This window comes from Pleurodeles waltl, chromosome 2_2 (genome assembly GCF_031143425.1).
Source record: "Pleurodeles waltl isolate 20211129_DDA chromosome 2_2, aPleWal1.hap1.20221129, whole genome shotgun sequence".
Classification (NCBI taxonomy): Eukaryota; Metazoa; Chordata; class Amphibia; order Caudata; family Salamandridae; genus Pleurodeles; species Pleurodeles waltl.
In genome coordinates, this window is record NC_090439.1 from 1,067,048,338 (window position 1) to 1,067,120,426 (window position 72,089).

Genomic DNA, 72,089 nt, shown 5'->3' on the forward strand with positions numbered 1-72,089 from the left:
CCCTCAATCCAAGCCTATCTCAAGCACACCTTCAGACCAGCATTCACCCAAATCAACACACAAAAGTGGCTCAGGTAAACATAAGCACCACACTTAATCTCACAGGCACTCACACAAGCACCATGCCCATGCAAACACACCAACATCCACTGCCTCCACTGTGTCCCTCTCCTACTCGTCTTCCACCTCCCTCCTGGTAGTGTCTCCACTCACACCTCCATGCACTACATCCTCATCCACTACCTCCATCACCACCACGTCCATCACAACACACCCCTCACGAGCAGTCACCACCCCCACAACCATGCACACGTTCCCTGTGTCCTCTCCCAGTGTGTCTGTGACCCCTCCTCCCAAAGTACACAAACGCAAGCACCCACCCATTCAACAGCCATCCACCTCACAACAGCATCCAGCCCATGCACCTTCACCCAAACTCAGCAGACAGACCCCCTACAACCACTCCCTCTTCCTCCACTCTCAAACCTTCTCCATCTTCCCGTCCCAGTGTGTCTAAAAAACTGTTCCTGGCTAACATTGACCTCTTCCCTACCCCTCCCCCCCCCCGTCCTTCCTCTCGGGCTAGGGTGTCCAGATCCCAGGCCAGCACCTCAGCCACCAAGTCGGCGGATGATATGGTACCTGCAAGTCCCAGAAGTTCAAAGGGGGTATCTGTCAGGGCAGCCAGTGTGCCACTAACCCCTGCAAAGGACCAACCCATTCCACCACCTCGCATGCAGGACAGCCAAGGAGCACGACCCACCCAGCAAGACCTCCTCCACAACCCCAGCTACCAGTGCCAAGGTCCCAGCAGCATCTGCCAAGATGAGGAAGGGGCAGAAAAGCCAAGGTAAGTCACTTCAGGCCTTGGAGGCTCCAGGTGAGGGCCTGGTGCCCACCATCATAACCGACAGCCCCCGCCACCTGTACCGCAGCGAGCACCGCCACTAGCACCGCTGCAAGCATCGCCACCTGCACCGCCACCCGCACCGCTACCTGCCCCGCCGCTGTCACAACAACTGTCAGCAGCAGCATCCCCAATGGGCAGCCGTCTGAGGCTGCAGGAGACGGGCTGGTGCCTCCCTCCACCACTACCAGCACCTGAACCACGGCCAGCACCGCCAGCATCCCTGCCGCAGGGACCGCTGCAAGCACTGCCACCAGCACTGCCACCTGCCCCGCCGCTGCCACAACAACTGTCAGCAGCAGCATCCCCAGTGGGCAGCCGTCCAAGGCTGCAGGAGATGGACTGGAGCCTCCCACCCCCACTGGAAGCACCCCCACCAGCACAGGCACTACCTTCAATTTGCAGCCTTAGTCGCCACAGGATGGAGTTTGGCCCTGCCTACATGGAGTATCATGCAACCTGTTCCCTGCAAATCTTGTGCCTCAGACACCCAGGTGGTGGGATGTGAACTGCCACACCCCAAGTACTGCATCACTGGGCACAAAGCCCCCTCCAGAACCATTGAAAATATGCATCCACTCACCCCATCCTTGGCAGGATGAGCAGACTGGGCACAAAGCCCCCTCCAGAACCAGTGGAGATATGCATCCACTCACCCCATCCTTGGCAGGATGAAGCAGACTGGGCAGAAAGCCCCCTCCAGAACCGGTGGAGATATGCATCCACTCACCCCATCCTTGGCAGGATGAAGCAGACTGGGCACAAAGCCCCCTCCAGAACCAGTGGAGATATGCATCCACTCACCCAATCCTTGGCAGGATGAAGCACACTGGGCACAAAGCACCCTCCAGGACCAGTGGACAACTGGCACCCACTTGAGAGACTGTGGCTTTGCACTCCCCAGGACCAAGCAGTGGGCAAACCACCCCCTTGAGAGACTGTGGCTTTGCACTCCCAGGACCAAGCAGTGGGAAAACCACCCACTTGAGAGACTGTGGCTTTGCAATTCTCAGGACCAAGCAGTGGGCACACCACCCACTTGAGAGACTGTGGCTTTGCACTCCCCATGACCAAGCAGTGGGCATGGAGCCCCCTCGAGGAGCAGTGGCGTTGTCCCATCTTCTGGCTGAGGTGCCCCCCTTCCCCGTCCCCATGTGGTGCCTGTGTGTTTATGACCTGATGCCCCTGCAGTGTTCTCTCCATATTGAAGCAGGAGTCAAGTGTGGGCTTGGCCCATGATTTTTGGCCCAGTGGGCCACGGACATTTGCAAAAGACAGTGTACGGCCTTCTGTACATATTGTGAATATTTGTATATACTGTTTTTCGATATTCGTTTATTTTATCTGTATATTTCAAAATATCACTGTTTTAACTCAATTACTTTTGTCCTTGCGTTCTTCCAGGAGGTAACAGGGTGTAAATGTACTGTTGTTGCATGTGTTTGTGTGTATAGTGTTGTGGGTGAGGGTGGGGGTGGGGGTGGGGGTGTTGAGTGTTGCGTGTGTCACTCTCTTTTTCCTCCCCCATCCCCCATGTGCTAGGTCCAGAACGTGCAGCTCGGGCTCCATGGCGTCCTGGTTCTTTGTTGCTTGTCGAGAGGTGAGTGGTATCCCTTCCAAGTCCTGTTTCCGCCGTGCTTTTGATGGCATTGGTATGGCCCGGGAAAAGCTGACGGATTGGCGGGTTGTGATAGGGTGGGCAGGATATGCTGTATGCACAATTTCTGGTATTCTTGAAGCGTCCTGGCTTCAAGTAGTACACTCTGCACAAGTAGCAGAACTGGTAGCCCTTACTAGAGCGTGCCATGTTTCAGCTCAGCTCAAAGTTACTATCTATATGGATTTGGAATAGTCCATGATTTTGGCCAGTTATGGTCACAGAGAGGTTTCCTGACCTCTTTTGTTTCCCCTGTAAGAAATGGTGAAAAGATTCAGGAATTGTTGCAAGCTATCCAGACGCCTGAAAGAATTGTCGTGGTGAAATGGAGTGCACATCTGAAATCTCTTGATTTTGCGTCAATGGGAAATGGATATGCGGATCAAGTCACAAGGTTTTGCAGATTGAAATGTATATCGTTCAAGGATAAGTAAGAATTCTTACATGAAGAAGATGAAACATGTCCAAGTTATGCATTACATGTTATAGATATGTTGAAAGAATTAAGAACACTGCAAAATAATGTTGACAGGGAGGAAAAATTATCATGGGTCAAGATGAAATGTGTACAGCGACAGGATGAATGGTGGGTTTCAGATGAGGGTCAGTTGTTTTTCCCGAACAGTTTATTGACTCAAATGGCTAGGTATTATCATGGTCAAGCACATGTTCAGAGTGATGCCATGATACGACTTTCAAGATATATTGGTTCAATCTGAAATTTAGACAAGTTGCTGAAGCAGTTTGACATTGCTGCGTCATTTGTCAACAGATGAATGCGGGGAAAAGGGACAGTGGTTAATTTGAGCCACATTGGAAGAGCAGAAGGTCCATTCAGCAAAATGCAAATTGATTTTATTGAGAAGCCTGTGTGTGGAGGATTGAGATATGTGTTGGTGATTTTCTGCATCTTTAGTCACTGGATTGAAGGTTACCCTTCACGAAGAAATTACAGCCTCACAGTAGCGAAATTACTGCTTAGGGATCTGATACCACATTTTGGGTTTCCAATCTCTTTAGAATTAGATAGAGGAAGTCACTTCAACAATGAAGTAATTACATTACTGTGTGCAGCCTTAAACATTGAGCAGAAGTTGCATTGTAGTTACCACCCTGAAGCTCTGAAGCCTCAGGACTTGTGGAACAGATGAATGGTACCTTGAAATCAAGAATAGCGAAAATGTTGCGTCCACAAATCTGAAATGGCCAGACGCTCTACCGTTAGTTCTGATGACAATGAGAGACACACCCGACAGGAAGACAGGATTGTCACCGCATGAGATCCTTTGTCACGATTTGCACACTTCTTACCGCTTTAATCTGCCAGTCTCAGGGCACCACCTGGTTTCTTGCTTGTTCTGGATTGGCCAAAGTGAGGGCGACCCTTTCCAGTAGCCACGCTGCTGCTGGCAGTATAACGCCTAGCAGGCCGTAACCTCCAGAAGGAGTCCCAGGCAAAAAAAAACAATAATGGGGAAAAAAACTCAGATCACAGGAACTCCTGAAAAAGGGAAAAGGGAAGAAACTGAGAAAAAATAACGAATCAGAAACAACAAAACTGCAGGCAAAAACAGGATAGGTCCAAATCACGGGAAGCAGGAGTGAGGAGCACCACCAGGACGGAAGTGTTTGCAATGCAAAGAACAGAATCCCTTCTGTGCTTTTATACAGACAAACAGGAAGTGGCATGCAGGAAGAGCTAAAGACACCATCCTGGATTGGGAAAGCCACATAGAGGTGAATGGAAAAATAGCCATAGTAGAAAAGGTGGTAAGCAATGCATGCAGGGAAGGAAACACAGACTCCTGGGAAGAAGAAGAAAACATGGCCAAGTAAGGAGAAAAAAGGAAAAGAAATAGAAAAAGAAAGAAGAAAAAGAAATCCACGAATGAGCGCAGCGTGACCCAGAGCCCAAGAGAGGACTCCCACACCACGCCGCAGCCCAAACAGCAGGTTGCGGCCCAAAAAGCAGCCCGCAGCAGAACCAGCCGCCAAAAAAACTGACCACCAATCCGACCGCGGCACGCGAGGGGGACGCCGCTGGTCTCCGCGGCACCACATCCTCATGGGCAGAGCAATGAGGTTGCCAGGGGTTCCTGCAAATGCTCTTGTGAACATAACAGATGATATGGTGTTGGACTACTACAAAGGTCCGGCTGATGTGGTTTGCTCTTTCTCTCATCAGGTGGAAGATACCACAATGCAACCAACCCAAGATCAATGACACACCCTGAGAGTTGGTGACTGGGTTGTGATCCGAATACACATGAGGAAGACGTGCTTGGAACCTCAGTGGAAAGGCCCTTTCCAGGTAGTTCTGATCACTACCACAGCTGTGAAGTGCGCTGGAGTTCCAAACTGGATCCATGCAAGCCACATGAGAAAAGTGGCATGTCCTCTGGACAATGAAGAGGAGTTGTTGAGAGTACCAACAATGACCACGCCAACCTCAGAGCCAGAAAGAGAAGAAAGAGGATCTGAAACCAGATCTGAGCATGTTGAGAACGGTTCAGTCACTCCTGTGAGAGAAGAAGGAGAAGACCTACAGGAAAGTGACAGTGAGACAATATCAATTGAGGCAGCAGGAGAGACTAGTCAGAGGAGTGCTCTCCCAGAAGTAGACGATTTGAGAGACAAAAAGATCAAATGCCAGGCCCGAGGGGGAAGGAGTTGAGGTGGATCAAAGCCAATGTGGTCTGACTCCTCCTGAACCAGTTTTAGGTCCGTCAAGAGAAAATCCTGCAGAACAAGAGGTTTCAAGTTCAACACTGAAAAGAGCATTAACAAAGGGTCCACTGAGAGAAGATAAGTGGCTAGAGTCAGAAGGGAAGAAGAAGGAAGCAGTTGCAGTGCCAACGATTGAGGAGGAAGTAAATACGACAAGAAGAGAAGACCTGAGTAAAGGAGAATTGAATGGTGATCGAAAGTTGAAAAGTAAGAGAATACCAAGTAGAACGTACGCTGGTCATGAATGGGCGTATGCAAGAACAAGTGAATGGCAAAAATATTTTTTTTCTTTTTGTTTTGATCAAGACATTCCAGGTCAATATTTTGGCACTTGAAGGAAATCAATGAACTGAACTGTTGAGACAGATTTGACAAAGCACCAAAAAATAAAGACTGTTGAAAGCAACCGGAAAAGACTTTGATAACCTGATATGACAAGCTGCTAAACTGATTTTTGACAACTTTACCGATTTTGACTAAGGGTCCTGGAAGTGAGACTGAAAGCTGTACATAATTGCTGAAATAAGATTGAAGGTTTTTGTTATTGATTTTGCTGCATAGTTGCGGTTTTTCTCTTCTACTTTCTGATTCTTTACAGATCATGGGTAATCTCAGCCAGCAGGGTAGGAAGAATAGGGGCTGTAAATAAATGAGTATTGGTTTGGCAATTGTGTGTGTGGTATTGTGCTTGATATTGATTGTGGGAATGACTGTTCTTGACAACAGTGAAGCCAACCATACTTCAGCTTCAGAGATGACTACTGCACTAACAGAAATAGAGAAGTTTAGGTTAGATGAGAAGTATCTGCATGTAGATTATGTTGAGGCAATGAATGCGAGAACTTGTTATGTATGCACGCAGATTCCTTCGTCATTCGAAGGAGTTACCTATCATAGGTTGCGCCTCACTTCCGGGATAAGTTGTAGTCTGTTACTAACAAGATTCTATGACCAGGAGCACATCCAGTATTTCTACTCCAGCCATGACGTTGTGTTTTCGTTTGTCCCCATAATTAAGTACCTGAGTAGAGCAGCTAAGCAGAATAATATAGAATTAGTGAGAGGATTCTTTGAGCCTACACTAACTTTTAGCATGGCATATGCGCACAAGAATAACCTGACATGCTTGCTCACGCCACTAGAAAAGAGCTTCTTAGATCAGACAGATGACAGGAGAAAGGCAATGAAGGAGAAATTAGAAAAAGGTTTAGAGAAAAAGGACTTTTAGAAATGATTACTCTTATAGTGAAAATAAAAACACAAGGGAATTTAGCTTCAGATGCGCAACACATAGGAAAGCTTTGTGTACATAGGCCTAAATTTAGTACTGACACTTTGTTTGTGGGGACGAGTGAAAGCAGAAATGTGTTTTTGTTTCAGAGTAAGTGGATATTTCTGTTGAATTGACAGGATCCAGCTTTTCCTGGTACATATTACATCTGTGGACCAAATGCTTATTACAGTCTTCCAAGAGGATGGTATGACACATGTTACTTGGGGATAGTTTTTCCAAAGATATTCCAACTTGAGGACTTGGAAAGATTATCGAAAATGACTGAGTTACATCACATTGACCAAAAGAGAGAGTCTCCTTCTGGTATAGTGGGAGATATATTTGGAACAATGATTCCTTCAGTAGGAGTTGTTCTGAATTCTATAAAGATTTAAAAAATTGTCTGCTATGGTGGATAACATGTTAACAAATTTTTCAGGAGCCATGATCCTAATGGATACAGAATGGCTGCGATAAGATCTATGACTCTTCAGAACCGCCTTGCGTTAGACATTCTTTTAGCAAAGAATGCAAGTGTTTGTAAAACACTTAATTCAAGGCATTTTTGCTAGTATATTCCTGATAGTAGCAAGGAAATTAGAAGCTTATTTACTAATCTGACTAATGAAAGTGCTGATTTGAAAGATTTGAAAGAAGCAGGTGTTTGGGAGAATGTTGGCAAAGGTTTTGCTTCAGTGGGAAATTGGCTCAGTGTTGGAAAATGAATTATTGGTAAAGGCAGGTAAGTACCTACAATTAGCAATAGGCCACTTACGTCCACTTAGGTCTCAATAAATTAAACCCAGCTCAACCCTTGGTAGCTTGGTAACGAGCGACAAGGCTTAACTTAGGAGACTAGTGTGTAAAACATTTAAAAATCACAAAACAGTGAATAAGTAAAACACAAAACACAATAAAAATCCAACACCAATGTATAAAAATTGATTATATTTATATCTTTAAAATGACATAAAAACTATTAAATTGGATAAGGGGAACCAGAGATATGAATTTTTAAATAATTAATGTTTTCTAGTGCATATAAATGAAAATCTCCAATCTGGTTGCAGCTTGACCGGGGCAAAGTCAAAGTTTAAGGCCAACCGCGATGGAGCCCTGGTCGCTACAGCAAGCGGGAGGCCTTGGTCAAAAGATCACCTTCAGACTTAGTCATTTTTTAAAAGATTTTCTTCAGGGGGACCAAGTCGCTAGTCCTGTCCGACCTCCTGAAACTTCCTCGGATACGCATTGCAGGAGCCCTCGGTGGAGATTTCTACATTCGGACTTAGTCACTTTTTCAAGATGAAAATTCTTCGACCAGGGCAAACCTGAATCTTGATCTGACATCCCTGGAGCCCCCGTCAGATACACTGCCTGGGATGTCCTGGTCAACTTTCTACGTTCGGACGTAGTCACTTTTTCTGAGATTTTCTTCACCGGGGCGAACGTGCAAGTCAGGCCATGTCACGGTTGAGGCGAGCCGGCTAGAGTTGCCGCGGTGGGTCAGTCCCTTTATGGAGCTTTTTTCCAAAGGTTCTTCAAACTTATCCAAACTTCTGGATCTTCTTCCAGATGTTCTTTTCAGGTTCATTTGGTGTCCACAGCTCACCCCAAGGTTCCATAAGCTCTAAGTTGCTCCTTGAGGATGCAGACTACAACTCCCAGAATGCACCTGGCACAAACTCCAAATTGGCCACTGGACAGTGGTCAGCTTGTCAGTTTTTTCAGGAGTTGGGTAGCAAACGGGGAGTCCCTCCCTGAACCAGTTGAAGCCAGGCACGTCCTTCTTGAGGTGAAGCCCAAGTGTGCAGCTGGTGCAGTGTCCAGCAGGGCAGTCCTTCTTCTCCTATAGTTCTTCCTTGTAGGGATCTGGTAGAGACCCGAGGTGTGGGTGCAGCTCTGCCTTATTTATCCTTCTTCCTGGATGAAAAACAGGAGGGTCCTGGTTCTCCAATTAGATGCAGGGTCTTTTCCTCTGTGATGACCACTTCCTGGGAAGTGTGGCAAGAATCAATCCCAGGGAGCAACATTCTTCAAAAATCCATCATGGCTGAAACTGATTTTTGGAGGTTACATCTGGCTGAGCCCACCCACTGGTGTGGCTAAAAATCTTAAACACACCCCTCTCCTGCCCTCTCCTAATCTAACCAAGATGGCACCTAATTGTCTGGGGTTGCAGGATGTGAGGGAGGTGCTGGGATACTCCAAATGTCCTTACCTGCCTTTAAAGACCAGTTTAGCAGCCCTCTCCCCTTCCTGCTTCTCCATCTGCTGAGGGGGATTCTCCGCCCACAGGCACATTCCTTTGTGTTCAGCCCAGGCTACTTCACACCCCATCAAAGTAGCCTGGCCAAGCTGCCAGAGGCTGGCCAATCAGAGCAGAGCACTACGGTCCTGAAGTTGGCAACTTTTTAGATAGAGTTTAAAACTCTTTACCTGAACAAGTTTTATTAAATCCAACAATTGAAAGTTGTGGGATTTATTATAACAGTTAATTTGATACCAAACTTGAGGTATCTGACACTTAAGGGGACTTTGTAAATTAAAATAAAGTCTCCTCCTATTAGCCTATGGAGACTATTCACTGCAAGGAGGGAGAAACAAATTTAGCTGTTTTACTTCACCAGGGCTTATAAAACTATTTTATAAGGTCCCTGCTTATAGTTACATGGCACCCAACCCTAGGGGCACATAGGGTACACCTTAGGGGTGACATATGTAAAAATAAGATAGTTTAAGACTTTGGAAGTACTTTTAATTCCAAAGTCGAATTTGTATGTAACTTACTTTAATTTAAAAACAGCCAGCAAGGCAGGCCTGCCTTTAAAATGACCCTGGGCACCTCAGCAGTGCACCAATGGGTACACTACCTATGCTGGGGTCCCTAAACCTACATGCCCTACAAAATAATAGAGACTTATAGGTAGGTTGATATAGCCAATTATAATTAGCCTAATTTGTATACTTATTTTATACAGAGCACAGGTCCTAGGACTGGTTAGCAGTACCCAGGGCACCGTTAGAGTCGGGACAACACCAGCAAAAAAGTGAAAAATGGAAGCAAAAATGTTAGGGGGCCTCTGTAATCAGCCCTGTTTTCTCACACTCAGCAACATTGGGAAAGGGATAATATTGAAAATAATACAAGAGATATTGATTATTGTGATTTGCATAATTGGAGCATGGGGAATATCTAAATTGTGTTGCATGATTAAATTAAAGAAAATGAATAATGAACAGAGGAGGGAAGAAATGAAAAGAGAAAATGTGTTTAGGGAAAATTCGAAGAGGGAACGAAACTTAAGAGGAATAGAAATTACAAATTTTAGCTGGAGGAGAAAATGCGTGTGGAAAGAGGTAGGTATGATGATATATTTAGTCATCAGAAGAGGGATTGTTAATGCTGAATTTACTAATAAATATTCATGTATTCTGAGTGTTGAATTTGCATAGAAAATAAGTTAACGTACAGAAGTAATACATGCATTTGGAATTGCACCTACTTGAGTGGCCACCAATATTCATGAAGTGTACTTATTAATAGCTTATTAATCTAAATTGTTGAGTTCATGTTTGTATTAATGTAGTTTTATGTCATATTAAGGGTTATGTATTATGTATTAGCTTTATTATTTGTAGGCTTTATTTAAGCGACGTCTTGGACCTGATTGCACGGCCTCATATCAAGCTGCATTTCTTAGGCGATTTATAAAATGGCTGCTTAGAGAATTAATTTGTGATTATCCACTTTACTGACCAAGTAACTGAAATTATTAAATCCCATAAGAACTATCTGTTAGAATATGCTGTACTAACTAGGGATACACTTTATAACGTAGTGTGTATAAAGGCGACCTTCCCAGGAGCAGACAATGGATGCACTGACTGGAGTATAAGCTGATACAATATTGATACCTGACAAGTCCAACGACGAGAACAGGAGAAGAGGAGCCAATCGTCGACTTGTGAACTGTGTGCTAGTAAAATTCTTAGATTTGGGGTTCTATTTCATTGGACTAAAAGTAAACGTACGATTCCTTGACCAATGACAATATGGGAAGTAGTTTTATTAAATCTAATTTAGCCGGACTGCACTGAGAGGAGAACACCACTTCGCCGTTATTTTCTTGACCATCCCGAGAGGAAATGTGCTTAACTTTCCTTAACTTTGTTGCCTACAAGCAATATTCTGTATGTCTCTACTTGAGACATTTCTTTCCTGAACTTTAGTGCTGAATTCCAATGCTTTGCTGACCAGACTGATGTCCAATTGACAAAGACTGTCACAGCTTGCTGAACCATACTGAGGCAAGGTATAAGACGATGTTACTGATTGTTATGTCTATTTGCTTCTGTCCCTAGGTACCAACAGCTAATTTTGATAGAGCCATAGTTTCCAAATTTTTGTTGACTAAATTACTTTTGCATGAAGTCCAAACATGCTAGTCTAATGTGAAGATTAGTTAAGGCACTCACTGATGATACTCGCTACCTGTAATGACGGTTGCTGTCTTTTCTTTGCTGAAGCTAAATGTATGTCATTTCGTTTACGCAGTTATTCTTGCTATTGATTTGTATTGTAACCTTAGAATGTGTAGTGGCCCAAGCCTTGATTAAATTGCGATTCTTTACGAGATTTGGTCAGCCAGTACTGTTTCTTTAGGCTTACCATTTGATTTTAAGACTGAGTTACGTGATATTTACATTGTTAATATAGGGAAATAAATATTCTATCTTTTACCCAAAGTTGTGATTATACATGACTGAAAGGTCATGGTGTGTGGAAATTACTGACTCCTATGATTATTGATCGCTATCGCTATTGATTTGTTTTTGTATGGGGTTACATGATGGGAACTACTCGAAGCGCAGTCAAAAGGCCCATCGACCTACAACGCATCCCTTATAAATTAACCAAATAAGGTCAGACGCGCTGACAGAGACACATTCCTTGTTTAACAGAGTCTTATTGCTGCAAATATTTCCATGATTTTCCTGTGTCGTATGTATACAAACAGTGGGGGATTCCTGAATGAGTTTTTAAAGTTAATTTCTATGCGAAGGATAGGTCAATATTTCAAATGGTCGCCTTGTTTTGAAAACATGCAGTAAAATATTTGGATGTCAATTCGAATCAATTCAGTTCTTCTTAGTTTTGGATTGTTACAAGGAAGATCTAGACATTCTGTCCACTCTGACTTTTGATGTGCATATGATGTCATTTGGGTATCCCCTCTTCCTGGCTTTGTTGGTCCTGTTTCCAGACTTTGCACAATATTTATCAGGTTTGCACAATATTCCATTAGCTCTCGTATTGGCTAACTGACAGATTAGTTTTGATTATCTTGGGTTGGATATTTTATAGTGCCGGAGACAGCTGTTGTTGGTAGGTTGTAATAGAATACTTTGGTTAAACTATTTTGGCTGATAGTTATCATCACTTCAATGAACCAAAATGTTGTTTTTATGGGAGAGCGTCCTATTTTGTAATCTCTCTTTGGGCTAACAACCACACCCATGTCACGTCAGTCACCTACATTGGTTCCTGGGCTTGCCTTTTAAAATCCGCTTGTTTTCATTTGTGAAAGGCATGCATACCTCATGCCTTTTCCGGTGTTTAGCCCACCTACACAGCACCGGTTAACTACTAAAAACAGACGAGGCTCGATGTTTTCAGTATGGTATCCGGACTACTTTATCTGTTTATTTTCCACGCAGCGTGATCGCGCTGCATCTTACATAGTGCGATCGCGCTGTAATTTTTTTTCTTTACAACGCTAATAGCTCTAGCTCGAGCAAATTACGAGACCCGTTGCATTGAAAATGCTTGTTTATATATTGGTGGAAAACACCTGTGGTGCAAGCATATATTATTCTGATACTGTGCTCTAGTGATTCTCTTCCTTTAGTCAAATGTATTAGAATGTCATCTACAGATGTTTGTACATTAGTAGTCCATTCCGCCATTGCAATTTATTCAAGATGTAACTATTCTCAAATTAGGTCATACACAGATTTATGGATGCAGACAACCTCATTGGTACCCCTCAGCTAAAGACAGTAGGAGCCATTGTATTTATATTAACTGCAGCAAAGGGTAAAATTCCGAAATTGAAGTAAAAAAAAAAAAAGTGGGCTAATGTTTGGGGTAGGAATCCTTAACACAGGACACAGAAAAAAATACAAAGCGTCAGCATCTAATAGTAATAATAAATCCTTCATTAGCAATCTGTAATATTATAGCGCATAACAAAAACGCCATCAGAGAAAATAAAAATGTGACCTTTCCTTCCAATAGGAATAAAATAGTGACTACAAAGAATAATCCTTTTGCTACCATGAACTATTGAAAAAAAGAAGCTATGGACATGGGAAAAAAACATTAAGCAAACAGACAAAAACAATTAATTGCTTTGGGGAATTGTATCTAAGTCAATGCAAAACAAATGCCACAAGAAAACCACAGGGTATCTTTTGATGTAGAGCCTAAGTAAAAGGTAATAACCTAGACGCCAACACAGTACCATGATACGCTGAGATGTGGGTTCCAGCAGACTGTGCTAAATGACTGAAGTGGCATTTCACTGATTATGACAATGCTGATGATGGTCTGGGGTTGCTTGAGTTCCACTTCAGAGGCAGCATTGCCTAGCAATTCAGGCTGGACATTTCCATTGGAGCAGGATCAGGGCTGATTTGCATAAGGAGAATTCCTGGATGAAGAATCACACTGAGAATAAATATGCACTGTAATGCAATCCAGAGACATTCCCAATGGCTATGATTAATCCAGGTATCCCACCCTTCACTGTATTGCCACTCTAAATGAGACATCATTGTGGTGGGTAGATCCAAACATGAGTCCCATGTTAGATGTGCTATATGATTCAAACTGCTTCTCATTCATGAGGCCCAATAAACTTGAAACCAGTTAGGATCCTTGTGTTCCTGTTCAGGGGGGCGTTGTTTGGTGTCTCAGGTTGGATTGTTGTCTCAGTTGGAAATTACTATGCTATTGCCTTTGGCAACCCAATACATTTATTTTTATTTTAGAAGCCAATTACTATGTGCCACGATATTATAAATTTTTACTCCAAATGATTATTCATGCAAAGATCCGTGTTTCTACAGCTCAATTAAGGTTTTTAAAATGTCCACTTTGTGTTTGTACAAAGTCTGCAGAATATGTGTATATCTTAGTATAATCTGAATGCATGCTCCATTCCTTATAATTGATTCTGTTCATACAGTTTCTTTTTTTCTACACAGGAAAAGCTTGTAGCCTAAAGTACTTAAATAAACGTGTAAAATTTCCTGAAGAGGGAATTTAGGTCAGCAGAGTGTAGCTGAAGTGTTAGTCTATTTTATGCTCATTCTTTATTTTTTTTATTGAAGAATTAACATATTTAGCAACAATATCAGAACTTCCAGTAATAAAGTTAGGAAATTAAATATCCTATTACCGGTTGACATTTTTCCATAAATCAGAATATGGGGTGTTAAAGAAAGTAAAGAACTTCCAATTAACATCACACATTACCACTAGCCAATTCAACATTACCTTTCTCCTTCACCCAGAGTTAGTCAGGAATCTTTTCCCATTCAAAACTGAAAAATACTTTTTTGTTTCTGTTATCATTGGTTACCCTCCCTAGTGGGGCTAATCCGAGGAGCTCTGAGATCCCATTTTCGAGCTGTACAAAGAGATTACCCTTCGTTTTCATAAGATTCGTTTTTAGCATCACTCACTTCTGCACATATAGGCCCTCATTTTAACATGGCCATCCGGCCATCAGGCCGCCTGTGCGCCTGAACCCCGCTGGCCCTATTATGGCTTCCCCGCTGGGCCGGCGGGTGGAAACAGAGTTTCAGCGGGGAACAGGGCCTTAACATTACATGGGGCCGGCAGCAATGTGGCAGTGCAGCGGGTGCAGCAGCACCTGTCGTGCATTCCACTGCCCGTAATTCAGGCAGTGGAATACGCAATGACCGCCAGTGGAATGCTCAATGGGGCTGTGCATGGGGGCCCCTACACTGCCTATGCCAAGTGCAGGGGCAGTGCAGGGGCCCCCAGGGGCCCCCTGAATCACCCATTCTGCCATGCCTGACAGGCTGGCGGATGGGGACTCGTAATCCCCAGGGGAGCACTGCCCTGGCGGATTACAAGCGCAAGCCTGGCAGTGCCTGTGGTTTGACCGTGGTGGCTCCACCACGGTTATAATGTTGCAGCCGGACCACCACTTTGGCAGCAGTCCGACCGCGACCATGACCCCCATAGTCTTGTAAACAGATGTTTTAATAACGCAGGCCCTGATTTATATTTTTGTGGATGGTATATTTCATCACGACATGACAGACATCCTGCCCATCGTATTACCAGTGCCTTAGCTACAATGCACTTTTAAAATGGTGGACAAGACATCCACCACGTTTTTGACACAATATCACATCCGCCAAACTCCAAATAAGGCCTAAAGTTGCTACATCATTGAGAAAGTTCATTTACTGTGTGGTCAGTGCAAATTAGAATTGTGCGGCTGAAAGTGAATTTTATTGGATGCATTTACATTAGATTATGTATTTTGGGTACAACTTAAACAAGGGAGATTATATTTGTTTAAAAAAAAGTTGTGTATTTTTGCGTCAAACCTCCATGTGCACTCTGGAGAGGAGCTGGGTAGGCAAGGCTGAGAACTCTTTAAAATCCCTCATTGCCATTATATACTTTTGCTCCACATGTTGGAGTACACCCAACCGCATAAGGGTTGAAGCCACCTATCTCATTTACCACATTGACACGAAACATGGGAAATTCTACTGGTTAACCAAAAATATCAGCTAAATTAATAAACAAAACTAGACACCAATAACCCTTTACAAGATGCACCAGAATCCATAGATGTTTAATAGATCCTTAAGGAAACATCTTCCACAAAATTGATTTAATGAAAACCATATTTAACCGGCCAACTAGAAGTTCCAACAGGGTTCTTTAATGACTTTGCTACTATGTAATTCAGTCAATCAATCAAAGCATTTATTCAGCAATAAAAAATAACAATCAAATCCTATTTTCAAAATAATTCACTTATACCTCAAAAGAATGAAAAGAAAGAACAACATAAAACACTAATCTATGTATTGATGTAGCACAAAACTAACAGGTAAGCAAGACTGATGTACATTAACCTTTGAATGGAGACTGTAAGAAATTGGGTTATTGGTTGAGTGGGTGAAACCCTTTTCAAGCAACAACCATATTCCTCATCAGGATGAACCATAAAAGTCACTAAATTAACCTGTGCTTAACCTTCTTGTAGCTTGGCACAAATGCAGTTAGGTTTAACTTAGAGGCACTGTGTAGAGACACAAGAAAAATTCCAAAACAATTTTGAAATATAGGATATATTTTAATAAATAAAATTACATGAAAATAAATGCAATCCAATCAGTAGAACTGAGGGATGAGTTTTTAAAGTTTTCAAAGAAAAATTGTGCCTAAAAGACCAAAGTGTCAACCATGGGTATCTGGTTGTGCGAGACTGGGGCAAAGGCAAAAGTGAAGGCCGACCGCGATGGATTGTGGTTCAGATGCACGAGGTGAATTAGGCCTGATCTTGGCTTTAGGACTTAGAAGAAATTTTGAAGAACAATTCCTGAGAAGGTAAAGTGTAGCGGGCAAGGCAGCCAGCAGTGTTCGAAGAAAGGGTGGCGTCGGAGAGCCGCTGGATGGAGTTATGGTGAGGATTTATACTTTCAGACTTTGTCACTTTTTTGTAATCAAAAATCTCCTGTTGGACAAAGCTGCAGGTTGTAGCTGATGAGGGCTTCATGAGGCCAGATACCTTTGCTGAGAGGTCCCACTGATCAGGATTTGCTGCTGTTGAGAACGTGGCGGGACGGACTGCAATTCAGGCCACCGGTAATGCACCTTGGGCAGATGAGCAAACAGGTAGATCCTGATCTCTTTTCGGTACTCAGGCTACTTTTTGGTTTAAATTTCTTAAGTCCCAACTTTTGGAGTTAGGCAGAAGGGCCACCTTTAAGACCACAACTATGGGTCCAGGACTGGGGGCGCACAACTTGGGAGTCAGTCATCACTCCAGCAGAGACTACATGCAGGGTTCAAGGTCTCTGGAGTGTGCCATGACTCTCTAGCTCCCACAGGAGGTCAGCCAACTAGCCCTTGAAGTCACTCTGGTAGCCTTGGATTGAAGTAGCAAGGCAGGTCTCAAGTGGCAGGGAAGACCACTGGGAAGCAGGGCAAGCCTCAAGCAGCAGGGCAGTCCCCTGGTAGCTGCAAGGTAGTTCCCTGGTAGCAGCAGGGGAGTCCTCTGAGGCATAAGGAAGGCCTCAAGCAGCAGAGCAGGCCTTATGGATATCCAAGGCAGTTCTTCTAAAGTCTTCCACCGTTCCAAAACTGCACTGAATAGTTGGTCTGAGGGACCAATATTTATATCTGGTGCCAGCTTTTGAAGTGGGTTAGACTTATAGGCTACCCTGGCATCTAGTTCTGGAAAGTTCCTTCCTTCCTCTGCCAAGGCTCCAAGAAGTCTAGTGTCACGACAGACTACTGTTATGTTTCTTTGTGTGTGCCTTAGGCAAGCCCCTTTGAAGTGCAAGTGGGGCAGGGAACAGCTCCACCCTCACTTATCTTGCTAGGATAGCCCATCCTGCCCACACCTAAGCCCTACTGTCTGAGAGGAATACACAAAGCCTAACAGCAGGGTCATGTAACCTAGCACACTGGCAGCAGGCTCCAATTGGTTAGGACAAGAAAATGTCAACTTTAAAAAAAAGGCAGTTTCAGAATTGTGACATAAAATTTTACTTAATCATCAGAGGGGATTTTAGATTACAACTCATTTTAGGCCAAATATGACATTTCTACCTGTTCCCAAATAAAATGTTATCACTTATTAAACGTAATAAGGTAACCCAATGTTACCTGATGGAAGAGGAAGGCCTTACAGTTGTGAAGAACAAATTTAGGAGTTTTTCACTACCAAGACATGTACATCTTAAAACACATGTCTAGCTTTTTAAATACAATGCACCCTACTCTGTGGGCTGTTTAGCGCCAAGCGTAAGAGTGACTTATCGGTTTTAAAAAGTAAGGTTGAGGCCTGGTAAAAGGTTTATTGCGCCAGGTCAAATTGGCAGTTTACAACTGCACTACAGGCTGCAATGGCAGGCCTGGGACATGTTTTTAAAAGGCTACTTTAGTAGATGGCACAAAGAGCGTTGCTGGGCCACTAGTATCATTTAATTTACAGGCCCCTGGGTCATATGGTACAATATACTGAGGACTTATAAGTAATTAAATGTGTCAATCAGGTGTAGGACAATTTTACCTTGTTTTAAGGAGAGAGCACATGTGCTTAAGCACTGGGTAGCAATGGTAAAGTACACAGGGTTCTAATGACAAGTAAAAATAAATTTCAGAAAACAGGAGTGGTGAAGGCAATAGGTTTGTGGGAAGACCACACCAAGAATGTCAGGTCTAACAGAGACAATGCAAAAGGGTATTTTAGGTATGTGGATTACATATATACAATATAACTAATTCCGGGCCTGGAGATACCAGATCTGGAGCTTTGTGCAGTGCAGCTGGGCCCACCCGGACACCCACCTGTGCAACTCTCTCAGTGACTCTCATGCCTTCCACTCTACCCTCGCGCAGATGATAAATTGGGGAGATTTCTGCATTTTAGACCCCCCTAAAAAGATTCTACCCCTCAAGTACCCCACACCTAAATCTGTGGAACTTATAATGAGGGATTACATGATTTCACATGATTATATTCAAGTGCCAGTCAGGATTTGGACTCAGGTGCCAAATTCAATAGCTCAGCTACTAGACTAAATATCTTCCAACCATATAATAACAAATCCTTGTGAATTGACCAGTAGGTATGAAGTAGATCAATTTACTAAGATAGCAAGACCATCCCATGTTGTTGAAGCGAACAGCTCTTTAACTTTGAGGCATTTACACTGCAATACAGAGTAATGCTTGCAAAAAAGAGAAAAGCCTGTTGGTGTCTAAATATTAATGGTATCGCAAGTACAAAAGCGAGTGACAACAGAATTATTTTTACTCTGTGTGTGGCACCCCCCTAGAAGGAGAAGACCCAAGCAGAAGTGCAACAGCAAACTCCTTTCATATGCATGTTATCCGCCATAAGCAGTGTCTATCCGACATAACATAATGGCAGATGGAAATGCAGCGTCAGCATTCTTTGTTTACGGGCTTCCCTCAGATCTAGCAGCATGACGCAAACTCTTTGTTCAATCTCATCCCTCCAGCTTTCCCTAAAATGGAAGGATGTAGGCAAAAAAAAAAAATTTGCTTTAAATACTCACAGATCTGTGCTCCAAATTGAAGCCCAAAGAAGTGGAGAGGCAGAGCAGGTAGATCATTAACATATGATAAATATAGTATTTAATGTATTACATGAATAGTGATGGGCAGGAAACACCCAGCAACTATGGATGAACCTTTCTTTCCCACGTGGTATGAGACTAGCGGTGAAAGAACCTCGTAAGCATTGCCAGAGGCAGCACCAACCACAAATTTGGGGTCTCAATGTAACTGCCAGGTATTCCAGAACAGGAGCAGCACAACCACTCAATGCTGATTATACCTGCTGTGGGATTTACTCTGTGCAGAATCGCCTCACCATCTCGATTTATGCTTCCCAGAATGGGGGGCAACATAGTCATACTACATCTTCTGAGGTGCACGAACGGAGTGCGCAGGTTTACACATATTATTTAGTTGTTGCAAATGAAATCATGGAGGCAAATATCTGTCATGTGTGCAATCACTGCCAATTTAAAATCGTGATGAACACCCCAATGGTACACCATTCAAGCAACAGATACTTTACACCCAGACTTTTGGAACTGCCCATTAAATAAAGTTCAAAATGGGAGCATCATAATACACTACTGACCAGAAATACCTTCAAACAGGGTTGATGGTGCTATAGATTTGACAGAGGATGACAGTAAGGGTAGCAAAGAGAATCAATAATTAAAGACTTGATGTAAAATTGCACAGTAAGCTGATCTAGTGGCCTTCGCTCTAGTATTAAGGCACACTTTAAAGTACCCTCAGTTCAAAGACACTTCTCCATCAAAGTGGTAATGGATGTTTGATTAGGTGAGTGTAGTGAGGGTAAAACCTCACCGGAAAAGGGGCAGTTGCCACACTCAACTTTCAGAGACATAGTAATAGAAACCAGTGCTTAATTTGTAAATAAAAAGGTGCCGGTGCTCAAAGCCCTCCTCTTAAACACACGGCTGCTGCAATTAAATCTGCGATACTGAGGCAGCCTAATCCCGATGCCATGTCTGACCTCTTCAATCCATTTAAAGCCACTCCCTGCCTCTTCAGATCACACTTGCAGCTTTCTGCTTTCTCCCTTTGTGACGCTTTTTCGTTTTTCTCTTTCTCCGTCTTTCCCAAACGTGTCTTTTGCCATAAGCAAATATTTGAGGCAGAAGACTAAGCGCCGGCCCTCAAAAATAAGTGCCGGTGCTCAGCACCGGAAACAACAAGCACAAATTAAGCACTGATAGAAACATTTCCCAGCTGAGAGATAAAATGATAAAACACACAATCACATAGACGCATAATAGCAGCTCGAGTACCATTCGAAAAAAGAAGACTTGACTGTGATATGATTCAGTGTCAACATACTGAAAATAATGACTACAAAGATATACACAGACATCAAGAAACAGGTGGCATCACCATGCAAGCACAGAAGGAAGATCCAGCACAAAGTAGGTTCTAAGAAAAACATGCATACAGTCACAATAACTCTGTGGGCAGAAGAATAGCATGGTCCCTCTTACAAACAAGAAGAAATGTTATCGCACCATCTAGGTGACATAAACTTTCTGGACTATTTCTGAATAGGAAGTTCACATCCTGGGTGTCATGAACTGCAAAACACATTCACCTATAAATACTTTAAAGACCAGGAGATATGCTGTTCCTAATTTCATGGGTGAAATGGTTTTCCTCAACCAAAGAGGTCAGCTGTATGCGCAGAGTGTGGGCACTGCTTGGTGTGAGGCTTCATATCTGTGATCCTTGCAATATGTAAATCATGCAGGTAGAGTCAAGATAGACTTCAAGTCCCAGGTCACGGCCATATTTGATTGCTGGAGTATAACTTCCTGATGCATCAGAGCATTTTTTGATAGACAATCAATATACTTAGGGGGTCATTCTGACCCTGGCGGCCGGTGACCGCCAGGGTCACCGACCACGGGAGCACCGCCAACAGGCTGGCGGTGCTCCCGAGGGCATTCTGACCGCGGCGGTTCAGCCGCGGCCAGAAAGGGTAAACCGGCGGTCTCCCGCCGGTTTACCACTGCCCTTGTGAATCTTCCATGGCTGCGGAGTGCGCTCCGCAGCCATGGGGATTCTGACACCCCCTACCGCCATCCTGTTCCTGGCGGGTCTCCCGCCAGGAACAGGATGGCGGTAGGGGGTGCCGCGGGGCCCCTGGGGGCCCCTGCAGTGCCCATGCCCATGGCATGGGCACTGCAGGGGCCCCCGTAAGATGGCCCCGCAAAGTATTTCAGTGTCTGCTAAGCAGACACTGAAATACGCGACGGGTGCAACTGCACCCGTCGCACCCCTGCAACTGCGCCGGCTCAATTCTCAGCCGGCGTCCTCGTTGCAGGGGCATTTCCTCTGGGCCGGCGGGCGCTCTTTTGGAGAGCGCCCGCCGGCCCAGAGGAAATGTCTGAATGGCCGCCGCGGTCTTTTGACCCCGGTGCGGTCATTCAGCGGCGGTACCTTGGCGGACGGCCTCCGCCGTCCGCCAAGGTCAAAATGACCCCCTTAGTTGCTGAAGCTAGACTCTTTCTGCAAGATGTTGGAGTTCAATGCACTATACCCAGAAGTATTAACAACTTTCTGGCTATGGAGAAGTATTCTGTATAGAACTAGAGATCAAGGATTTATTCTTTTGATATTTTATGCATTATTACAGGAGTCATTCTTACAAGCGTTGTCAATTCTATCTGCAGTTCCTATTCACCGAAAGGAATTAAAATAATCCCCAACTTGTACAGGCTTATTTTATATTTTCTCTTTGACTCACTTATGGTATCAAGGTATAGACAGTTGGGAAAGCAAACGCTTGTTGTCAAGAGGAAACGTACAAGAATAATGCATATTCATTATGCTACTGCTGATGAACTTGCTATGGTAATAATAACTAGGAGTTCACATTTAATTCATTAATTGCTGAATGTAGTTATTAAAACTGAAGTGAATATTGTAGTTCAGATATTTCCTTACATCTGTTAAAGAATTGTCATTTGTATTTCATATATAGGAAGTCCCAGATTTTCAGCCACCTACAGAAAAACAAAGAAATACAAAGACTACCACAGCTATATCATATATCATATTAGGAATAGTGAATTGGTACTTCAATGGTGAAATAACAAAAGTATCACATATTGTTGGACCTGGCTTTTTGACAGGGTCATCCCCAAACTTTCTGCCTCCTTCCTCCTATTTCTTCTGACCTGTTGTTGTTGGCTTTTGACCTCTGGGCACTTTACCACTGCTAACCAGTGCTAAAGTGCATATGCTCTCTGTGTAAATGGTACTATTGATTGTTTTATCCATGATTGGCTATTTAATTTACTTATAAGTCCCTAGTAGAGTGCACTATATGTGCCTAGGGCCTGTAGATTAAATGCTGCTAGTGGGCCTGCAGCACTGGTTGTGCCACCCACTTCAGTAGCCCCTTAACCCTGTCTCAGGCCTGCCATTGCAAGGCCTGTGTGTGCAGTTTCACTGCCACTTCGACTTGGCATTTAAAAGTACTTGCCAAGCCTAGAACTCCCCTTTTTCTACATATAAGTCATCCCTAATGTGTGCCCTAGGTAACCCCTAGAGCAGGGTGCTGTGTAGGTAAAAGGCAGGACAAGTACCTGCGTAGTTATATGTCCTGGTAGTGTAAAACTCCTAAATTCGTTTTTACACTACTGTGAGGCCTGCTCCCTTCATAGGCTAACATTGGGGCTGCCCTCATACACTGTTGAAGTGGCAGCTGCTGATCTGAAAGGAGCAGGAAGGTCATATTTAGTATGGCCAGAATGGTAATATAAAGTCCTGCTGACTGGTGAAGTCGGATTTAATATTACTATTCTAGAAAATGCCACTTTTAGAAAGTGAGCATTTCTTTGCACTAAAATCTTGTTGTGCCCTTCAATCCACGTCTGGCTAGGTTTAGTTGACAGCTCCTTGTGCATTCACTCAGACACACCCCAAACACAGGGTACTCAGCCTCACTTGCATACATCTGCATTTTGAATGGGTCTTCCTGGGCTGGGAGGGTGGAGGGCCTGCCCTCACACAAAGGACTGCCACACCCCCTACTGGGACTCTGGCAGACAGGATTGAACTGAAAGGGGGCTTGGTGCATTTCTTAGACACTCTTTGAAGTCACCCCCACTTCAAAGGCACAACTTAGTATAAAACAGGGCCTTTGCCCTACCTCATCAGACACTTGCTGGAGAAGAAACCTGAACCAGAAACGACATCCTGCCAAGAAGAACTGCCTGGCTGCTCAAAGGACTCACCTGTCTGCTTTTCTACAAAGGACTGCTGCCTTGCTGTTGGCCTGCTGCCTTGCTGAACTCTTGTCTGGCTGTAAAAGTGCTCTCCAAGGGCTTGGATAGAGCTTGCCTCCTGTTCCCTGAAGTCTCAGGACCAAAAAGACTTCTCGCTTTCACTTGGACGCTCCGTGCGCCGAAATTTTCGACGCACAGCTTGCTCCGCGACAAGAAAAACGCAGCACACCGACGCTGATCGACGCAACGCCTTCGGGACGACCGAAACTTTGACGCACGGCCTCGCAAGGACAACGCCGGCCGACTTCTAAGGAGAAATCGACGCAACGCCTACCGTGAGCTCGAAACTTTGACGCACGGCCTCGCAAGGACAACGCCGCACGACTTCCAAGGAGAAATCGACCCGACGCCTGCCGTGAGACCAAAACTTCGACGCACGGCCTCGCAAGGACAACGCCGCCCGACTTCCAATGAGAAATCGACGCAACGCCTGCCGTGAGATCGAAACTTCGATGCGCAGCCCCGCAGAACGACGCGCAGCCGGAAAACAAGCAGGAAAATCCACGCACAGACCCGGGCCATCTGGTAATCCCCGCGATCCACAGAAAGAGACTGTCCGCGCGCCGGAAAACGACACACGACTTCCCCGCGTGAAAAATAACTACGCAAGTCTGTGTGTGCTGGGGAGAAATCGACGCACACACCATTTTTCCACGTATCTCTTCTCCTGTGGCCCTCTGAGGAGATTTCCCTCCAGAAACCAGGTACTTTGTGCTTGAAAGACACTTTATTTGCTCTTTAAAGACTTAAGACACTTTATATCACTTTTCAGTGATATCTTTACAAATTCATATTGCAACTTTGATCGTTTTGACCTGCAAATACCCAGATAAATATTATATATTTTTCTAAACACTGTGTGGTGTATTTTTTTGGTGTTATATTATGGTATTGTATGATTTATTGCACAAATGCTTTACACATTGCCTTCTAAGTTAAGCCTGACTGCTCGTGCCAAGCTGCCGGAGGGAGAGCACAGGCTGATTTTGGATTGTGTGTGACTTACCCTGACTAGAGTGAGGGTTCTTGCTTGGACAGAGGGCAACCTGACTGCCAACCAAAAACCCAATTTCTAACACATATCAACACTTCTGCAGTGCAGGTTAAGCCCAGCACTAAGAAGTGAAGATATCCAGAGTATCTGGTTCTCTCTCTCGCTTGTCTAACTCTCCTATCCACAGTGTCCCTGCTGAGCAGCATAGGATCCTTTGCCTGATTGTAAATGAGTTCATGGTACGTACTGTTATACAGTTCCTATGAATTAGGTAGGACTGTGTATCTGTTCACCATAAATGTCAGTGTATACGGACTTAGGCCCATATTTACGAGGCCCTTGCCCGGGTGCTGGTTAATTTTTAATTATATTTGTAAAGGGCATAATAGCAACGAAGCACTAAGCGGAGAGAAGTGCAAGTGAGTGCAAAGAAAGACAATGGAGAAGCAGTAACTTTCTGGGAAAACAGTTATAATTTGAGGGAAAAGAGCCAGGTTTTTAGCTGTTTCCAGAAAGGCATAAAAGTTTCCTCTTCCCTGATATGGAGCGGGAGAGTGTTCCAAAGTTTGGCTGCTGCCACCGAAAAGGCTTTGTTCCCCCATTTAGACTACCAGCTGCAGGGAGCTCAGACCAGATGGCGACAGGAGGATCTAAGGTGGCGGCTAGGCACATACCATTTCAGAGTGGTGGAAAGGTATTTGGACCCTTCAGGATGGAGCGCCTTATGTGTTAGGCAGAGAGCTTTAGACAATGCGCTTCTCTACTGGTAAACAGTGCAGCTGCTTCAAGCTGCCACTGGCAGAAGCCGATCGCAGGAGATCCAACACCAGACGGGCTGCGCTGTTCTGAATCAGCTGCAGCTTGTGAAGAGAACCTTTGTTGATATTCAACATCAAAGCATTACAACAGTCCAATCTGGAAATGACTAAAGCAAGAATCACTGAGATTCTGAAATCCTTCTGTAGGAAGGGGAGAATTTTCTGGAGGGTTTTGATCGCCCAGCAGCAGGTTTTATTGGTATGATTCACCTGTAGATCAAAAGATAAAGCATTATCAAATAAGATCCCTAGGTTTCTTGCCACTGGTATGGGGGCTGGCAGGTCGCTGCAAGATTGTGGCCACCAGTGGGAATTCCATAAAGAGTTGTTGAAGCCGAAAAATATGATTTCCATCTTTTCTCTGTTCATTTTTAGCCAATTATGGCTCATCCATTTATTGGTCTCATTCATGCAGCTGTAAAACCTGTCAGCTACCTCCTCCCAGTTCCTATTGACTGGGATAATAAGCTGGAGTCGTCAACATGGGAGGCAACCTGAAAACCAAAGGAACGGACCAGCTTGGCCAGCAGAGCCACGCACAGGTTGAACAAGGTGGGGCTAAAAGAAGACCCCTGGGGAACCCCGCAAGGAAGTTGGAAAGTGGCAGCTCTGAAATCACCACAGCTCACAATGGTTGATCTTTCAAACAAAAAGAACTTTAGGATATCAGGGCACTGTCTCTTACCCCAGTTTGTTAAATTGCTGCACCATCAATTGCAGGGAGACTATGTCGAACGCAGCTGAGAGATCTAATAATACTAGAATGGCACCCTCCACTTGATCCTCCAGTTGACAGATCGAATCAGAGGTGGCTATGAGGGTGGATTCTGTAATGTGCGCTTTGTGAAACCTGTGCTGAGAGGGATCTAAGCAACCACTGTCCTGTAAGAAGCGGGCAAGTTCAATATTGAGGTGTTTTTCAAGAATTTTGCCTGGGGTAGGAAATAAGTTGATGGCAATGGGACAACAATTCTTAAGATCAGTAGGGGCACCTCCTGTTTCTATTTGAGTGGGATAACAATTGCCTCTTTCCACAAGGGGGGGAAGACCCCAGTGTTCAATATCTCCTGATAGACCAATTCTAGACCAATTCTAGTGCTGCGGACACTAAGGGGGTCATTCCGACTCCCGCCCGGCGGGAGCCGCCGAATGACCGCGGCGGCCATTCTGGCTTTCCCGCTGGGCTGGCGGGCGACCGCCAGAAGGCCGCCCGCCGGCCCAGCGGGAAAGCGCCTTCAACGAGGAAGCCGGCTCCGAATGGAGCCGGCGGAGTTGAAGGCGTGCGACGGGTGCAGTGGCACCCGTTGCGATTTTCAGTGTCTGCTTGGCAGACACTGAAAATCAATGTGGGGCCCCCAGGGGCCCAACGACACCCGTTACCGCCATCCTGTTCCTGGCGGTGAAAACCGCCAGGAACAGGATGGCGGTAAGGGGGTCGGAATCCCCATGGCGGCGCTGCTTGCAGCGCCGCCGTGGAGGATTCCCTGGGGCAGCGGGAAACCAGCGGGACACCGCCGGCTTCCCGTTTCTGACCACGCCTGTACCGCCGCGGTCAGAATGCCCATGGAAGCACCGCCAGCCTGTTGGCGGTGCTTCCGCGGTTGTTGGCCCTGGCGGTCGGTGACCGCCAGGGTCAGAATTACCCCCTAAGTCCGGAGCAAGCTTCAATGCAAGGATCGTTAGGGGACCCAGACTTAAACCCAGACAATAATTCTTTAATCTTGTTCACCAACAATGGGCGGAATTTGGTGAGTACAGGACCCTTGTAAGTTACCAAGTCCCCCCTAGGAACATTAGGGTCCAGATCCACGGGGTGCTGAGCAAAATGAGAATGGATCTGGAGGAATTTGTTTTTAAAGAAGTCTGTGACCTTACTGCAAAAGGCTTGTGAATTCTCCTGTTCTGGGGGTGGAGGTTGGGTAAGTAAGGGAGCGGACTACTCTAAAGAGTTCCCTAGGTGCATTGTCTGCTTCATTAACTTTAAGAGTGAAATAGTCTGCTTTGGCTTTTTTAATTGCCAGTTTATAGTGCCCAAGCAGAGATCTGAGCTTGTCTCTTTCCGTTGAATTTTGACCCAGAGTCACTTTTTGCAATGCAAAGGCAGGGCAAACCACAAATTCATATTTCTGAAGTCACACAAATCCACTATGCATAGCTTTGAATGGCCTCATAAATATGGAGTAAGACAAGGCAGCGCAAATCGCTGTGTTGCCTTACTGTGCGCTAGGGAGGCATTCCATGGGTGTTGCGGTGGGTGTAACCACACAACACCCATGGATTTTGACGCATCCCCAGATTTACAAGACCTTGTAAGAATGGGAATGCACAAAAACCTTACGCCTCCCAGGGTGGCGCTACGAGGAGTATTATCACTGTTGCTGCTTGATGTTTCCTCTTTCTAAGCCTGCTGCATTAGATAGAGGAAAAACCCTCCCAGCATTGTTTCTGTGCAAGCAGGTGCCCCTTCTTACACAAAAACAATCCTGCATGCAACACAGGTACCCTAGCACCATGGTGCAAGGGTGCCTGTGTTGGCGCTAGGCTGCCAAAATGGCACTAGTGCAGTGGGAAAGGAAAGGATTGTGCCATATTGCTTAAATAAGGTGCATTTCTGCTCCCTTCCCTTTGACAAAGGGCAATTCAGCAATGTGACTTGTTGCACTGCCCTGCATCAAAATCTCATAAATGTTCCCCTTTGTCCCATTATACCACCGGGAAATGTTGACATGGTTCCTAGCTTGCTCACAGTACCCCACCTGAACCCCTAAACATACCAGGGTATCAGATGTTATCAGCAACCTTGAAAATGAATATTCAGATTCCCAAGGAAATTGTGGAAACAGATCTACCCTTTTGTTGTCACACTGCATACACAAGACAAGACACAAGAAACAATGCCAAAATGTCTTTAGAACATTTATCGCATTTTTGCATAAAAAACATGAGCTGCGATTATTAAGCAAACAAGACAAAGCATGGTAACCAGCATTTTGAAGATGGTAAAAAAGATAAACAGTTCAACCATGATACTGTTATTTTGTTGGTACACTCCTATCTGTTACTACCTACACTATTGGAATCATAGAGGGAGTACTCGCTGCCAGATCAATTGGGATAGCCTAACACCCCCATATTTGGGTAAAATGTACCAGGAAGTCGGCTTTATGTAGTGCAGGGTTTTGTCCCTTGCAGGGTAGAGGTCAGTGTCATCAGGGCTGCATCTCAGGCACAGCTCACTGTGTGCAGAAGTGCTGAATAAAACATAGAGGCAGTTTTTCTAATACAAGCACCGTTTGTGTTGCACTGTGTCAGTGGTGCAAAGCCGATGCAGTGATATGTCTGCAAGTGAAGCGCTGTCTCCAAGGAGGATCACAATCATATGGTACGCGTTCTGTGTGCCTAACCTTGGGCAGCCAGAATGGCAGCAACCCTAACAAGAAACAAGCTGCAAGCACAGTGATTTCTCAGTATATTATCATGTGTGTGAAAAGTCATGTAAAAAGTCACCACCAGGAAGAAACGCTAAATTAAAATGTGCATTCTAAAACTGAGGTACAAAGTGGGCCTTCTTGTGCTTTCTCACAATCGAAGATTTGACATTGCTCCTGTTGCCAGACTAGTGAAAACTTGACAATAGGTCAGTGGTAATTTGATTAGGTTGCCGTAGCGCAATTTAAGGAAATAGATAAAGCATCCCCGTTTGCAATAGTACTCTCAAGATGGACGTCAAACTACAGCACTTCTCAAAGAAATCTTGCATTAGTCTGCATTAGTCTGGTTGCTAGTTCATGGTTCACAATGGATATGACATAGCAGTTTGAGATGATCCAGAATGGCAAGAATATTTGCATATGGTTGTTTACGATCTGTAATGGCACAGAAGAGATAAAGAGACAATGGAACGAGATGGAATCCAGAGTACTTATCAGTGGTGAAGCTTATCGAAAACATATCGTTCATCACTTTTTGTTTTTCCTTAGTGATTCACCAAAAGTGGTTCAGGTATGTCCAGATCTGAATCTCGTATCTTGCTGTGCCATCGAGAATCAAGATACAGCTCATTGAAGAAATATGGGGATGAGAATAGCTGGGTTTTGCCTGTGTTCCGAATGTGACGTGTTGTAGGCTAGGAGAGTGGGCTGTGTTGTCCCTCTGGGGGCAGGGCTAAATTGATTTGCACATAATTGGTCCATGTCTTTGGTGCACCACAGGCACTCCAAAGGCAAGCCCGTCTGCGGCCCGACGGGGCGCCCTCACCCGTTCTAATACAGAGAGTACTGAGTATTCATTGAAGGAACTGAAAAGTCTCAATAGGTTGACTGAGGTAGGCTGCTGTCATTCTATACTCCTTGAAAAATAAAATCATTAAATGATTGCCCTTACTGTAAATATTCCTTAAATATGGCCAATGTAAATTGCCCCTGAGTTTCAGGCAGTTTGTCTAAAGATGGGAATCCGGAGCTGTGGGGCCATCCAATTAACCACTGTCAGATGTATCTAGTTAACTTCAGATCCCTCCCCAAGCACCATGCAGTTCTGTTCTCCCTCTTGGAGGAGCTGCAGCCAGAAGCATCTTTTATACAGAATCTTGGCTGAAAGGAGATAGTGGGCCTGATGTAGCAGCAGCCCTGCCACCGGGCTACACAATTGTTTGGTGCAACCGGGTGGGTAAGATAGGGGCAGGGGTTGCCATAATTGCGAAAAGCAGTCCAGAATTTAAGTTTATTCCCATAGCAATCATGGGCTGTGAGAGCCCATCATACTCGATAAACATCTTCACACTTATACATTCTCAGGGATATTGATTTATCGGGGACCGGGATCAGCCACAGAGATTGTGACGACCCTACCAGGCGCATTGTCCGCCCATAGCCCCAAGACAGCCAATTATTTACTATTAGGTGATTTAAGCATTCGCTTAGAAGATCCAGAATACACTCAGGACACCTATTTACTGCAGGACTGTCTGTGATTAATCTATTTCAACATGTTAATTCTTCAATGCATATCAAGGGCCACCTGTTGGATCCTATCTTTAAAGACATACGCAATATGAACGTCAAACTCTCTTTACCTCTTACGTGGACTGACCATGATCCTATCCCATTTTCAATTCCTAAAGCAGGGGAACCAATTTCTAAAACTGTGCATCCTAAAGTAATCCATGATTGATCCAAACTGGATATAGCCAGCTGGAATTTGTCCTTACGTGAGTCAATTCCTAAATTTATTAAAAAACAAGAGACTTCTACATGCTATTCAGTGTTTAAGAACTGGATCAATAAGGCTCAGGATGAGCTAATTCCACTAAAAATCTATTAATAAACAATCACTTTATTTTCACAGGAACTTAAACAACTGAAAAAGTAATGCAAAAAGTGTGAAAGAAAATGGAGGGCTAACACCCGTAAGCAGATTTATAGGGCCTCCTTGAAACAATATCAGTATGCTATTCGCAGAGCCCAAGTAGATGACTTAACAAAAAGGATAGAGCAGTCTTCTAACTCTGTTAAAGAAATGTACTTGGTCTTTAAGTCCTTCCTTAAACCCGATCAGCCTAAAGGGGTTCCTTCCCCATCGGAAGAATGCTCAGTTGTCATGCCCAGCAAGATTCACACTATATAACTGAGCTATATAAAATACTAAAATAATATCAACAATGTTCTCGTTTTCCTTTTGTTGTGGTACACAACTGGTTCAATTTCAGATTTTACTAATATTCATACTCGATTATGATGTACCTGTGTTGGAGGCAAAATTGCACATGAAAAATATATTTTCTGCTAATAATGAACCTGCAACAGGTGACTAAATGATGAGTGTTTAAGAATAGTGGCCACTCATTAAGTGGATTCAGTGTAAATGCTGACGCCTTTAGCTCTGCTCAGACCCTTCCAGTGGTACTTACTGTTCTTCACTTCCATCTGCTTGTGCTGTGCAAGGCAACCCACCACAGACTCTCACAGAAACCATGAGCAGTGACACTTCTATGTAAGTTTGACTTTACCCCTGTCCTGGAGGACCAAGGCTTCAAGTCGTTTAGGTATCAATATGAATCCGCCCTCCTTTGTTTGGGTAGTACCACACCCAGTAACCAATACCATGGGGTGCAAAAGTTACACACATTGGGCCTGATTCACAAAGGTAAACTTACACTTTTGTGAAAATGTACTCTTTTTCAGTATTCACAAACTAGGATTTAATAGTAACTTTACCTTTGGAGCGACCTCACAGTTGGGGCGTAGAGCTCCACACATAATAAAAAAAATAGGGCAAGACTTTTTATGAGCATTGTTCTAAGCCCTGACTTCGGAGTCTCCACAGGCATAAAGTTACTATTCAGTTGTAGATTGTGAATACCGAAAAAGAGTAAACTTACACAGAATTGTACGTTTACCTTTGTGAATTTAGCACCCTAGACTTGTCATTTCATGTTCTGTAGTCTGGCATCGGGGTATCACGGTATTACCGCATGTTTTTCACATTCCGTTGTGCTAAACCTCACAATGTTGAAGAGGTTCTCCGCAACTTTTGTACAAAATGATACCTGCTGAAAATCATGCGGGGAAGCCCCCTCCGGTGCTATAGTGTCCGTACCTCCTGCAATCTCTATTAGGCGACTCGTGATGTCACTTCCGAAATATATATGGTTTTGGTGAAATTGCACAACTGTGGACATCAGCACAGGTGAGAAATTAAACTGTAAACTTTAAAAAGTCATCTAATCAAATAGTTAGTGTCAGTTCCTGATACAATTGCACTATTAACTGTGCTGTATTCATGTTTGTATCTATTTACTAATTGATGTGTTGCTCTAGAGCGCTCCTCCTTTAAATATGATATTGGCCATACAAACATCAGACGTTAAAATATGTGAACATAAATCCTTAAAGTTTTAAGAGAACTGACACTTCTCGCCCTGCAGGTTTACGCTTTAAATCTGCTATTGAGCAGATAGATTAAAATAGCACATGTTGTAAACTGCATTTTTTCTAGTATGAATATGACACTGGGGATGTGTTTAAAAAGGCAATATTGTTTACTGTCAAGATGGCATTCTTTAATTTTCATGAACTTTATTTTATTTATAAAGTATTTATAGCTTTTTATAGCTTTTTAGCTTTTTGCTTCCTTTCTCGACACAAATGTTTTTTTTCAGTATGAAATTCATTAACTTTTACTAATCCTTATAACAGTCTTTATCTTTAGTATCTATTCCTCAAGGAAAAAGTGCTGGCATGAAGCATGTCCAAAATTGGATATCACACGTTTCCTTCTGGTATTTCTATATTTCTCTCATTCATTCACTAACAGATAAAATCCATGGCACTTAGTCCTTGGCTGGCTTATGCCCCTACCAGGATATATTGTAGTTGGCCGCTGTCTGAACTGCTTAATCTACGATTCCAGTTCATATTCCTTCTTTCTCCTGCCCAGCTCTAATCTCATTGGGGGCGCCCTATTCCTTCCACACATTCCTGTACCACCTTGATGTCTTTCATTATCAACAAACCACATCCTACGTCTGCCTCTCCATCACCATAAAGGCCCTTTTCCACACCCTAAAGCCTCAAGACCTCCTTTACACTTCTATCTCTTATCCCCCCCCCCCCCACTTCAACTGTCCTCAGCCATTATCAATACTAATAACTAAAAGAGAATGGAGGAACTAAGTTAACTGTGGGCAGTCTATCTGAAACTTGGGTTGATCAGTTGAAGACCATGGCAACAAGTGTCAATAGCTGAATCCAATGTGTGTGTCTTCCTTACATCTATTTCTATTTTGTCAGTGGTATGGTTGGCTCCTTCCTCCAGCCACTGTGTCTCCTCTTCTTCTAGCCACTGTGTCACAATCTTGCTGATGGCTTCTTGCAAGGGTCTCCAAGAAATGTTCACAATTTGGGGGGAAAGTCATTGGCTTAAAAAACTTTCTGATAGGCATGAGAAATCAAGAAGAGAATAGCAGAGAAACCTAGCTCTCACAAACGCCAGACTGGAGTAAATAAGGGCCAGATCCAGCTTGAGCATGGTTCTGGAAGCTGGAGCACGGTTCCAGGAGATGGAGCAGGATTATTTTAAAAGATGGAGCAGTATTCCATGAAATAGATTAGCGATCCAGGAATTGGAACATGATTTCAGTTGCAAGTAATCAGAATGTTACCAAAGCATTTCCGACACAGTGAGTGGCACCCTCTATAAAGAGAATAAAGAGAAAGTGAAGGTAGAGGAACAATAAGTGGGAAGGAAAGGTGTGTTTGATAGATTGGTTAGTCGTTTTTATCCTCAATGGAAAGAGTAATCTTGGATTGGGGAAGAATTACATCAGCCCTGTCACGTAACCCATGTGGCATGCAGAGAGAAAGCACCAACATGGAGGCAAGCACCAGCAAAGAACTTGAAACACATAAAAATGCCAGAGGATTAGATAAGTAAAAGAAAAGAAAACATGGTCCATGCTTTCCGGGGGGGGTTTCAAGGAACAATCCTTAGATTTGAGCATTTGATATGCCCATGCTATCCGGTGTATCAGTCATGTTTTTTCCAGCTTCCCAGCAAGTGGACTCAAAAGCAGTGTAGATGTGCTTGAGTTGTGCTCATGGGCAGAATATCCCACTGGCAGTTATGTTCAGCCTTGACAAAAAAGGCATGGTACATAAGAGAGAAGTTGGAGAGTAAGAGGCTTGAGTGAAAGAGCGTGAACGTCACCACTGAGACTAGCTCCACAAAATGATAATGAAGAAGGGTCCAGAAAGAACAATTTGAACATTAGGGATATTCAAGAATGAATCCCAAACTTTGAGGTCAAGTAGTTCATCCAGGGCCTTCTACTCAAATCTATAGAGATCATCTGTTGACTTGGATCACATGCACGTTGTTCACTTTGCTTAAGAAGTTAAACATAAATGAAACCAGTTGTACTGAAATGTGTATATTATTTCTAACATATGTATGAAATATTGGTGCAACAAAGATCAGAACCTATGACCTACAAAGATGCATCTCTTTCTTTGTTTCAGGATGTGCCTGCACCTACTTAAGCAAAAAGAAAATCTCTCAAAACTATAACTGAGTACTTGCAGTATAAAAACACTCCATATTAATGGGGACACACTTTCACCTACTCTTTCAATTGAATGGTAAGCAGCTGAAGACAGTGGCCACTTAGAAGAGCCAGCCAGGTTGCTAGGCCTTGAATTAGACCAATAATTCGGACAGGATTCAGCATATGTGAAATGTCCCAGGTGGCAATCGAACAACGAAAAGCAAGAAATAAACTATTAAAAATATTTCTAGATTGGTTGAACATTTGTCCATTGCTTCTAGATGCTCTTAGATCACCTTGCAGCATTCATTCCGCAATCTTCCCTTAGTTTTCATGATTCCTTAGACCTGACATCCTTGGCATAGTGTTCCCTCAAACTTTTTCCATTTCCCCCTTGCTTTGCTTTGCATTTTACCCCAGCTAACCAGTACTAAAGTGCTTATGCTGTCTTTGGAAAACATGGTAAAATTGGTCTGCACATAATTTTCACATTTAATTTACCTGTATGTCCCTAGTAAATGGTACTACCTGCACCAAGGGCTTGTAAATGCAATGCTTTTAGTGGATAGCAGAAACTGAATGTGGCACCCACTAAAGTAGCACTGTAAACATGTCACTATCCTGCCACTGCTGCCTGTAGTGCAGGTTTAAAACTGCCATTTCGTCTTGACAAAATAAACTTTTTTCTAGGTCAAAACCTTCCTTTTTAATATTTATAAGTCACCTGTAGGGTGGACCCTAAAGACTCATAGGGCAGTGTGCATGGTATTTAAAATGAAGGACATGTGTGTTTAAGTTCTTCTTGTCCTGACAGTGAAATGCTCCTGAAGTCGTTTTTCCCTGTTGTAAGGCCTCTCTCTCCCATTGACTAACACTGGGTTGCCTTATTACACTTACTTTCAGACTGGGAGTCTAATTTAAAATCCTGCTTAATAATGAAGTCGGATTTTAAGGTATTTTTGAAAGTTGGCATTTTCGAACTAATCCAAATGTTCCTTTCTGCAAGTGTTCTGTGTCACATGACTATAAATGGCTCTGCTTTTGTGGGTTGTGTACCTCATCTTGACAGGATGGCTGGGGAAGGGCTGTACCCTGCCCTGATTACATTTCAGACAGCCTTGCCTCCAGCCCATACAAAGGAATCTGACACCGGGCCTGCAGTTGCCTTTGTCACCCTAGAGAGGGTGGAGCAGGGAAAGAATTGACCAGAATCTGTTTTGGGGATAGGGTATGGAGTTCCCCCACACAAAGACAGGTAACAGTGGCACCTTCAGAACCTCTCATCAGAACACTCATAGATATGTGGAATATTAAGAAAAAGGACTACCCTGCTGCCAGAAGCACTGCCTTGCTGCCTGAAGAAGTAAGATTGGACCTTCTTACCTTGATCCCAGGCTAACCAAAGTGTCTCCAAAGGCCAGTTGGCTGAGCCCCTATGGGGACACAACAAGCTTCCAGAGACCTCCCAGCAACTGCCCAGCTAACTAGCACCAACTAGATCTGCCTGGGCCCTGCTGGTGCCCTCTTCTGGAGTGAGCCCTGATCCCCAAGAGGTACCCCCCAAGTGTTGGGCCCTTCGATGGTATCAGTGAGAGCTCATCCTGAACAAAAGGTGAATCTTCTGAAGTTTTGTCTCCTCACGATTGCAAAGTGACCTCTTTGTGTCAAAAATCGACTGTTCACGATGACTGGCAGCACAAGACATGCACTTCACGCTACAGCCACCATCTGCGACAATCAGCCAATGCGAAGCTCCAATGACGACCGGCTCTTCCCGTTACAGCAATCTGTCTGCGATGCTCAAATTCCTTTTCACACTGAAGACCTCCTCTTCGTGACTTTCTCAAATGTGAACATAATTCTTCAAAACAGACTTGAGAAGGTAACTCTTTAGTGAGATTAACCTAGTCCTTGTATCCAACTCACAATTCATTGCGATCAGCCTGAACTTGTGACTTGCCCATGATCTAGCATGACTAGACAACTGTGAGTGGCACTTTGTGCTTCTTGGCTCTATTTGTACTATAACATTTTAAAACTAGTATCGCTGGTTCTTCTGATTGGAGTTTTGTTTTCCGTTTATTAAAATGTACTCTATATTGTATTGGGATTTTTCCTGCGTTGTATTTCACTTTCACTTCTTATGAGTAATATCAAGAGGCTCTAGAAAACTATTTAGCTGAGAAAATAATCGGCAGGTTGCACAGAGCCACAATATGGAATACAGTGCTGGTGGTGCTCAGGGGAGAGCTTATCATCCACACTGCTACCTAGCCATTAATAAACAGACAAATTCGATTGACAGCACAAATATCTAAATTTGAATCAGAACATAAACACTCATGCTGTAAGCAAATCGAGGACTCAATAAGGTTACGTAAGCTTCAGACTTTCCTCACAAAGGACACCACCCACAAATGTCTGAATACTAAACAACTACATTATGAGAAGAGCAAAAAAGCTGAAAGGCTGCCAGTCTTCAAAATAAAGGCAGGCAAAGTTCAGAACTACAACCATTCTGTTTGTGATGATTCACTGGTAGTTATTACTTCAGATCAGGGAGTTATGCAAAGATTTATGCAGTCCTATTCTTATCTTTACCAGCCATCTCATTTGAAACAAAATAACTATTTTGTAAACGTTCACTTACTGGCAGTTTCTCTGGATTTTCTGGAAGCAGCGAATGACAACATCAAAGCACAAGCTTGGAGGAGGCATTTCGACATTATTGTGCAACTGGGGCCAGATGGATTTTTGTAATCCTTTGGTAAAGATACACTGGTCCTCCATAACCAATGGCATCTATTCTCTCTATAATATGGGCACAGTAATGCCTGGAATCATGGAATCTATTCTTAATTTATTGGTCAAGCCCAACAATGATCCACTATCGTATTACTCTTACAGACCAATTACCCGTTGGAACAGTGTTGTGAAAATCTTAACAAAAATTCTCACAACTAAGTTTAATAATATCTGACTCTAGATTCTTCATACCAGAGTGCCTTCATAAAAGGCCACCAGACCAGACATAATGGAAGGCTTACTTTTAATGCTCTGGACTGAGCCAGTTGTGAGATGATTCAATTAATAGTTTTCTCTCTTGATGCAGAGAAGGTCTTTGTTAGAATGAATTAAAAGTTCTTCTGCATGTTCCTAAAGAAGTGTAGCCTTGACCCACAAATACTATCTTTCAATAGAACCAATTTTGTTGCAGCAACAACCAAATACAAAATTCACACTTGTATTCCTGAACCCATCATTTCACGTAGAGGAAGAGGGTTGTCCTACTTTGCCAATAGACTTTGCCCCTTCTGCTTTTTTTTGTAAACAGATTTTATTAAAAGGTTTTTGGGCAACCCATTACAGCTTAAACTGGCAATTAAGCCTTCATGACTCCTCTCTCACATTTAATATGCACAGATCCAGAAAGACAAGTCACACAATCTCAAACAGATAGCAAGCAGCCTCCCAACTCCCACCACCCTCCCCAAACTTGAGTCGTTCCCATATTGTCCATAAGTGAACTTTTCGCTGGAATATCACTGTGCCTGCTCTAGTAAAATTCTAGTGGAGTGTAGTATGTGTGGGAGAGGGGCAGAGGATTGATCTCTGGGAGGAAAACTATCAGGACATCCCAAACAGTTCTCTGGTCCCCTGCACCAGTAAGAGGGGGCATGAGCCTGCGAGGTCCCTGGTGAGGTCCCACTGGACTGCCACTCCGGCTCTTTTAAGCAGTCTACTAGGGCTTACCCAAGCCCAGGCGAACTATAACTCTAGCACTTCTCTCCTGGCTTCTCTGAGGGGTACTTCCTCTTTATAAGTGGCTTACCTCTCAAGTTCTCTTCCGCCAGGCTTCAGTATGGGGCTGCCCCCGGTGTTTTCCAGTGTTGTGTTATTCACCTCTTCACCAAGACAAATGCTAGGTCCTGAAATCTGCTAGTTACCTTCATCTTAACGGTGTGAGGGAACCAGCCCAGTCCACAATGCCCCATTGAATTTGGGACCTCTTTATCAATGACATTCATCACTATTCTTGTGACATCTCCCAATACCCTGCCAGATGAGGGCAGTACCACAGCATGTCCTTAAGCTCTGCGCTAATCTCCCCACATCGTGGGCACACCATGTCCACTGTGTGGAAATATCTGTTAATATGTCCTGGAGTGAGATTGGCTCTAAAAAGTATAAAAGAACTAATCAGCTTAAATCGGGCATTTCAGGATTTCTTTGGGATTCTCTCTAATATGTTTGCCCAATCTTTATCTGGCATGAGGGTCCCCAGGTTCTCCCCCCATCTCGCTTCAGAGCCTATAATGACTGGAGCATGTCCCCTTGCAGCATCCTATAGAGGCATTTGACTGCCTTAGCCGTTCCTGCTGATAGGGTCAAATAGTGGTTAGTGGAAAGGGGTCATGGTTCTGCATGTCCAGTCCTCCAATGCTTATGAAATGCTGCAGTAACAGCTCTATGAAGCAAGAAGTGTTCGTTCCTGTGGGATATCGAACTCTGTACAGAAGTCCTCAAATGGGAGAAGCTCCCCTGTCTGGAAGAAATCCTCCACCTTCATCGCCCCCGTCGTCAGCCATTCTGTCATCCCCTCCCAACTGGCACTTTTAGGTAATGTCTTCAGCATAGTCATGGGAATGTCTGGAGAATACCAGACACACGTCTGACTCTTCTGCAGGCAGAGGATCCAGCATCTACACATTCCTCTAAGTTCATCCGTGGCACCTCCCACGCTCAGCAATACTCTTGTCAGGGTCTTTAATGTGGGGGTAAAAGGTCTCACTGTCTCTCCAGAGCCTGGCAGCTCGCCAATCATTGTGTGTACCATTGAAGCTGTGTGCCCAGATAATAGGACTCGAATTCTGTAACAGCCATACCTCTGGCAATCAACGGTCATTGCAGTTTCGCGAGGGCCAGTCTCCTCTGCCCTGACCCCCCATAAAAAGCATGTCACAAGGACATCCAGTTCTTTAAATATGGACCTAGGAATCCATAGCAGTAAGACAATGAAAAAATATAGTAGCCTGGGGAGCACAATCATCTTGAGTATTGCCACTCTTCCCACCAGCAAGAGAGGGAGCACGCACCAGAATATGATCGATCGTATAGCTTGGCCTACGTTGCCTTCAAACACATCCTGCCTGTCTTGGTAAATTGAGCACCCCAAATAAGATAGGCAGCAAGGTTTCCACTGTAGTTCTCCCAGCTCTTCCGTTGGGTCACTATTGGCTCTTATGGGGAACAGGTCAGATTTGCCAAGTATCTCCAGCAAGCTCCTGTCTCCTTCCAAATCCGAGGTCATGTTCTGAGAAAAATCACAAGATCACCTGCATACAGGGCTATGCAGTGATGATGTATACCTATTTGGAGCCACTCTTATCTGTCGCCCTCCCTGGTCATAGTGACTAGTGGTTCCATGGCCAGGGCAAATAACAGAGGTGACAATTGACAGTCCTGTTGCATCCCTCTTTCTACATTGTAGCTCCCTGAGATTGTCTGATCCATACGAACCCTGCCATAGGATTTGTGCATTTGTGCATAGCGATCGCACCCGCTCTATAAAGCTTCCCCAAGCTCCAGCCTGGCCATGACTTCATGCAGGACTATTAAAAGCCTTTTCTATGTCGACAGCGAAGGCCACGGCCTCATCACTGTCATAGGTAGGATCCTCCATAACCGCCATTAGCCGGCGGACATTAATCATTGTGTTGTGACTGAGGATGAACCCCACTTGGTCAGAGTGTACCAGTCTGGGCATCAGGGGAAGGAGTCTGGTGGCCAAGATCCTACCAAGGAACTTATAGTCTAGATTAAGCATTGATAGGGGTCTGTAGGCTTTATAGTCTTGCGCAGGGTCCCAGGTTTCAACAAAGGTACCACTAGTGCCTCTCTGGTAGTGGTCGGCAAAGTACCCAGGTCTTTTTCCAACTTTTAGAGGTTTTTTAGTTTAGGGGATCATCCCTTTTATCGCCGCCTTTATCACCGGAGCAGTTATGTCTCCCCTAGATGCTCTGCTTCCTCACACTTAAGAGTTGTAAGGGTGATCGGTGCAAGGAAGCTGCGCAGCATCTTCCCATCATGCCTAGCCAAGCTTCAGTAGAGTCTAGAATAGTAGTGCAAGAAATGGCCATTTATTTCTCCTTGCCTGTACAAGCGGTGTCCCTCCTCCTTGTCCATTTCTACAATCACTGCACCCCAGTGGTCGGATTAGCTAGCCAGGCTAGCAGGGAGCCAGTTTTATCCCATTCAGCATGTGCACGGATGTGCACGGATCATGTACTGTTTATAATCAAAGCAGCGAAGACTCTCTATCTGACTTGCCACAGCCTATTTGGACTCTAGTAGTGTTTGTTGCACTTCAGGGTGGCTCAGACTACGTTTCTCTTCCTCCTGCAGTGTCTGCTCTGTTCTCACAACTTCTCTCAATAGTGTATACCTGATTTCCACAGATTCTGCTATGCACTTTCCTCTGATTATCACCTTAATAGTGTCCCACTCCACTAAAGGGGTGGAGGCTGTGCAATCATTTTCTGTAAAGTAATGTCTAATGTGGTTCCTAATCGCTTCCTGGTAGGTTGGGTTCTCAAGGGATTCAGGCTTCAGTCGCCGCATGGGTATGCATACCCTGGGATTCACAGGTGGAGTAGTACCAGGTTTTGATCCGAGATGGTACGGGTCAAGTATTCCACCTCAAACACCAAGCTATGGCACCCGGTGTACAAAGGAAGGTGTTTAACCATGTAATGGGGGTCATATAATGCCAAAAAGAAGGAGTAGTCGCGCAGCCCTGACAATGAGTGAATCTTGAAGTGCAGGATATTATCAATCCAGGAGGGGCTCTGCAATGCAGTTGAAATCCCTCCCCCACCAATGACAGAGGTTTGGACTTGATAGGGGCCAGAAGACCCGAAAAGCGTGCCAGGACGGGGTCCTGATCTACATTTGGAGCATATAGGTGGACAGCCACAACTAGATATCGGCCTTCTGGGTATTGATTTTTGTGTTGGAAGGTTACCTCCACCCTAACCCAGATCAGAGCTCCTCTGGTGTAGGCCGAGTAGGTGGTGTAGTAGGCCTGACCCCCTCCAGCATTTATGCAGTGCCTCTCTCTCCTTGGCCATGAGATGTGTTTCTTGCAGTAGCGCCACATATATCCCTCTCCTATTCAGATAGGAGAACAATTTGTAGTGCTTTGTCATTCTGTGCATCCCTCTTATGTTCTAGGACAGGAAAATGAAAGGCATTATAGTAAACATCATGGCGGTACATAACTCTCCCACCCCACTCCCACATCTCTGACAATGGCAATTCAATGTTCAGCGGTTCTACAAACCTAATTTGTATACAACTCTGAGAAACCCATATAAACATACAACGTACATCCCAACTCCCACTCCCCAGGACAAGCAGACAGGTACCCCCCATCCAAACAGCCCAAAAATTATCAACGCTCGCAGGAGTATCTCCTTGCAACATATAGGAAGGGGTCATGGTGGCTATATCGCTCCCGTTCAGCAATCCCCATCCAGCCGTTTTAATCAGTTTTACATAAGTGGTGTACAGTGAGCCTTGTTCTGCACAAGGTCCTGTGACGGATCTGACCAGGCCGACCCGCACACCATTATGACTTGTGCTGTCTCTGCCCCAGGCAGCACGGAAGCAACCCGGGGAGAACCTCTTCCCATTGGCTCCCTGCCGAGGCCGCTGCAGAGACGAGGACCGCTGGCCCCGGGGAGCCCACGAGTGAGCCCGCCACGCTTCAGGAGAAGCATGGCCACACCAGGTATGGGATTTCGGGACAGGAAGAAAGGAGCGGGAGGCGGGAGGATAAGGGGAAAACCACGGGCACAGCACTAAGAGCACGGATAAAGGGGGGGGGGGTAAGGAAACAGAGGGAAAAGATATGAGAACCCGATGTAAGGAGGATAAAGAAAAGGAGCCTAGGAGCAAGAAGAGAGAAGGAAAGAGGAACAGACCAAAGAGGAAGAAAAGGACATTAGCGAGAACTTGTGCACCAACTATATAATAGACCAATAAAAGGAGAAGAAGCATAAAAACAGTACGAGTGAGAGAGGAGGGAAAAAGGAAAAAACCCGCCAGCACCAGGGAAGAGGGTTAAGACAGGGGAAACAGAGTGACCGAAGAAAACCCAAAGGCGAAACCAAGTAGAGTGGAGGAAAAGAAAGATAGAGAAACCGCATATTGAGACAGTAGAGTGAAGAAAAGAGATAGAGAGGGAATAAAAGGAAGGGTGAAAACCAAACACTTACCGAACCTATTCTTCTTCTGTCCCCACACGCTTCCCGCAAGGCCTCTGGAAGAGAAGGAAAGAAGAAGACGAGATTAGCGGCCAGAAGAAAGAAGACTCTCACCAACTCCTACTTACAAAACATCCTACAACAACATTATTTACACTGTACAAAGACCAATAAAGGCAACCTACCTAAAACAAAGACAGGTAGTCTGGTGTATTCGATCGGCCATGAGCCCCTCTATACACCTGGGCACCTATTAGCTTTAGCAAGGGAACATGATCAAATGATGTATTCAGAGGACCCCAGGTCACCACTGGTAAGGCATTGTCCAATTCCTCACAGTTGCTGGAGCCTTGATCAGAGTCAGAGTTCCATATGTCATCCTCTGCCGTCAGGAGAAGGGGACTGCCATCATTGCTACTCATGGATGCCACCACTTCCATCACTTCCTGGCATTCCTGTTATGCCTCTTCCCTGGAAGGGGCAACCCTTGTGGTCACTAAGGTCCATCGCCAAGATCTGGTCCTGTCGCAGAGGACCACGTAGGATCCCTGGCTGAGGCTAGTCAATTGATTATGATCTACACACCTCCACATCTCATCCGGGATCTGGAAGAATGGTATCCCCTCCCCCACTGCAACCTAAAGGTGGGCCGGATATAGCATCGCGTAAGGGATAGCCAGTTGCTGAAGTTTAGATTTGGCCTCCTGGAGTGTGGAACGCTCCCTCTGGACTTCTCAGGAGAGGTCCAGGAGAATTCAGATTGTGCTGTTCTTGATGGTGAGTTCTCCCTTCTTTTTAACCTGATGAAGGATGTGGTTGTGGTCTTTATAGTGGAGTCCTCTCACCACCTCAGGGAATGGCGGTCGAGCTGGCACCCTGTGCTCCCGGTCCAGCAGGAAAAAAAGGGGCGAGTCCATCTCCTACTACCTACTCGCAGAGCCAACGATCACGATAGCCCATCATGTCTCCTCCCACCATGCGATCCAGCAGCCTAATCACCCTTATGTTATTGCGTTGTGATCTGTGTTCCACATTTTCAGCTCTTCTCTGCAAACCGTCATTTCCATAGCAGTCAACCTACTAGTGACAACAGTCAGGGCAGGGGAGATGTCGTTCAAGTTTTTCTCAGTTGTGGTGACTTGTTCTGTTAGTGGCAAGGGTCATCACATAGTATTCCCATATCTGTCGCCAGTGAGTCCATGTTTGCTTCTAAAACTTGAGGTGGTGATAGTGATAAAGCTTAAATTTTAGTGCTGTCCTTTGTGTCACAATAGTCATCAGAATATGACAAGTTTAAGTTTATGAAAGTAAAAGAGAAAAAAAACTAACGAAGAAAGCTGCACTGTCACGCATTTTAAATGTGCAATTGCTTGTATTTTAAAGTTTGGCTTAGGTGCTTTTGAATTAAATCACGTTAGAAGGATAAAACTGGTGTTAAGAAGTAGTTTAGACTCTAGACTAACAGTGCATATAGAAACAATACTGTATTTTTAGTGAATAACAAAAATTTAATGAGTTTGAAATATGGGCAAGTTAGAGAAATGCACTTCTCTGCTAGACTTATTGAAATACAATAACAACGCTTTTTCATTTGAAATGAAATATTTTACTCATACTGATGAAATATTATTAATGTTAAATGTGTAAGTTTGTATATAATATGTGTTTATTAAAAAGTATTAATTGAATACACTTCATATTTTTCTTGTGTTAGCATAAGTGAGGCCTACAGAGATTGTATTTTGCAGTCATGTTAAAGTGTTGAACTATTTATTCATAATGTGAAGTCTTCTTTCTGATTTCATTCCCATGAGAAGAAAAGTCCTCTTGTAATAGATCCACTGTTTAAACATAGAAAAGATGTACCCCTTTGTCCTTGGAAATATTACTTTGCAGGAACATGGACTGAGATCGTATACATTTGTTTCAAACCTGCTTGGAGTAACACAGAAAATAAATGTTCCCATGACATGGCTGGGAAGAGATGTGCTTGTTTCAATTTGGAGTTTTCCGATGTATATCCTGATTGGTATATGCCTATTCAACGTAACATGAGCTGACACCTTTGGTGAATCAAATTGATTTATGTAATTTGAAATATCAAAGGGCATTTGAATTTTGGTCAGTCCTGTATAGTCTTAAGGAGTCCTCGGAGCTTGCAGAGGCCTTGCTGATCCTGATGTCCTGCTGATGAAGAGTCCCTGAATGCTGTATCCCTTGGAGAGGTATATTCCTCTCTGCCATTTGCCCTTATCCTTGAAATACCTTTTTAGATTTAGCAATCCTTTGTGCCCCTTCAAAAGACTTGTGTCCGCGCTTCTATTATGCAGATGCTTTCACTTTTACCTACCTTCCGCAAAATTTAGTAAGTGTTCTGCAGTCCAAGATTATCTTTTTCCAAATTATTTTTGTTTTTTTGTACTTTTTGCCCGCATGTGTTTGTCCCCACACATGTATTTCCCTGATTTGTTTAGCTGTAGGGTTGACCTGTGTCCAGCCACAAATTATTGACTCTGCTAAGTTTGAATTGACTCATGATTGCAAATTCTGAGCAGCAAATAATGTCAGTGTCTCAGATATTCTTATTGATGTTCTGTATTATTCTTCTTGAATACGTAGTTTTATTATGTTAGTGCACCTGAATCTATTTTGACACCTTGGGCAACGCTTCGTGATTATGTATCATTTGGTTTTACACAGTGTCTTCATGACTTTAAGTTTGTGGTTGTAATAAATCTTTTAACTTTATTTCTGATTGGAGTTTTCCTTCTGTGGCCACATTGGCCATGATGTCTAAATTGTTGGGGTGTTGTTGAAATATTATTGATGGTTCCCCACACTTCTTTCTGGGTCCAAAATTCTGTTGACCTCGTTGAGCATTTGATTCCTGCGACGGATGAAAAATCCATCCACAGATCGGGTAGCAGAGGACGGTTCTGTCTCATAAGAGGGGGAAACATATTTTGGTTTAGTGTTAATGAGTTAGGATTGATCCCATGTTATTGCCCAGTCCAAAGATTGCCCACCCTGTAATTCATCCTGTGGTCCACTCCAGAGATTGATGAAGTTCCAGCACGGTGCCTACAAGAGACGTGTTGCATGAGAACATATAGGGTTTTGCGCTTGCAATGCTTTTGGCTTGAAGATTGTGGTGAAGTGTTTTGCTGAGTCGTCGTACTCAAAATAATTGTGGCACTTTGTGCTCAAAAAGGTCTACGATTGTTGTTGTTGCTGCTGAAGGGTCCGTTGTGGTTTCAATTTCAAATGGCATTCATTTTAATTTGAATGCACCAATGGGTGTTATAAATGCAGTTGGTTCTTGTGAATCTTCTGTTTGTTGGACTTGATGGTAAGCTTGTGTAAGATCAAGTGTTGAGAAAAATTTACCTTCTGCCAACGATTAGACAATTTCATCAATATTAGGAAGAGGAAATGTATCCACTTCCACTTTCTTATTTAATGCCATGAGATCCACACATAATCTAATTTCACGATTCGCTTTTTTGGCAACTATTATTGGTGCCAACCATTCAGTGCCCTCTACAAGTGTTATAATTTTTGGTTCAATTAACTTATCTAGCTCTAATTCTACTTTTTCTTGAATAGCAACAGTACTCTTCTTACTTTATCCACACTTGGTTTAGCCCCTCTTTTTAATTTGATGCAATGTTTATAACCTTTTAAACAACCCAATTCTTCTTTGAATAAAGATGGAAATTCAGCTACAAGGTCACAAACCTTTACCTCAAATTCTTGTACTAATACCTGAGGATTTGCACTTAGATCTAATTGATTTCAAGTAATCTTTGATGTGGCCATCCAAAACAGTTTGTCCCCTTTCTTTGACACATACACTTTACTAACTTTATATTTTGTGCCTACTTCAAAACATGCATTATAACATACTAACATGCTTATTGGTTGTCCTGCATAACCACCTGGCTTAATATCCATTTTATACAACTTGTTTTTAGCTTGAAACCAACTTTCATATGTATTTTTAAATATTATGGTAAGATGTGAACATGAGTCAAACTTCATTTTTCAAACTCACACCTTCAATTTTTTACTAAACTACTTGGATGTTCCTGTTGTGATCCTCCAAGCTGAAAAACTATGGCTCTCATTATGAACACGGTGGTAAAAACGGCTGTGTTCATGCTGGCGGTCAAAACACTGACCGCCAGCGTCCCCGGATCCCCGCCAGCCATATTAGGAACATTCCTGTGGGCCGGCGGGCAGAAACATTGTTTCTGCCCGCCGGCCCACAGGAAGGCCTGGCCGGGACATTGACGGCGGCTCCACATGGAGCCGCTGACAATGCCTCTGTGCGGGGGTGCAGCTGCCCCCATCGCACAGATCACTGCCGACCTGCACGATGGGGCACTGCACCGGGGCCCCTGCACTGCCCATGCCAAGCGCATGGGCAGTGCAGGGGCCCCCAGGGGTGGCCCGGTGCACCCCTTCCGCCAGCCTTTCCCTGGTGGGGAAACCCGCCAGAGAAAGGCTGGTGACTGAGGAAACATTATCCGAGGGGCACCACCGCTGCCCTGTCGGATAATGTTTCTGACCGCCGCCATGCTGCCTGATGGAGGCAGCCTGGTGGTGAGTGAGGGCTGCCGATGGCGGCCCTCATGGGGTACATTATGAGGTGGTGTGGCCTGCCATGCCGGCTGGCGGTTTTACCCGCCACCTCTGGCATGGCGGGCCACACCGCCATGTTCATAATGACCGCCTATATCTTGACAGACTTCTTTTACATCCTTGGTTTGTTCTTTTCGTTATTTACTTCTACTTCATTTTTTAAAATGGCCTTTCTTACCACAACTAAAGCATGTAACCATTAAGGCCAGGCAACTTTTAGCATTTGCTCTGTGTCCACTCCTCCCACAATGAAAACATTCTCTAGCAAATTTGCTGTGATCTTCTTTAACAGTTTCCTTAGGTATTTCTTTTTCAATTTTTATTAGACACACAGTTTTATCATTTTTGCCATAATTCTTCCCTAATGTTATTATCTTTGCATCTTAAAAAAAAATGGATCTCTAATTTGTTCCTCAGTAAAGCCTCCAAAATTACATGTTGCTGCCAATTTTTGCAAGCTTGTGTTGTAGTCTTCCACTAACACTTCACTACTCTGTTCTCTTAACCCAAAGTGATAGCATTCCATTATAGCACTTACTCTAGGAAGATAATGGTGATCAAGCTTGACAATAGACGTTTCAAATTCATTTAACTCTCTTTGCTCTTCCACACTCAATTCAGGTAGACTTTCAGGAACTTCCTGACCCTCTTCTCCTAAGCAATGTATAAGCAAGGAATATTTTCTTTCTGCACTTAAATTTGCCCCACTTCTCTAGCATAGTGGCCAGAATTATTTTTCCATTTGCTCCATTGAATTACTGGTTCTCCAGGGCTGCTTAGAAAAAACAGTGGCGGTATTACATTCTGCATTTTCAAATTTAAAATGGAGCAGTACCTAATAAATTGTAACTATATATCTATGCTTCTTCTTATACTCCACCAGAAATTATCACAAGGTGCAATTATCACTACTATATGAGATGTACATTCTGTGTGTAGGCACCACTTATTATGAGATGTGCCTATCATGTGGCCAAATCCAATGTGTACTACTCTGTTACTTATCCAATCAAGTTAGTGTTTTGTGTTAATGTGGTGTGCACTTTATTAATTTGATGCGCAATCACCGAGGATGATGTTAATCAGCACTGCACTTTCTTAACATGCTGTGCTGATCACTGAGCATAATGTTAATCAGCACTCTTTTACAGCTTCCATTGATGTCTAAGTCTATTTTATTCAATAACAAATGGGAAATATCCCAATCCTCTAAGATGGCCGCCGTACGCCGCCACGCAAACAATTAGGCTTTTTTTATAGTGAGTGGAGCTTGTTTTTCACAAGGGTCTATTCCCTTAATATGGCTGCCATACGTCATCATGCACACAATTGGTCTATTTTTGACAGCAATTAGCCCTTGTTTTCAAACATACAGCCTTGTTTCTAAAGTCAATAGGGCATTTAAAATTTCAACAGCCTTGGTGATTCTTAAATGCTTTACATTATACGTCACACACCTCACACAGCCAAACATTTCATCAGACAGTCTCACCAAGTTGTTACTCTCTCCCAGTAACTTGAATAGCAGGCCTCCATTGCTAAAACACAACATCTCTAACTCGTCGATTGGTGATCCTTCCTCGCTGAGATATCTGAGTCACTTTGAAAACTCACACAAACCGTAAGTATCTCCTTTGCTGTTGAGGTGCTCACTTTCCTTCCAGTTCGTCAGCAGTGTAACGTGTACTTTAATCCTCAAATTACACGAGACATGGGCAATGGTGCAGTCCTTTATTAGAGCACCTCATCCAACTGAGAGCTGGCAACAACTGCCTTATTCTTGAACCACTTTCTATACTCTACATTCCATGTTATCTCATACAGCTGACTGACACCTTGTCGGCTGTAATCACTATGTCACAGTAATCCTGAAAGTAATGCCCATTCAATGAATGTTTCAGCCATTCCTGAAATGCCAGCTGCATCTGCTTGGATATCACCATTTGGTATGCAGGTATCAGTTCATTCAAACAATTCAGAGATGGACCGATCAGCTTCTTTTGGTTCACCTTTGGTCCCCACACAAATTGCAGAACCTAATCAGATGTTAAATTAGGCAGGGAACTTCACTATATGCCTACACCTGATCAAATCACAAGTGGACATTGCAGTACCCCACAAGATGTGGCCCAGGGATATAATATCAGTTTGCGAGGTCTCTCAGCACAACAGTTAACACATTGGTTAAACAATCTGAGCCCGCAAGGTGCAACAGGTGCAACAAATGGCAATGTTTGATCTGAAGAGACACCAGAGAGAGACTTGGCAGTGAATGCGCCCAGGTTGTAATTAGAATTAAACAAATTAATATTAGGAACACTTGATGTGGAGCAATTGGAAACGTACACAGAATATGAATTGTGATTCATGTGTAATTATGTTACTCAATGAGAAATGCAGGCTTATGAGAAATATGACGTTGACCTAGAAAAATCCAAACCCCTAAAGAGAAGTTACAGATTAGAATTCAGTCCAAAGACATTATTAACATGAGATCACCTGGAATGAAAATGTGCATTAAGAAATTAATTATACACATTCAAACATGGGGAGCATTAGGTAAATGGGAAGGAAGATGGGCAAAGAAAAGAGATCAGAAAAAAGCAAAGCAGAATTTGTCTCCGGCAGGAGCAAATCAAGCTGTGGACAATGGAAAGATGATGCTTGTAGAAGGCTGGCCCTCTATGTAGTGTGCAAAGTTAGGCACATTGTGCAGGGGGTCAAGGAAACCACACATTGGTTTAAAGGGGTAAAAAATAGATCAGCTAATACTCTAATATTTAAGGTAGCTTGGTCGAGCAGTTAGGCCAATCTTGGAGAAGTGCAAAGTATTTGTTGTACTCAGACCATCAATCCTGCAACTCTCACTCTAAGGAATAACTCTAGACCAATTTATAAAAATACTTCAGCCTTTTATGTAATTTTTAAGACCAAGTACTTTTTGACATATGAATTTTTGAAGTTTACTAAAAATAGTCTTTTTATGCGTAACTACACACCATAGGCATCAATGGAAGATTACCTAAACAAATACATATAAAATCGTAAAGTTGGTTTACCAAGTTCTTCTTTTGCAGGTTGGTCGAGGTCATCAATGGGCACACTGTGTCAGCTGGAGAAGTTTGCGTGGCTCCCAGTTCCAGCAGGAGCATCGATGAAAGGTCCCTGGAGGTGGTGCATGGCCACTGCGGGGGATCACTTGGAAAAACACTGCATAGGTAAGTTTAAATATGGTTCCTTGGGGTCCCCTCGGAGTATCGAGGTTACAAGGGGTGGGGGACTCTTTGGGCACAGTAGGTGCTTCATTGCAGGGCACAGGGCGGCCAGGTGCAGAGCGAATTGGTGAGCCAGGAGCTATGCGCATGGATGCCCTCTGGAGCAAGAGGTAAGTCAGTTCAAAGGTCTTTTGCAGGACAACGGGGGCACTCTGGTGGGAGATCTGAGATGTTCCTGAAGTCCCTCAACTTGGGCTCCACCAAACGTGGAACATTTGCAGAGTTTGTCCTCTCAGTTATTGGTGCGTTTGGTTCAGATGTGACTTCCAGTTCGTGAGTTAGCGGCTGGTCAGTGAAGTGACCCTTACTGCTGGTTTATTGTTGTTGTAGAGTGGTACCTTCACTCTGGAGGAGTTCTATGGCGATTTTCAAAGCCTGGAGGTCCTCTGGGGTTCTTTAGAGTTTTTCCAGTTGTCCAGCAGCTCCTCAGCGGCGATTGTCGGGTCCTGCGTGCAGCAGGCAGGGTTTGACGTCTTTTCTTTGCTGCAGTAGGTCCACAGTTCTCGTCCCTTGGATCTTATTGGTGAAGGTCTTCCTTTGTCCGTCGAATCTTATTTCCTGGTCTAGGATTGCCCACTAAATATTGTAGTTAGTGGCCGTTTTAGGGAGAACCTGGTAGTGACCAATGGGTCACCTACCTTTGGGTGGGTACACCCACTAAAGTGACCACTTCCTGTGGGAAGGGTCACTTCCGTATCCCTGATTGGCTATTTTCCTTCCATCCAAGATGGAGGAAAATTAAATGGAGAGCCCACCTCTCAGGCAACACCTTAGGGGTGGTGCTTGCCAGATGAGGCCACCCATCCTACTCTTTGTTTGAGTTTTCTGCTGTTGCTCCCGCCAAAGTGGGGTTTGCATGGGGGTTACCATCCGCTGCTAGCAGCAGGCCTGGGAGTCAAGTTTCAAAGGTGGTTAGCCCTTTGAAGCTCGCAGCCAGGGCAGTGCATATTCCTGAGGGACGAGGTGTTGGCACCTCCATCCAGGATGGGCTTTGTTCTACAAACCAGAGCGACAGATCTTCCCCCAAGGTTTGTACATTGGGTGTCTGGAGGTGATAGGCTCGATAGGGCCAGTCAGCAACCATACCAGGGTAGTTAGCTTTTGCCAGGGCACCTCTAAGGTGATCCCTGGGTTCTTTTACGGATAAATCCAATACTGGTACCAGTTAAGATTTATTATTCTGAGTTGTTTGATACCAAAAACCCCAGGGTTCAGAGTGTCCATCATTTGGCTGGGAAACTCGCATTGACCAGTGTCCAGCACATGTATTAAAATGGCTGCTCTGTTCACTCACTATGTCCCAGGTTTGGTAAGGACACAGTGGGGGCATATTGCTCATGCAGCTATGCTCTCACATGTAATGTGGTGCACCCTGCCTTAGGATTGGAAGGCCTGCAAGAGGGGTGTCTAATCCATAGTGTATGCAGAGTATGGTGGACAGGGCACACATGTAGTGGCCATGTTGAGTTTGTGTTTTAGGCTTGCATGAGGACACCCAGTCTGCAATGGCAGTGCTGGATGAATCTGGATTCATGGCCCTAGATGGTGGCACAATCAGTTTACCTGAGATTAAGAGAAAAGCCAGTGGAGTGGTACAAGCAGATACAAAGGTTTGTGAATCTTTTAAAAAGCCTGTGGAAAGAGTTGAATAATTTGTTTGACATTGTGGTTCCAGCCTTCTTGTGAACTAAGTGCAAAAGAAGTGTTGATTGGCCTGACCGTGAACCTCCGAGAAAACCAGTAACAGGAGGAGGTGATGAAAAAGTATTTTATGGCAATTGAATTCCTAAAGAACAAATTCCCTCATTATGACATTCGTGGAAAATCCTGCCTACCGCCGCGGTGACGGCCACCAACATACCGCTGCGGAGGCGAACATACGTTCGCCATATTATGACACACACACACACCAAACCGACAGAATACTGCCACAAACACATATCCGCCAGACCAAAGGTTAGTGGTAAAGTGTCGGGTACGAACACCTATACCGTTACACCAACAAAACAACACCCACCACATTTTGACCCACGAATCACCACGGCGGACATTCAATGGCGGTAAACCATTGCCGGTACACACCCGCGCAGTCAGAATGGCCACCCAAATACAAAACAACACAACATTGGCCAAAACTAAATTCACACACCTGACACTGATACATACACCACACCCACTCACCCACAGCGCTATAAAACACACAACCACATTACCCACAACGCTTTAAGAACACAAAAAATAGCCAAGAGATAGCCACGCAAATCACAGCAACAACTGCACACACCACAAACACCCATCTGTCCGTCACGCACCCCACACCCTACCACATCATTCAACACCCACTGCACAACACATACCACACAACACCCATGTCCACACAAAGGCACCCCTGTTTCACAGATGAGGAGTTGCGGGTCATGATGGAGGAAATAGTCAGGGTAGAGCCACAGCTGTTTGGAGCACAGGTACAGCAAATATCCATTGCACGGAAGATGGAGCTATGGCGGAGTATCGTGGACCGGGTGAACGCAGGGACTACATCAGGAAGAGGTGGATCGACCTACGGAGAAAGGTATGTTCCATGGCAGCAAAGCACCAGCTCGCCATCCAGAGGACTGGCGGTGGACCCCCACTGACAGCATGGGAGGAGCAAGTCTTGGCAATACTGCATCCTGAGGGACTCACTGGAGTTGCCGGAGGACTGGACACTGGTGAGTCAATATTTACTACCTATCTCCCACATAGCTGCATGCTACCACCACCCCTCACCCCGACACCCATCACTCCACTCAATTCCCCCCCACAGTGCACCACCATAATTGACTAACCTGAATGCCAAGCCCTGAATGCCATACCCACTGCATGAGCATCCCTCCCAGCCCTGCATGTATACCCACCACCAATGCATGCACAGCATGGAGAACTAACAATCCCGCAAACAAAGGTGGCAGGACAACTGCAACAGTATAGGGGAAGCTATGGATGTAGAAAATGTCACAGACATGTAGAATAATACACCATTTACATCCCCAGAGGTGCCCCAGCCAATCTCAGAGGCGAGGAGGTGCCACGGCTACCCAGTCCCCCATCAGAAGATGCCCCCAATGATGACAGTAACTCTGGACTTCTGGATCTGGATAAACTCCCTGGCCCATCAGGGACCACTGGTCAGTCGGCTACCCCAGCCCACTCCTACTCCACCGCAAAGCCTCCCCCCTCAGTATCCAATACCACAGCAGCGTCCCAACGTCCCCACACCTCTGTCCCCAGGACACGTCAATCAGCAGTATACCCACCTGTACAGGGATACCAGTCCACACCTCACAGCCAAGACAATCAGGGTCCTGGAGTCAGTGGCAGTGGCCCCACCGTTCAGGGGACACAGGCACAGGGGGACAGGGACACTCGTAGGGCAGCTGTGCGGCAGGGGGAGGACAGGCCCAGGGAACCGACTGCCAGGAGGCACTCACCAATGTCCTGGGGGCTTACCAACAATTCCAGGATAAGTTGGGCCAGATGTTAAACATCATGCAGGAGAACCAATGGCTGCAGGAGGAACACCACCAGGAGATCAGGAAATATTTGCAGGCCTTCAACACCATCATGGTCTCCATGCAGGAGTGCTGGGTGATATGGCCAACATCATGTGGGACTATATAGCACACAGTGGGCCCCTTCTACTAGCCAGTCAACTGAACAGCCTGCTACATCTGCTGCGGCTAGTGGGCAGGTGGCCCTGCCACAGGACCCACTGGCCACCAGCACCCCTCCCTGTGCAGAAGGTGAACCACCCCACAAATGTTCCCTGCGGCCCAGACAGACACTTGCCAAGACCAAGACCACCGCCAGGAAATGAGACCCCTCCTGAATGTCCCCCTTGTGTTCCACTTTGTCAACTTGTCCACATTGAACTGCCATTGCTCCCCTTCCTATGGCCCCTTGGACACTGAACCTGTGCTACAAACAGATTGGACCAATACGCTGGACTTCCTACCATCACCCCCATTCCATTGCACTATTCCTTCTATATTTTCTACAAAATATCTTCTACAATAAACACCCTTGCTTTATGTGATGAAAATGTGCAATAATATTGACAGTTTCATCTTATGCAATTGTCTGTAGTCTTCACATCAGTACACAGTTGTAACCACACCAACATCTGCACAATGAGAAGGCATAGGTGACAGTCAGTTGAGATGGTGAGGCAGTGACTGCCATCATGCTATAGCCACGAAGAAAAGATAAATATTTAGAGGAATGGTCAGTTCCACTGTCTTACCAGTGTGTCATTGGAAGTACTGCCGTATAACTAATGTCCTGTTGTCCACATCCTGATCCTCTGCCTCCTCATCCTCACTGTCCTCAGGGTCCACTGCTGTCACAGGAGCATTTTCACCCTCCTCCTCCTGCAGATAGGGCACATGTCATCTGATGGCCAGATTGTGAAACATGCAGAATACAACAACTATCTGGTAGACGTTCTCAGGGGAGTAGCAGAGGGAGGCATCTGAACCTGGCCTTCAGGAGGCCAAAGGTCCGCTCAATTATTCTCCTGGTTCACCCATGAGCATCATTATACCTATTCTCAGCCCCTTTCCAGGCATTCCTTACAGGGGTCAAGAGCCACGACAGGTTTGGGTAGCCAGAGTCACCTGCAAGAATTGAGGAACAAACATTAGCCTTGCACAATGGTATGGGGGATGACTCCTGAAGGCATACACTGACATGCATTGCAGTGGGGACTCAGGCTCACCTATTAGCCACACCCTGTGCCTCTGTAGTTGTGCCATCACATTTGGAATGCTGCTATTCCTCAAAACTAAGGCGTCATGCACTGACTCAGGATACTTGGCAGTGACGTTAGAGATGTACTGGTCAGCCAGGCACACCATTTGCACACTGAGTGAGTGGAAACTCTTCCGATTCCTGAACACCTGTTCATTGTGCCAGGGGGTGGGGGGGACAAACGCTATATGTGTTCAGTCAATGGCCCCAATATTATTTGGAATATCTCCCATTGAATAGAATCCAGCCTTCAGAGTGGCCAAATCTTCCATTTAGAGGAAAGGGATTTAGCTGAATATGTGTTTGAGCAAGGCAGACAAAACCCTTGCCAGCACTATTGAGAACATTGGCTGTGACATTCCTGCTGCCAAGCTCACTGTCACTTGGAAAGAGCCAGTTGCCAGTGAATGGAGCACAGATAGAACCTTCACAAGAGGGGGGATCTCAGTGGGATAACAGATATCAGATCAGGCTCCAATTGAGCACATAGCTCTGTGATTGTGGCCCTGTCCAGTCTATAGGTGAGTATTATGTGCCTGTCCTCCAGTGGAGCCAAGTCCACAAGGGGTCTGTACATAGGGGCTTGCCTCCACCTCCTTTTCCTCCGCAGTGGTAGGTACCTAAGGGACACAAGAGTAAGAAGGGATTGACAAACTGAACAATGGAACCACCACCTCAGTGTACATTAAGCTTGTATGTAATTGGACTATGTAAATGGCAATATATGTACAACTGACAGCAATGACGCAGTTTTCTATTTCTGAATGCTGATTAGTACCATAAAATGGCGAGCGCCTGTCCTGTATGTAGGGACAGGTGGAAGTGATGTAACTGCGCTGGCGTCATGGCGGAAGGCGGTCTTGCACTGTCGTGCTATTTCTCATTGGCTAAAATGGGGCTCTATGGAGTACAGTGTCCAATGAGGATCACCGGCAGCGATGACGGTGTGCACTGCCGCGGACGTGACCGCCATTTTCTGTCTATGACCTCACTTGATTCCTGACTTTTCACAGGACAACATCTCCACTTCGTGTGCTGCTGTGACCTGAGTCGGGAACCTACCATGGCCCGTGTGACAGGGGAAAGGGCCCCTGCATTCACTTCTGAGGAGTTAGGGTGCCTGGGAGATGGGGTCCTACCCCTGTATGGACAGCTGTATGGTCCTCCTCACCAACAGGAGAGTACATAATGGGGATGATGCATGTGACAAGGTTGCATGGAGATGTGTTTGCTGGCAGTGTGAATTTAGGGTGGGGGGTATGTCTGGTGGTAGTGTACATGCAGGGATCCGGGTGATGTGTGCGCCATTTGAGGGGAATAGTATTTGTTGGCCATATGTACGACATGCTGGATTGTATGGTTAATGGTGTCTTCCTGTCTGTAGTTCCTCTGCAGGTCAGTGCCGTCAGCAGAATGGATTGTGGCGTGCCATCGACAAGGACGTGGGACCCTGGGGGTCTATAGCAGACAGAGGACCCATTGCAGGAAAAGGTGGGAGTACCTGAGACGCTGGGCTCGGAAGACCGCGGAGGCCCAGCTGGGGATGCCCTCCCAATGAGGGAGGGGTGCCTGTTGGAACCTGACCGCCCTGATGGCCCACATACTGGCGATGGCCTACCCAGAGCTGGATGGGCGCTTGAGGGCAGCACAGCAGCCACAAGGGGGTGAGTACAGTCAGTGTAACAACCATCTTTGTTGCCTGGCATGGGATCCTGGTGGTGGGTTTCAGTTAGTGCATGCACCTTAATGGCAGCTCAGACATTGCTGTGTGGTCCAGCTCAGGGTAAATGGGTGTATGGCAAAATCTTGTTAACTAGCTAGGTGGCATTCCATGTCAGACAGGGCTTAGTAGGTCCCAGGAGGGATGCAGTTGGCGGTAGTTGGCTCTCATCTTGCTGTGGTACCTAGCCAATGGAACGCCAGTGCGGTGCATAGTGCTCAATCTTGATCCCTGTGTCTGATGGTAATGTGTATGCCATTTGTGGTGTTGGTGCTGTAATTGACCCAGTGCTCCCCCCCCCCCTCTCTCTCTCTCTCTCTCTCCTCCTATTTTCTTCTGTCATCCTGTCCATGTGTGCATTAGCATCATCTGGCAGAGGAGCAGGGGCACCAGCGACTGTGGGATCTGCATCCCATGGGACTCAGGAGGCCGAGGGGACCAGTGGGAGGGAGGGCAAGGGGAGCACCATGGCGGGGACAGGAGGTGACAACACTGACTCTGATTCCTCCTCCGATTGAATCTCCCTGGTGTTGGCAGACACCTCTGGAACCACCCCAGCTACAGGTACAACCACCACCCCCCGTGCCAGCACTGCCCTCCCAGTAGCCCCCCACCGGGTTGCCTGTGCCCGCTCACCCAGGAGGGTGGGCATCTCCTTCACCCCAGGCACCTCAGGCCCTGCCACAGTCAGCCCTGCTGCCCTCAGTGAGGAGGCTATTGACCTCCTGAGATCCATCTCTGTTGGGAAGTCGACCATTGTGAATGCCATCCAGGCATGAATAAGTGCATTAAATTAGAAACGTATATACACCAGTATATACGTATATATCACCGTCGGTGGATTCGGCCTCCTGGGCCCGATGGGATGCAGCTCTCCCCGTCGCCGGTGCTTCTGCTCCTCCGCCAGATGAGGCTAATGCACATAAGGACAGGGTGACAAAACAAAAAGAGGGGGGACAAGACAAAGTATACCCTTGGTCAATGGCCGCAACAAGACCACCGTTGGCGTACACAACACACTCACACACAGAGAACAGCCCTCCGCATTAGGCAATGCACTACCAGTCACAATACTAGTCACAAGCCCATGGACAGGGATACCCAATGCCAACTGCAGCATACCTGAGACCCACAGACCCCTGCCCAGTGGTGGAGGGCTACTAGCTTGTTTGGAGGAGGTTGACATCAGACCCTGCCCAACATGGGACCTACCCTGCACTGGCCGGCTTGGCCTAGGGGCACCCACAGGCCCACATCCCCCACCCAGATGCCACCCCACCACGAGCAGGTAGTATATTGGGCCACTGTACTCATCCCCTTGTGGCTCCTGTGATGCCCCGAAGCGTCCATCCAGCTCCGGATAGGCCACTGCCAGTATGGGGGGTCAGGGTTTGATGGGCATCCCTTCCTCGTTGGGAGGCCATCCCCTGTTGGGCCTCTGCCTTCTTCCATGCCCAGCCTCTCAGGTCCTCACGCACTTTGCGACAGTGGGTGCTCCACCTTCCGTAGACCCCCAGGGTCCGCACATCTTTGGCGATGGCGCGACAAATACCCTTTTTTGATGGGCGCTGACCTGCAGAGAAATACACGTAGGAAAAGGTATCAGTCAAACCGTCCTGCCTGTTACACTCATGGCCCACCCAAGCCCTCACATCCCCTTACTCACAGACAATGCACACCATGCATGCAGCATGCTGCCCAGGGCCCTTACCCCAACCCCCCCACACGACGCCCTTACACACAGCACTCCATGCATTCATGCCCCATTCATAGTACTCACAGTGTACTCACCTGTTGGTCTGGATACCGATACAGCATTCGGTACTGGGGAAGGACCCCATCCACCAGTCTCTCCAACTCCACAGCGGTGAAGGAAGGGGCCCTTTCCCCAGTGACATGAGCCATGGTCGGTTCCAGACACAGGTAACAGCAGCACTTGCAGTGTAGGTCCTCTCCTGTTGAAGATCAGGTAGCAAGTGAGTGAACAGATAGAAAATGGCAGTCACGTCCGCAGTGGTGCGTACCGTTACCGCTGGCGTACATCACTATTGGCCACTGTAACCCAGAGGGCCCAATGGGATCCAATGAGGAGTTGCACGCCAGTTTTTGACTGCATCCCACAACAGCGCACAACATCAGCGGTAATGGTAAAGCGTTGTGGGTAATGTGGGTGTGTGTTTTATAGTGGTGTGGGTGTGGTATGTGTATGTGTGTCAGATGTGTGTAGTTTGAATAGTCCAATATGGTGTAGTTTTGTTAGGTTGTGTGTATTTTGAGAGCAGCGGTATGTACCGCCAATGGTTTAGCGCCATTGAATGTCTGCTGTGGTGATTTGTGGGTCATAATGCTGTGGGCGTAATGGTGTGGGTTTTGCTACCGCCAGTTTATCACTGACCTTTGGTCTGGCGGGTTTGTGTGTGTGGCTTTATAGTGACGGATTACTATGTGTGGGTCATAATGTGGGTGGCGGTAATCTGCTGCGGCGGCGGTATGTTGGTGGCAGTCAGCATGGCAGTAAGTGGGATTTACCACCAATGTCATAATGAGGGCCTATATATCCTTGGGCAATAACTATGTAGATGAAGTAGTGAGGTATTGTGCCCTGAATTGCACTTCCTTTAAAGAGGAATGGAGCTATGGAAATGACGATGAGACAAGTCAAAATGTCTTTATTACTGCCATTCATACTTGGGAATAAGTTAAAAGTTTGCAGGAAGAAGTGGCAGAGGAAGAAAAGCAGGGTTGGGTTAGAGCAGGATGTGTCCAGAGGAATGAGGATGATGTTTCGGTGTCAAGTGAAGGGAAAGCAGTGCTGCCAAATAGTTTATTGTCCCCAATGGCAAGGTATTATCAGTGACAGGTGCATATTGGTAGAGATGCAATGATCAGAACCTTCAGACAGACAAGGCACAATGCCAGATTTAGAATAGTTGCAAAAACAGTGTGTCACAAATGTGTAATGTGTCAGTAAATTAATGTAGGGAAACATACAGTTGTTGCACTGAGTCACGTAGGCAGATCAAGGGGACCATCTAACAGAATGCAGCTTGATTTCATTGAACTGCTAGTATGCAATGGGCTGGGGTATATTTTGGGGGTGGGTGTCATGCGTATTCTCCCATTTGGTAGGAGCTTACCCAACTTGAAGGAATGATAGCCTCACAGTTGCAAAGCTGTTATTGGTTTTCCGACTTCTCTGGAATCAGACCGAGGAAATTGTTTCAACAGTGAGATCCTTAAGTTTGCCTTAAGTTAAGCGGCATTACAAGTTTAGCAAAAATTGCATTGCAGCTACAGACCAGAAGCTTCAGGGCTGGTAGAGCAGATAAATGGAACACTGAAGTCTCGGCTGGCAAAAATATGTACATCTACAACACTGTAATGGCCAGATGGATTGCCTTATGTCCTGTTGAGTATGCCCAGCACACCTGACAGAAAGACAGGCTTGTCACCTCATGAGATCATCCTGGGGCACACTATGAGATTGCCCGCAGTGCCTGCAAATGGTCTTGTGAATTTACAGATTACTTGGTACTGGATTATTGCAAAGGAATAACTGATGTGGTTCATTCTTTAACTAGCAAGATAGGAGAAGGAATTGCACAACCGCAACAAGAACTTTGTTACAACCTGACTCCTGGCACATGGGTGTTAGTGAAAAAGCATGTCAGAAAAACATACTTGGAGCCGTATTGGAAAGGGCCATACCAGGTTGTTCTAGTGACAACAAGTCCCATTGATGAAACAGCTCCTATTCCCAAAAGGTCAGTTACAGTGAGAGAGAGGGTCCAGGTAGCCAAGTTGTAGGGAATGGACAAATGGCTAATGCAGAGCATGCACAGTCTGGTGAAATTCTGAGTGACTCAACAGCAGTTGAAGGTACAGAAGGGTTGAGACAGAGTCAGGTGACTCCTGCTAGCTCAGATCACTTTGAAACCACAGCCATGCCAGACAAAATAAATGTAACAAGAGATCCGTGGCCCAAGAAAAGCCCAGAGCCAGTGATTAAAGTGCCCTCTACCATTGCAGAAGTAACTGAAGAATCAGATATAAGTGACAGTGAAACTGAAGGTCGTGTAACAAGGAGGTCAAAGAGAAAAGAGTGCCTAGGCGAAGATATTCTGCTCCTGAATGGACTCAATTCACACCAGATGATAGGGAGAAGGAGTTTGTTGCCTTTTGTGTTAATAATTCAACTCCAGCTGAATATTTTGGAACTTGAAGTGGTTTTGGAACTGAACTTTGAAATTTCATTGCCACTTGATGAACAAAGACATTATTTGCTGGAGGTGCTTATTAGTGATTATTAGATGGTTTCTTATTAGAGTCATTTGAACTTTTAGTAGGAGCTTTTACATTCTTGTAAATAAGAGACTCCTGATTAACTTTTGGGATTTTTGATTTTGAAGGAATTGTTTTCGAATTTGCTTTGCTCAAACAAAGAAAAGCCTGACAGAGACAGTTAAATAATTGCAAACCACTTTTTGTATTTTTGATTTTGATTTTTAATTAGGAAGCATAATGTGGTCTGAACCTAGACAAGCCATGAAACCTGATCTAAGTAAGAGGAGTAAATGTAAATATGTGTTAATAGCTTTAGCAGCAGTATGTGTGATACTTTGATGATTGTTGGGTCGAGTTCTGTTAAGAATGAGATTGAGAAAACGTCAGTCATAAGTGCCCCTAATTTAGAAGATTAATTTATGGATCAAGATCCCCTGTATGAAGATGAGAGGCTTTTACCTGCTGACAGTTCTAAGGGAGATTTGACATCAAATGTATATTATTAATCATTATAAGAGTACATTAAAACAATGGAGGTTCGTGACTGCTACATATGCACACAAATCTCTTCATCAGAGCTGGAAGGAATCATTTTTCAGAGCTTACCACTAACGTATGGAAGTTCTTGTAGTCTGTTACTAACTCTATTGTATAAGCAGAAGTATTACCAATACTTCTATTCTAATTATGTGCCTATTACAACGGAACTGAGTAGTATTGCTAAAGAGAAAAGCATTGACACTGTGGGAGGATTCTTTGAACCTACCCTGACATTTGGGACAGCATATGCCCACAAGAATAATTTGACAAGCACACTTAGCCGAGTAGACAAAGAGTTCATTGGACAGGTTGAGGAAAGAAGCAGGGCAAATCAAGCTAAATTGGAAAAGGGAGTAGTAGTATTAGACTGGGATACAGACCCTGCACATGCCGCATTAAATAATAGTCAAGGATTCTTAGCCTTAAATTGGCAATATGTAGGGAAATTATGTGTAAATAGACCAAAGTTAAAGACAGATACACATTTTGTAGGTGTTAGTGAATGTAGACTTTTATGTGTTTAAAAGCACATGGACTTTCATGTTACAGGACAGGATCCCGCCATACCAGGTGTTTATTTCATATGCGGGAAAAATAATTATTACAAGCTGTCAAAGGGTTGTAAAATGTTATCTGGGAGTAATTTTCCCTAAAATGTATCACGTGGACAACATTAATGATACAGTCTGGGATGAGAAATCAAACTCCAGAGTTAAAAGAGGAGCAAGTGCCTCAGATATAGTAGGAGATATTTTGGTGCCTTAATTACATCAGTGGGAGTAATCTTGAATGATGTCAAGATTAGAAAGTTATCAACAATGGTAGACAAACTATCTACTGACACTGGTGGAGCTCTGTTGTTAAAGGACACGGAGATGGTTGCTATGAGATCAATGGTTTTGCAAAATTGTCTTGCGTTAGACATTTTGCTTGCAAAGGAGGACGGTGTCTGTAAAAACTCACATGTGCAACGTTGTTGCACTTACATACCTAACATTAGTAAGGAGATAAGAAAGTACATTCCAAACCATAACTAATTTGAGAAATGACCTGAAAGAACTGACAGCGACTGGTGCATGAAAACCTATTAGAAGTGGTTTCTCAGCCATTGGAAAATGGTTTGAGAACATAAGGAAGGAAATAGTGGGAACCATCGAGAGACCTTTGTTGATTGTGGCTTTATGTGTCATAGTTATACATAGTCATTTTACAAATTATACAAGATATTGAAGGAGATAAGAGCCAAGACTAGGCAGAAGAAAGAGGATATAGACATGGAAACTAGGAGAGGCATTTATAATTATAACCTAAAGAGATTGGAGAATTACAGCAGACCTTATCAGGGTAAGTTGTTGAAAATCTGAATTGTCTCATTGAAATTGGAATTTGGATGGTGTATTTTGCCATCAAAGGAAGGACTGATAGAGCTTAAATTTTAGTGCTATCCCTCATGCCACATAAGCCATCAGAATGTGACAAGCCTAAGTTTATGAAAGTAAAAAAGAGAAAAACTAACGTAGAAAGCTGCACTGACACGCATTTTAAATATGCAATCGCTTGCTTTTCAAAGTTCGACTTAGGTGCCTTTTGAATTAAATCACGTTCCAATGATAAAACAGGTGTTAAAAGGTAATGTAGACTCTAGACTAACCGTGCATATAGAAACGATATTGAATTTCTCGTGATTAATGAAAGTTTAATGAGTCTGAAATTATGTACAAGTAAGTGGCATGCACTTCTGTTATACTTAATGAAATGCAATAACAAAGCTTTTTATTTTAAATGAAATGTATTACTCATACTCATGAAATATTATTAATGTTGAATTTATAAGTTTGTATACTATATGTGTTTATTAAAACATATTAATTAAATGCATTTCATATTTTTCTTGTGTTAGCATCAGAAAGGCCTACAGAGTTTGTATTTTGCAGTCATGTAGACGTGTTTAATTTTTTCGTAATGTGAGGGCTGCTTTCAGATTTAATTCCCACGAGAAGCAAAGACTTCTTGTAATAGATCCATTGTTTAGAGATGTACCCATTTGTCCTTGGAAACATTGCATTGGAGAAACATGGACTGAGATCATATACATTTGTTTTAAACCTGCTAGGAGTCACATGGAAAGGAGATGTTCCCATGACATGGCTGGGAAGAGATGTGCTTGTTTCAATTTGGAGTCTTCCGACTATATCCTGATTGGTTGATGCCTAGTCAACCTAACTTGAATTGACACGTTTGGCGAATCAAATTGATTTATGTAATTTGAAATATCAATGGGCACTTAATTTTGGTCAGTCCTGGACAGTCTTGGGGAGTCCTCAGAGCTTGCAGAGAGCTCCTGATGCTTGCAGATGCCTTGCTAATACTGATGTCTTACTTCTGAAGATTCCCATAATGCTGTATCCCTTGCAGAGGTATCGTCCTCTCTGTCATTTGCCCTTACCCTTGAGATGCCTTTTTAGATTTAGTAATACTTTTTGCCCCTTCAGAAGACTCGTGTCTGAGTTTGTTACCTACCTTTTGCCAAATTTAGTTAGTGTTAGCAGTCCAACATTATCTCTTTCCAAATTATTTACTAGAAATTACATATCGCTGCCGCAGAGCAGCGATGCATCCCAATTTTTAAAGCATTGTAACAACAGATCCTCACGACATGCTCGCGTCAAATTTACAAAACGGCACACCATGGCATTAGGATCTGGGCTGTGTCAAAATTATGACGCTAGTCTTTTTACTGCAGACCTAAACAAACAACGATAGTGCTGCAAAAGTGACACTAGCCTGATTTGCGGCATGTATTGATCCAGCCCTTACTAGCGTCACTTTTGCACCTAAAAGCATAAAAAAACTGTTGGAAAATGCTGCATCTAAAAAATAAAACTGACAGGAGACACTGCAGAAGCAGATATGGAGACCCCTGGAGACCAGAGACCCCAGGACAACCCCAGCAACCCCAGTAGCAACCAGGTTGTCCAGACAGACTCCCAGGAGAAGGGGAAGATGAAGTGAAGGTTTAGTGAAGAGAACAACATACTGATCACTGAGGTCACGGAGCACTAACACAAGCTATTCATCACCTCAAAATTGCTGTTAAGGAGGAAAGAGGCCATATGGCAGTCCATTGTGGACAAAGTCAACACTGTGGCAGAGGTCAAGAGGACAGTCATTGACTGTAAGAAGCGCTGGCATGATTGCAAGAGCAGAACAAAGAAGAACCTGGCCAGCAACCTCAAGCCAGCATTGCAGACCGGAGGTGGAAGTCCAGCACCCCAGGAGGATTTGGATGAGTTAGAGGAGATGGTGGCAGCTGCCATTCCTGAAGAGTTGGTTACAGGAGTCCCAGGACTCGACAGTGCAGCATATGATGAACTACAACAATCAGAGGGTAAGTCGCAGCAGGGGGCAATGTTGTAACTATGCAATATCAAAAGGGGGAGGCAGCCATGTCCCAGTGCTAAAATGCACTGTCTGCAGGCTAAACGGTAGTATGCTGGCACACTCATGGTTAAACAGCAAACATATGTAATGTGCACTGACTTCCCACAATTTTCACATCCCAGTCCAGAACCATCACCTCACTTTCCTCATTGTGTGAAGTGCAGCATCAGTACATGTTTACCTCACTTTGTGCGTTACGTACAAGGAAATGACGTAGTGCAGCACAGCCAGCCAAAAAGTAGGTAATCTGAGGAGGGCTGTACACATAAATTGGCGTGGGCCTGAGTCATATGACTTGTGACACTCTGCAGATAAACAACTCACAACAGGATGTTAAGGGGGGGATGTATGTGAGCTAAACTACCCAGTAGGACAGGGCCCATACCCTCAGAGCAGGCACACAGTACCTGTGACAACAATCCATTTGTAATGTAAATCTTGAGACACTGTGCATTAATATCCATGCCCAACAGGTGTACTACACATCACTCTTCAACTCAGGGCCCCATGTATTAGGAAATGATGCAACGTGGTGCTGCAAGCTAGCTTGCTGTGCTGCGCTGCATCATTTTGAAAGTGCAGGGATGCGTTGTATTTAACAAAATGCAATGCATTCCTGCACTTTCCTCAGTGATGGTGCACTAACTGCTTCCTAGTGCCAACACAAGCACCCTTGCACTACGGTGTAGGAATGCCTGTGTTGCAGGGATGATTGCTCATGTGCTGAAAGGGACACTTTCCTGAACTTTAACAATCATGAATGGCATCTTCCACTTTCTATGTGTGGTTGACCAGCTTCAAACCATACATCCGGATGCCCTCCGGCAAATCCTATTTGCCATCTAGACATCATCTCCGGTTGTAAGAAGGCTAGACAGCATTTCAGGGTCTCCAAATGATCCACCCAACAACCAGCAACCACTACCTGCCAGCCCATCCAGAGCCCTGGGCTCTCAGGACCCACAACCTAAATTTCAACAGACTGCAATAGAGTCCAGTGGGAGCTGGCAGATACGGTGTGGTTGGGGATGGAGACTGTGGAGGGTACCCTAGAGGCAGTCCATGGATGCCTCAGTCTGAATAAGCACAGCTTGGCTTCCATTACGAAGCACCTACTCTCCGCTTCCTGGCCTCCAGCAGTCCCTGGCTGACATCGCAGGTGTCATGAGGCAGAGGCATGAGCAAATGTCCAGCCAAAGTGGCACCAGCGAGGTTGCCAACATGCTGGGGGCTATACAAAATGTCTTGGAGTCCAGGGAGTGTAAACAGGACTCCCTCATTGCCACCTTGTGTTCCCTTCACCGTGGCGTAGCTGAAGTGTTGCAGAGCCTGCAGGTCTTCCTTCCTGCTGTGCTGCCTCATGTGTTGCCACATATGAGAGCTGCCATGGACACGAGATCCACATCTTCAGCCCCTGATGTGTGTGTGCCTCCCTCTACTTCAGCACCTACAACACCCCTTTCAAAGGAGGCACCACATACATCACTGGATGAAGATGTGGAAGGAATATCTTTCACCAGGAAAATCGCCTGGTAGCATTTGTCTGTGGCACATGCCCCATTTCTCCTTTGCTCTGTGCTTAAGACTATGACTGTGTCAAAACAACTGGCATTGTCCCACTGTTGGCCTCTTGCATATGTGGATTGTTATTGTGGCCTGTCTGCACTAATGGCAACGTGGTCCTCCTCCTCACTAAAGGACTCCTCTCCTACATATGCCCCATGATATGTTAACCCCCCCTACCCATGGGCTCTTTCTGGATGTCCAAAGTCTTAATACATCTGTTGGGTTTGTTTCTTCATGGAATGTGCTGCACATAAATTTGCACATGTAAATAACATCACATAATACAAGTACTACAACCTTTGTGTTTTATGTGTGTCTGAAGCTTCACCAATATGAACATGTTACATTGTGTGAAACAAATACACTGACTACTTAACCAAAGAGATAAGTGTGGATTGGAATCAGTGACAAAGCCATACAGACTGAGTGAAAATAACTGATAAATATGATGTGTATGCTGATTAACAAAGAGTTCCTGAGGCTCTCAAGCATGTCATGCAGCAGGTATCATACATTCATTGTGACAGCTGATGTAACTCACTCCACAAGTGGCTTGGCTAAACAAACAATTCTACATTAATGTAACAACCAAATGATGTAAGTGTAAGACTGTGAGAAGCAGGCATAACTGTTTGAGTAAAAATCCTAGATTTATTGTGAGTGCAATAACAACAACAGTCCATCAATGCATGTCCAATGAGTTACGAACATAGAGCAAATACACAATGTTTGTAGATAGCTGATGTGATTCCATTGCCAACCTGACAGGTATTTGCCCAAAGGGAATACACCTAGTCACACATGTTTTCAAATACTGCTGGCAAAGCTAAAGGCATGTACCTACATGACCTGTGCAGACATGCTACAGTCTAGACGGTAAATCATGATGGGGACTATAATGTAGAAAACAAAAAGATTTCATAAATCTACCTAACCTACATATCCTAATCTAACCTACACTACCTTATACTAAGTTATCCCTACAACTAACTTAACTTATCCTATACATTTAATGCTACATGATAAACATCATCCCCACACACCTCTTAAACACATCTGGAGACAAGAACAACAGTATCTACAGCTATACATGAACTAACTCAACATCTAGGCCTAAATAAAAATATATTTTTTGTATTTAAAAAAAGTTGTTTTTTTATTTTTCTAGAAACACATACCTTAAACATCAACCCCCACCCACTAAAAACACCTAATAAAATCAAACCCCTAAAAATGTACCCACCCCTAATGAAAACTACAATGTACTACTACTAACCTACACCACACTAACTTATCTAAATCTAACTACCTGAAAACCCTATCAATGAAACAACTATATCCCTGGGGAAGGGTTGTAACGGTCCATTTGGCCCATCCTGCTCCTCAGGATTTGGTGATAGCTTGCATGATTTCACAGAGAAGGATGAGCATCAGGTCTGACTTATGCTCCTGGCTTGATACCAAGTATTTTAGGCCTGCCACTTCCTTCCATATGTCCTTCTTAAAGTCTACATAAAGTACATGTGCTGTGCCATGAGACATGGATGGGACAGTCATAGTGGTGGTGGAGGTGGATGGACCTGGCCCTGCAGACCCACCCTTGTTTGTGGCCCAAGCTTTGCTACTGGTTGCTCTGGTTACTATGATGTTCCTGTGGCACACACAGCAGTAACATGTTCTGTAAACAACATATTGCCACCCTGCATAGATGTGTAGGACCCTGTACGTCTGGCACATGTTCTTACTGTCATCACTGTGTTTTGACTCATACACCATGTGTGAGCTAGCCAGACACATCGGACATAGATTGCACTATAAGTAACAACAGCATATGTATGCATATGAAAAGCTTTTCTCAGGTACACAGTGCACTCATGGTTCCACTACCACATGCTTTCACAGATCCTGGCACTGTGGTTATTGCTCTTTGGTCATACCTGCAATCTGTGGGCCCTCAAGGATAGCAATCTGAACCTCCTTGAAATTAGTCAGATGCAAATGCACATCCTGGGCCCAAACTCTATCTTACTCTCCATATGCATGTATAGCATATGGAGTTTGATTTTGTATACATGCACTTTGTACATGACATTGCACACAGCATACAACATCACACACAATCCTTGCACTAGCCATTAAACATACAGGATGACACTCACTGGTAGCATCAGGTTCACAGAAGCTTTCCACCACTCCAGTTGTGTACGGCTCAGGTCCACTTACAAGATATAACATAAGACATAGCACTGCCAATGTTGAACAATGAATACTGTGGTCAAATATTGCACATTACACATGACGTGCAAATGGCCATAGAAGCCTTATAGTTGTAACAACTCATGTGTCAGTGACATACATTGGTAGGCCAGGCTGACATGTACACATATGTGCTGGAACCATACATACATGTCTCAGGTACATTGTTTAAGGCTTTCAAATTACATGCTCTTCCAAGATTGTATATGGCTAGCTGAGCGCACTCTGCACCTACATGACTCACAGCACACACTCAGCCACAAATACTCCTGCCATACCCTTTTCATCACATGTACATGACTATGCTACATACAACCCTAGTGAGACATCCTTGTCCCCTCATTTAACAGACATCAGTAGATGTCATTGCTGCATGGTCATAGACACCAAACATACGTGTCTTGTTCTTTCCCACACCACACAATTGTACAATCAGGTACAGACGTGTGTGACATATACAGGTGTATGACAGTCCATGTCATAACTATGTACAGAGTCACATACATCATGCCTCATCTACATGAGACATGAACCACTGAAATGTCTCAAAAAAAGGATAGCTCCTGGTAAGGCACATCCCCCAGGCTGGCACTTGCTGACATATGCCCTAGCAACTATTTAGAGAAAATGAGGCATACCCCATAACCCTAGAACCCGGGTAGTTAAATAAGCAAATGAACAATGGTCGTACAGGGGTAAGTAAAACTGTTGTCTTCCTGGTAACATTTTATTAAACAATCTTCAAACATGTGGAAATGTTATCAACAATTCATATTTTATTATATAATAGGTGCATATTTCTTTACTAAAAACAGAGTCATTCTTATATTCTGAATTCAATCCTTACGGTGCTCCTATAGTGAGGGCGCAGTGAAAGTGAATGTACTGAAAACCTGTACATTATATACAATTGTATTTTGTAAGTTTGCACCGCTTTTGCATCAAAAAATGACGGTAATTGGGTGCAGAAAAAGTATAAATCAGGGCCTTAGTTTGTTATAGGTAGCACCAGTCAGTCATTGTATTCTGTCTCAGGGTGATTGTTTAATCATCTCATTGACTTTAGATCCTGTTAGTTTGCCCTCTCCTTGTAAACCTCCATATGGTTTGTTTTTCATAACGGAGGATGCCTGCTTGCATCTCTAATATGCCCTAGCACCCAGCCATGTAATGTAAATGTGCACACTTCCTTAGGTTGCCCACAGCACATCTGTTGACATGTGCATCATGCCACTAACAGGAAAGTGTCCGGCAGGTATGCTAGGGACATTGCTCAGTGTGGGTGCACGACAGCCCAGAATTTGGAATCCTTTGTGTTATACTTTGTCTATGAAATGACCGTTTTGGGGTGTGATGTCATTTTTCCCTGACATATGCGAACCACTGACACTATGGGCCACATTTACAAACCCAGGTGTCACCTTGCACCACCAGAGCAACATTTCTCTCACGTTTATGTGGCACAGTGTGCCAGGCCATAATTTCAAGGCTGGTAATTCATCAGATTCAAATGCCACCTCAGGGGTAGCGTCACAGTGACATGGTGTACCCTTGACACATGGGAATGAAATACATGATTTCTCCATATGTTTCCTCTTCCTATGTGTGCTGCTTTCTATTGCACACTTAGTTAAAGAAAAATGCCATTGGTGATTGTCTATAGGCAGGAAGGTCCTTTCCTGCCCATGAACACTCGTCCCTGTCAACCATGTACCCTTGCACCATGACACAAGGGTGCCTGCATTGGTGTTCGCTAGCAGTTTGTGCACAAGCACAGAGGCAAGGACAGGCATGTGCCATATGTCATAGTTATGGTGCATTGCTGCACTTGTTGGGGATGCATGTTGGCGCAGCAACAAGACTTTCAGCCCGGCACTGAGTCCTAACTGAGTAAAGATGGTCTTATGGCCAGCAGACATCTAATTGCAAATGCAAAACAAGGAATCAGCCACAAAGAACGTGTACTTACCAACCTCGATTTCAAGGTAGTAAAAGAGGTCATCTTCCCTGCTTATGAGGTCTGCCCATTAATGTTTCAACTGGTGGGTCGTCCTCTCCACCTCGAAGATCCACTACATGTGGAAGTGGCCCTTCTCCACCGCAGCTTGCGTGCCTCCGTCCAGTACCCTTGGATAACACCACCGCCAATGGCAACCATATTAGGAAGGTAGTGGGTCACCAGCCATATCAACCTTTCAAACTCACCTGCACTCAAGTTCCTGGCCGTTCACTTCCCTGACATATCCCACCCCAGACTCACGATTGATGAAAAAAAAGCAAAAAATAACCCCAACTACCTCCTGCAAACTAACCTACCAGAAAGGACAAACACCCAACAATACACAGTAAGTTACAACACAATATACAAATACAAAGGACAAACCAGATGTCAGGGACAAAAGAGGGACTGTAGACAGCACAAACGACTCAAGAAACAGCACTCCTCACTCCACCAACAGCACCACACAACCTCTCCCAAGCACAGACAGAAAGACTGTGTTTGTAAAAAAACAATGAAAGTAACTTTACACTTCCTGGTTTGCAGCATGGCTGATCCATTGCATAATTTCCTGGGGGATGTGGCACATTTTGAGCCAATGCGTCTTTTTTTACGCTTCATGCCAATGTGTGGAGTTTTGAGGACACAAGACGAAGCACCATGAAGAAGTTCTAATGCGTCGCATAGAATGCATCATTTTTGGCATACTCGATGGTTTAAAAAACACACATTGGGACAATGCGTAGATTATTTGGAAACAATAACTGAAATATGTGCATATATGTATGGTGTCATGTGGAATTCATTTTTATATGAAGCGTATGGATTGCTGTGTTGCCTGTGAATAGTTGTGTTTACCACCCTCCTCTGTTTCCATGTGTCCAGTGTATGTTTTGTAAGTGTACATGGGTGTGTAGTGAATCCTATCTTGTTTTAATGGGACAGAGGAGATAGCTTAGCCTTCTGGCTTTGTGGACCTGTGCCCCGTCTCCTAATGACTTTTACCCTACCTAGCTTGCTCTGTTTTAGCGCAAGAATTTAATTATCTGTTCCCAGGATGGCTACATTGTTTCTAGTTAGGCCAATGTTTAGTTTCACGTTATCAGTGCCACTGCACTAAGGCATCAATATCAAACAACAAAGATAAACAAACTGTATGTATTCACATTAGGTACTTTCACTCTTCACACCTTCGAGGGAATTGTTTACATAAATT